This window comes from Aotus nancymaae, unplaced genomic scaffold (assembly GCF_030222135.1).
Source record: "Aotus nancymaae isolate 86718 unplaced genomic scaffold, 86718_ANA_hifiasm-v0.15.2.pri h1tg000012l, whole genome shotgun sequence".
Classification (NCBI taxonomy): Eukaryota; Metazoa; Chordata; class Mammalia; order Primates; family Aotidae; genus Aotus; species Aotus nancymaae.
The window spans coordinates 47,342,924-47,404,417 of record NW_026988423.1 but is presented as its reverse complement, the minus strand read 5'-3'; the positions used below and the strand labels follow the sequence as shown (position 1 = coordinate 47,404,417).

Here is a 61,494-nt window from a genome sequence, read left to right as displayed (position 1 = left end):
CCGTCTCTACAAAAAATAAAAATAAAGAGACCCTGAGAGCATTAGGGCTGCGGATGGGACCTTGGTCCCCAAGTCCAGGCGTCTTTCTGGGATGGCCCAGGGATTCTTCCCTTGAGAAGTTATCATGGTAAGTTAGGAAATCAGAAGAAACATCTAGAACCCAACTGCCGCCTGCCTGTTACTTCACACCCTGAAGTCCTGATTGCACAAGCTCAGGGGCAAGTTTCTCTTTCTTTTTTTTTGAGACGGGAGTCTCGCTGTCACCCAGGCTGGAGTGCAGTGGCATCATCTTGCCTCACCGCAACCTCTGCCTCCTGGGTTCAAGCGATTCTCCTGCCTCTGCGTCCTGAGTAGCTCAGATTACAGGCATGCGCCACCATGCTTGGCTAATTTTGTATTTTTAGTAGAGATGGGGTTTTGGTATGTTGGCCACGCTGGCCTCGAACCCCTTGACCTCATGTGATCCGCTGGCCTTGGCCTCCCAAAGTGCTGGGATTACAGGTGTTAGCCATTGCACCCAGCGTGAGACCCCATTTCTACAAAAAATTAAAAAATTAGCTGGGCATCATGGTGCATGCCTGTAGTCCCAGCTACTCAGGAGGCTGAGGTGGGAGGATCACTTGAGCCCAGGAGGTCGGAGGCTGAAGTGAGCCATGACTGGCCCACTACACTATAGCCTGGGCGACAGAGTGACACCCTATCTCAAAAATCAAAGCAAATCAAAAACAGAAAAAAACAGTATCTTACCAAAAAAAAAAAAAAAAAAAGACAATCTCTGGGGAATTCTACAGCAAGCGCAAAAAGCACACTCTAGAACACAGGAAGGGCGTCACAGTGTTTTCCCGAGGGCTGTGCTGTACCTCTCCACTCTGTGGACCTCTCTGAAAGGCTCATCGCCTGGCCATTCCGAGAAGTCGGTCTAAATAGGAAATGACAGCAAACCCTGCCCTCGCCCCGGGGAAGTGGTCCCTTCAGGCTTCTGGAAGAACTGAGATGAACTGAGTTTATACGCAGGCAGTGTGTGTGACAAAAATAAACAAAAGAAAAAAATAAAAGGAGAACTGAGATAGCTGTGGGTCTACGATCTAATCGCCTTTCCTACCTGTAGCCTGCCAAGGCCGGCAGAGACAGGAAGCTGGTTTTCCTCGAGGCTTCACGTGGTCACTTTATTGCCGACAAACAAGGCAAGGCTCAATCAGCTCAAATGTCAACTCGCACACCGATCAGGTACCGCCCTCAGCTTCTCTGGGTCTTTCCGACCCCTCACCGCGTCGCTGAGGCAGAGGCTGAATGCAAACACTGGTGGGGCTCAGATGTCCCACAAGCAAACACGAAAACCATGGGAGTTTAGTAATTTTTTTTTTTTTTGACATGTAGTCTTCGTTGCCAGGCTAGAGTGCAAGGGTGCGATCTTGGCTCACTGCAACCTCCACCTCCTGGGAAAAAGGGATTCTCCTGCCTCAGTCTCCTGAGTAGCTGGGATTACAGGCGCTCGACACCACATCCAGCTAATATTTGTATTTTTAGCAGAGACAGGGTTTCTCCATGTTGGTCAGGCTGGTCTCAAACTCCTGACCTCAGGTGATTCACCCGCCTCGGCCTCCAAAGTGCTGGGATTACAGGCGTGAGCCACCACATCCAGCCAGCCATGGGAGTTTAAAGGGCAGTCATGCTGGCTCCAGCCTGAGGCAGCATTTTTTCCCCCATCAGAAGACTGAAGCTCTTGCATCTCAGGATAGGGCACCTGTAAGTCGGCAAAGTCTCTGCTCTAACTGGCTACCGGGGCCATTGTCTTCTGACACAGCCTGGCCAGGAGGCCTGCCATCTGCAAAAGAGAGTTCACTCCTTCTGCTATTTTCATATGAGTGTATCCAATTTCCTGAAAAACAAACCAATTCAAATCTGGTTAATAAGTGGGGGAGTTCTTTTTTAAAATCTGAACTGAAAAAATAAAAAATAAAAACAAACAAACTGAACTAATGGTTTGTTCAAAATCAGCACGAGGAATTCAAACTCCAGCTGGAAAATAAATGCTAAGATGCAATGAATTATGTTTACCTAAAGTTCAATTTATGTCTTCAAAAGATGCTGGCAGTTCTTTCAAGGATACTGTTAAGAAAATGAGGTGGGAGGCAAAAAAGGCCCTGCTAGAGGAAAATATTTATCAAACATGTATCTGATAAAGAACTCCCATCCAGACGATATAAAGAATTCTCAAAAATTCAGTAATAAAGGCTGGGCACGGTGGCTCACACCTGTAACTCCAGGACTTTGGGAGGCCAAGGCAGGAGGATAACTTGAGCCCAGGAGTTCAAGACCAGCCTTGGCAACAGAGGGAAAACTCATCTCTACCAAAAATATAAAACCTGGCTGCTCTCTAAATAAATAAATAGATTAAAATTAAAATTAAAAATGGATAGATTTGAAAAGATGTTTCATCAAAGATGATTCTGGATGGCAAACAAGAACATAGAAAATGCTCAGATATTAATTAGGGAAATGCAAATTGAAGCCACTGAGATCTCATCACACGCCTATTAGGTTTTTTTTTTTTTTTTTTAATTTTTTTGTTTTTGAGATGGAGTCTCGCTCTTGTCGCCCAGGATGGAGAGCAGTGGTGCAATCTCGGCTCACTGCAATGCCTGCCTCCCAGGTTCAAACAATTCCCCTGCCTTACTCAGCCTCCTGAGTAGCTGGGATTACAGGCGTGTGCTACCACACCCAGCTAATTTTTGTGTTTTCAGTAGAGATGGGGTTTCACCATATTGGCCAGGCTGGTCTCAAACTCCTGACCTCAAGTGATTCACCCACCTCGGCCTCCAAAGTGCTGGAATTACAGGCATAAGCCACCACATCTGATCATTACACACCTATTAGAATGGCTTAAAAACCAAACTGAGCACTCCACGTGGTGGCTAGGTTGAGGATCCTCTGGAATGCTGGTGGGATGCATTCACTAGGCCACTTTGGGAAACAGTTTGGCAGTTGCTTATCAAGTAAAATATACATTTACCATTTGCCCAGGCAATCTCACCCCTGGGAATTTACTCGGGAAAAATAAAAACTTAACATTTGCATTCACACTAATCCATATATGCAAATGTTTACAGTGGCTTTATTCACAGCCACCACAATCTGTAAACCCAAATGTCCTCCAGCTGGTGAACAGATGAGCAAACTGTGGGACATTCAAACAGATGAGCTACCTCTCAGTGGTAAAATGGACTGAATTCCCTCCTGCAATCCCAGAACTTTGGGAGGCTGAGGTGGGTGCATCACGAGGTCAGGAGTTCCAGACCAGCCTGATCAACATAGTGAAACCCTGTCTCTACTAAAAAATATAAAAATTATCTGGGTGAGGTGACAAGCACCTGTAATCCCAGCTACTCAGGAGGCTGAGGCAGGAGAATCACTTGAAACAGGGAGGCGGAGGTTGCAGTGAGCCGAGATCACACCATTGCACTCCAGCCTGGGTGACAGAGTGAGACTCCGTTTCAAAAACAAAAAAGGACTGAAGCATGGATAGTGGTACCAACATGTACACATCTGAAAGGCAGTTCTGCTAAAGTCAAAGAAGCCAAATTCACAAGGCTAAGTTCTACATGATCTCATTTACATGAGATTCCAGAAAATTTTATCCCCCAAAGGGAAAGTACATTAGTGGTTTCCAGATGGCAGGCAGGGAGGATGCTGACTTCAAATGGACACATTAAGTTTTCTGGAATGACACATTCTGCATCTTGATTGTGACAGCATTTGCATGACTGAGTGCGTTTGTCCTGTCCCTAACAGGCTGAATTTTACTCTATGTAAATTAAACCCCAATTAATCTGACCTTAAAAATCAATCAATCGGCTAGGCGCGGTGGCTCACACCTGTAATCCCAGCACTTTGGGAGGCTGAGGCGGGCGGATCACCTGAAGTCAGGAATTCGAGACCAGCCTGGCCAACATGGTGAACCCCATTTCTACTAAAAATATAAAAAAATAGCTGCGTGTGGTGGTGTGTACCTGTAATCCCAGCTACTCGGGAGGCTGAGGCAGGAGAATCGCTTGAACCCGGGAGGGTGGAGGTTGCAGCAAGCCGAGACTGCATCACTGCACTCCAGCTCGGGCAACAAGAGCAAGAAACTCCGTCTCAAAACAAAACAAAAAATCAATCGACTGACAAGAGAGCCTCAAATGAAGAAAATCAGAACTGGGTGAAACAAACTTGGCCCAGGACAATCAGCCATGCTGATACAGTGTGGACGTGTGTCCCCTCCCAATCTCATTCGGAATTTGATCCCCAACGTGGGGATGTCTGGGTCATGAAGAAGATCCCACGTGAATGGCTTGGTGCCCACGCCAAGGTAATAAATTAGTTATGGTTCCCTCAGTTCCCTGGAGAGCTGGCTGTTCAAATGAGCCTGGCACCTCCCTCCGCTCTCTCGACAGGTGATCTCTGCACGCACAGGCTCCCCCTACCCCTTCCAACATGAGCAGAAGCAGCCTGAACCCCTCCCTAGAGGCAGATCTGGCCTCATGCTACATGTACAGCCTGGAGAACTGAGAGCCAATCAACCTCTTTCCTTTCTAAATCACCCAGTCTCCGGTGTTCCTTTATAACAACTCAAAGGGACTAAGACACACCCTCCCTCACGCTGCAGTTGGGAACTTCTAGGTGCCAGGCCTGGGAGCAAACAGAGAAAGCCAAGCCCACCTTCTTGTTTTTTTTTGTGTTGAGACACAGTTCTTACTCTGCCACCCAGGCTGGAGTGCAGTGGCTCGATCTCAGCTCACTGCAACCTCTGCCTCCCAGGTTGAAGCAATTCTCCTGCCTCAGCCTCTCAAGTAGCTGGGATTATAGGAATGTGCCACCACACCCAGGTAATTTTTATATTTTTAGTAGAGACGGGGTTTCACCATGTTGGTCAGGCTGGTCTCGAACTCCTGACCTCAGGTGATCTGCCCGCTTCGACCTCCCGAAGTGTTTGGATTACAGGTGTGAGCCACCACACCCAGCCACCATGACCCACATTCTTGAGGACAGTGGCATTCCTAGACTCTCACTGACCTTGATAAACTCCAGTTTCAGGTATTCTGCCATTTGGAAAGTTTTACACACTCGAAAGATGTTGCCAATGATATCTTCTGGTGAGTAGCCCAGATGCCACAGGTGAGCGAGAATCTAGACAAAGGAGACAGAGGAGGCTGCTTAACAACTTGCAACTGCAAGAAGCCATGTGATTTTGAGACTCACCACAGCTAGCGGGGCATGCCCTTCAGGTCACATGGGGGTGCCTTAACTGATTTTCCTGGCAGATACAGAGATAACTTTGCAAATGTATTTTTGTTCTGCTTAAATATATTTTTTTCAATAATATAAAGATGGAGTCTTGTTATATTGCCCAGGCTGGTCCCAAGTTCCTGGCCTCAAGTAATCCTCCTGCCTCAGCCTCCCAAAGTGCTGGGATTACAGGCATGAGCCGCTGAGCCCAGCCTACTGCAAATGTTTGTTTATTTATTTATTTATTTACAGTTAGGGGAGCTGAATGCAAATATTTTAAGTTGTGTTATAAAATGGTCTACTACCACACTCATGTAATCTCTTGATGCGGAGCTCTTAAAACGCTTTATTAATCTGATGACGAGGTACAGCAGAGTCGCAAAAGCAGAACATTCATCTGCTGGCTTCGCCCGGCTGCAGTCACCAGGCAAACCCTGCAGGCCGAGCAGCCTCCTGCCTCCCACCCACCCCGCCCCCGACAAGCTGCAGGGTCTGAAGACAGGTCTTTTTGCCTTTGCTTTGGCCTCTTGGGGTGAATTCAGGGGGCAGAGCAGCTCTGTGTCCATAAATCTGAAGGCTTTCTTCAGGTCCACTCGGGAATCTGGCCCTGGGTCTCTGCCTGTCTCCTCGCCCTGCACTCCGGTTTCACATTAGGTGGAACTCTGCCCTAAACCCAGTCAACTTCCAGCCTAGTTAGTTAGAGGGTAGGCAGAGGGGACCTATGATTGGACCAATGACCCTGAACCACACAAACGCCATCCCTGTGGCTTGAGGTCACCTGAACCCCAGCCACACCTGCTGGAATCTGCTTACAAGCCCAGTCCCACTGTCAGGCTGCAATCTTCCTGGTCCCTCCTTGTCTGGCTGGCTGGGGGCTGCTGGGTCCCAGAATGCCTGTGCTGATGAGAATGGATGGGGACACTCCGGCTTAACCAGAGAGATGGCTTCACCGGAGAAGGAGCTATGCTGGTCTTTTCTCCTGACTTGCACTGACAAATTACTCTGGTAGAGGACATAATTACAGGAGAAAAATACCATTTTGAATTGTAGTTCTACTGCTTTTTTTTTCTTTTTGGTGAGATGGAATCTCGTTGTCTCCCAGGCTGGACATCTCCCAGGTTTGATCGATTCTCCTGCCTCAGCCTCCCAAAGTGCTGGGTGGGACTACAGGTATGCGGCACCTTGCCCAGCCCAGCTAATTTCTGTATTTTCAGTGGAGACGAGGTTTCACCATGTTAGCTACACTGGTCTCAACTTCCTGACCTCAGGTGATCCACCGTGCCCGGCTCTACTGCTTTTAAACAGCATGATTTAGGGCTGGGTGTAGTGACACGTGCCTATAGTCCCAGCTACTTGGGAGAAGGCTGAGGCAGGAGGATGGCCTAAGCCTGAGAGGTTGAGGCTGCAGTGAGCTGTGACCGAGTCACTGCAATCCAGCCTGGGCAACAGAGCAAGACCCTGTCTCTAAAAAAATAATAAATACATAAATAAGAAATAAACACAGAGATTTAGGGCAAGGAATTCAGCCTCTCTGAATCCATTTTCACATCAGTGATGTGCACCCAACTCCTAGCATGATTTTTTTCCAGCTACTTGACAGATTAACACACAGCATGATATTAATATTTTTTCCCTGAGACAGGGTCTCACTGTCACCTAGGCTGGAGTGCAGTGATGCAATCACGGCTCACAGCAGTCTTGATCTCCAGGGCTTGAGAAATCCTCCTGCCTCAGCCTCCCAACTATGATTTTCAATGGAGTGATGTGTATAATGTCCCTGGCACTAGAAGGGCTCCCCCTCTCCTCTGCCCAAGAAGTGAGAGGTTCGTCTGCGAGGACATGGCGGGGGTGCAGGGGGAAAGGAGGCCAACCTTGTAAGCTTCATCGATGTTGGCGTTCACACAGTGCTGGATCATCTCCTTCACCAGCAGTGGGTGGGGCTCATCACAGACCTGGCCAAAGGGAAAGGAAAGCAGTCAGGGGCCGTGAGGGTGGGAGGAACAGCATGAGCGGGGAGACCCTGACGGACCAACTTCCAGGCAATCTCTGGGTCCAGCTTCTCAACCTGCTGTTTTCTTTTGTTTTTTTAAGATGAGTCTCGCTCTGTCGCCCAGGCTAGAGTACAATGGTGCAATCTCAGCTCATTGCAACCTCAGCCTCCCAGGTTCAAACAATTCTCCTGTCTCAGCTTCCTGAGTAGCGTGCCACCATGCCCAGCTAATTTCTGTATTTTTAGTAGAGATGGGGTTTCACCATGTTGTCAGGCTGGTCTCGAACTCCTGATCTCGTGATCTACCCGCCTCAGCCTCCCAAAGTGCTGGGGTTACAGGCGTGAGCCACTGTGCCCCGCCTACCTGCTGTTTTCATCAAATTCTCCAGCAACCAGAATGAGTTTGGGGAATGCTCCTCTCACCACCAAAGAGAAATGCTTCCAGCACCAGGATGATAAATTTCCCAAACACAAGATAGATGAACGAGAGCAACCAAGGGCCTGTCAAGGATGCTCATGGGGGCAGCATTAAAGCCATCAGTCACCTGTCTTAGATCACTTGGCAGGGGGGTCATTTGCCCAGAACCACTTGGAATTCACTTTAGAACTGGGAGGTCCTTTGGGCCAATTCTCATCTACACCCTGGAGCAGGACCATCACCCCTGTTTCTGAGCGGGCTTCCCTTTCCTAAGTGGCCTTGGAAACACATTCGCTGCCAAGGTGTACCCAGATGCTTCGAAAATAGCTTGTCTGTTATCCACAAACCTGGTAAGAAAGAGCTCTAGACTGAAAGCTTAGACAGTCGTTCCCAGTTTCTACCCCCAAATCAGGGAAATTAGTCTCCCAAATGGCATTTAGACACCAAGTTATCAGGACGCAGAAGCAGTTTTCAAAAGAATTCCCAAGAGAAAAATGCTTTGCAGACATGGGAGGGTGAGAGGCCTTTTCCTCAGCCTGGCTTTGAGGGTTGCTACTTACCCTCCAAGGGCAGAAGTGGGAAACAGGGCACAGCACTGCAAAAAAACCCAGTGTGGGGGGTCTGAAGGCTGCTGGGGAACAGCACGGTGCTCCTGCCTGCCCTTTAGGGACCAGGGGATCCCCTGGGCCCATGTCATCACCCACAATGTGATGGGAAGAACCTCTGTGCAGGGAAGTTGCTGGGATCCAATAAGACGCGTCAGAAATTGCCCAGCCCTGGGTATGATGCATCAGTGACCTTCCCTCACCCACCACACACAAGTGACGTTCCAGGTTCCCCCACCCCCAGCTCTCCCGCTTGTGCAGCAAAAGCAGAGACAGGGAGAGGACAGACGGGAGCAGGGTGGGCTCCCTGGCACCCACCAGAGCAGCCAGGTGTCCTTCCCCACTGCCAGCCCAGCCCCTCAGCCCCACTGACCCCCTCAGGGAAGCATGGCTTCTGCTGACTGTGCTGCCCACACCAGCGCTTGTACCTTGAACACATTCTCACTGTTAATGAAGCCAAATCCTGAGAAGGTAGACTGCAGGTTGTTCAGCGCCTGTTCAGGAGCAAACACATGTTAACAGTGATTTTTATTTTCTAAAAATTTATTTAATTAATTAATTTATTTATTTTTCGGGGTGGAGGCAGGTAGAGACAGGTTCTTGCTATGTTGCTCAGGCTGGTCTTGAACTCCTGACCTCAGGTGATCCGCCCACCTCATCCCTTCCCTGTATCTCTTCTTGGAGTCCCAGCAAGACAGCCCACTGTCCCAGGAGGGTGCCAGGTCTCCATCCCTTAATCTGGCTGTGCCTTGTGCAGCTGTGACTTCCCTCTCCTTTCCCATGGAAGGGGCATGGCAGGCCCAGGACACCCACGCCTGGTTGGAAGCGGCCCACATACCTGCCTCATGTCTCCCTGCGCCGTGAAGATGATGGCTTCCAGGCCGTCATCAGTGTGGGGCACCCTCTCCTTCTCGATAACACTCATCAGCCTGGTGAGGATCTGGGCATCAGTCAGCTTTGTGTAGCGGAGGACAGCACAGCGGGACTGAATGGGTTCTGAACAGAGACGGGGTGGCAGTGAGGCTTCCCTGCAGAGGCCCACGTTATCCTGCTAGCTCTTCAGTTACAAGGCTGCAGGTGCACAATTCACACTGCCCCAGGCACTCAACGGAGACTTGGCAGGCTGGGCACCTTGGCTCATGCCTGAATCCTAGCACTTTGGGAGGCTGAGGCGGGAGGATCACTTGAGGTTGGGAGTTGAAAACCAGCCTGGCCAACAAGGTGAAAACCCATCTCTACTAAAAATACAAAAATTAGCCAGGTGTGGTGGCGCATGGTGGCTCATGCCTGCAATCCCAGCTACTTGGGAGACTAAGGCAGGAGAATCTCATGAGATGGAAGGCAGAGGCTGCAGTGAGCCAAGATCACACCACTGCACTCCAGCCTGGACAACAGAGTGAGACTGTGTCTCAAAAAAAAAAAATAGAGACAGACAAAACGGGGTGACGTCAAGGTATCAACGAATAAGCAATGAGAGGTCTCAGCTGGCATTATGCGGCATGGCCTTGGCTAGCCACAGCTTCCAGATGGGGAAATGAGAAAATGATCCTCCAGTAGAGACACATCCATGTGCCACAAGCCCTCAGATAAGTCAGCCCTGGCCCAGGTGGAGTCTGGAATTGCTGTGTGCTGGACATCAGCCCTTCTGGGCACATGACAATTCATTCTGAATGGGCCACCCCCAGTTTTTCTTTTTTTTTTTTAAAGACAGGGTTTTGCTACGTTGCCCAGGCTGGTCTCGAACTCCTGGCCTCAAGCAGTCCTCCTACCTTGGCCTCCCAAAGTGCAGGGATTACAGGTGTGAGCCACCACACCTGGCCAGCTTCTTTTTTTTTTTTTCCTGAGACGGAGGCTGGAATGCAGTGGTGTGATCTCAGCTCACTGCAACCTCCACCTCCTGGGTTCAAGTGATTCTCCTGTCTCAGTCTCCTGAGGAGCTGGGATTACAGGCGCACGCTATCACGCCTAGCTAATTATTGTATTTTTAGTAGAAACAGGGTTTTACCATGTTGGCCAGGCTGGCCTCAAACTCCTGACCTCCGGTGATCCACCTGCCTTGGCCTCCCAAAGTGCAGGGATTACAGGCGTGAGCCACTGTGCCCGACCAAATCAAGAACTTGGAATGCACCTTTCTCCCCTTCATTGCTGGGAACTGGAAGGTGGAGAATACTTCTCATTTAACTCCACGAGTTCTCCACTAGCACGGTGCCTGGCAGTTACTAAGAACAAGAACAGAGTGTTTGGTGAATGGCTGAATGAATCAATGCACAAATCAGTGCGATCTGGGGAAGGGAAAAGAATGCAAATGATTCCCGACATCACTGGGAGCCCTGCTGGGGCTGGTGGCCATGACCTGTGGGCATCACATTAGTTAATGTGCCTGTTTGCAACAGAGGTCTGGGTGGAGAAGGGGGATGTCAGACAGATGACCTCATTCGGCTGGATTTCAGCAGGGCAGAAGTGAGGCACAGAAAGCGGCGAGAGAGTGATGAGAAATAAAAGCTGTGCAGGCAGCTTGTGTCAGAAGGATGGGCAGGGTGCGGTGGCTCACGCCTGTAATCCCAGCACTTTGGGAGGCCAAGGCGGGTGGATCACTTGAGGCCAGGAGTTCTAGACCAGTCTGGGCAACACAGTGAAATTCTGTCTCTACCAAAAACACAAAAATTAGCCAGGTGTGCCGGTGTGTGTCTGTAAATCCCAGCTACTTGCGAGGCTGAGGCAGGAGAATCACTTGAACCTGGGAGGTGGAGGTTGCAGTGAGCCAAAACTGCACCACTGGACTCCAGCCTGGGCAACAGAGCGAGACTCTGTCTAAAAAAAGAGAAAGAGAAGGATGTGAAACCAGCAGGAAGTTGACAAACTAGAGCACTCCTGGGACTTGGGGCAGGAGGTTTCAAAGCCAAGAAAGGAGATTGCCCGCAGGGAGGGAGGGAGCTGGAAGGGCATACAGTAAGGTCAGAGAGAAGGCTGACTGTAGAATTTCAGAGAGGAGCTTCCTGGAGGCAACAAATTCCAGCGTGCAGATACTGCCTATGCCAAGTTCTCAGAGCACATGAAAAGCAGGAGAGGGTACCTGGAGAGCAACAGTGATTGTGACACTCTGCGCGGGATATCAACAACGTCCTGTGTGCCTCCAACAGGGAAAGAGGGAGGCCGAACTGGGGCTCCAAACCCAGCGCTCCAGAACGTGGCTCTGTGACTGTGGGTAAACTACTCCACCTCTCCAAGCTCGTTTTCTTTCTTTTTTCCTTAGATCCTAAACATCAAGATGAGCTCCAGTTCTCTCATCTCTAAAGCAAAGCTCATAACACCTTCTCATAGGATTATATAAAACTGAATTTAAAAGTTGAGGCCGGGTGCAGTGGCTCACGCCTGCAATCCCAGCAACTTGGGAGGCAAGGGCGGGCAGATCACAAGGTCAGGAGTTCAGGACCATCCTGGCCATCATGGGGAAACCCCGTCTCTACTAAAAATACAAAAATTAGCTGGGTATAGTGGCGGACGCCTGTTATCTCAGCTACTTGGGAGGCTGAGGCAGGAGAATCACTTGAACTTGGGAGGCAGAGGTTGCAGTGAGCCGAGATTGCACCACCGCACTCCAGCGTGGCGATAGAGCAAAACGCCGTCTCAAAAAGAAAATAATAAGATAAATAAATAGAAGTTGATTATATTGGAAAACATGTTGTGCATAATACATACAATTTTTATCTGTCAGTTACAAAAATTAAATTTAAAAACTTGAAAGTCCCTACTCCTCCAGTGCTAGAGAGCCAAGGTGAGGTCAGGTGCAGCGGCTCCTGTCTGTAATTCCAGCACTTTGGGAGGCCGAGGTAGGTGGATCACTTGTGATCAGGAGTTTGTTTGAGACCAGCCTGGCTAACATAGTAAAACCCCATCTCTACTGAAAAAACAAAAATTAGCCAGGTGTGGTAGTGAGCGTCTGCCATTCCAGCTACTTGAGAGGCTGAAGCACAAGAATTGCCTGAACCTTGGAGATGGTGGTTGTAATGATCCGAGATCGCGTCATTGCACTCCAGCCTGGGCGACGGAGTGAGACTTTGTCTCAAAAAAACAAAAAAAAACCAAAACAAACCAAAAAACCTAGGTGTGGTGGCATACGCCTACGGTGTCAGCTACTGGAAGGCTGAGGCTGCAGTGAGCTGTGATGGCACCACTGCATTCCAGCCTGAGTGAAGAGGGAGACCACATCTACAGAAGAGAAAAAAGCCCGGGTGAGCACCAGGTGGACCCAGCCACCCAGAGCCCCCACTCACCAATGATCTTATCCGAAGCGTTACAAGCAAGGGCAAAGCGAGTGGTTTTGGAGTAGATTTCCATGGTTCTCCTCAATGCTTGCTGGGCTCCATCAGTCATGCTGAGAAGAAAAACACAAATTTGCAAGTGGGACCCAGGGCCCATACGACACAAATCGCTCCCCATACAAAAACCCAGGACATAAGACATGCCCAATGTCCTACATGAGGGTCTCATCAGAAGTACACAGGCCACCCCTCTAATGCTAAAACCTGCAGGCTGCTCTCTCAAAGACTGCTCAAACAGCATTTAGTACCTACAGCATCAGAACCACCCTCAGGTAAAACTCATGAAAACCACCATCTACAGTGGCTGCCATCACACTTGTGGGAACTGGTTCTCTCTCCAGCCCTTCATGACATTAAATGCAAGAGAAGAGTCACTGGGTGAGGTGGCTCACGCCTATAATCCCAGCACTTTGGGAGGCCAAGGTGGGCAAATCACGAGGTCAGGAGTTCAAGACCAGCCTAGCCAACATGGTAAAGTCTTGTCTCTACTAGAAATACAAAAATTAGCCAGGTGTGGTGGCGAGCGCCTGTAATCCCAGCTACTCGGGAGGCTGAGGCAGGAGAACTGCTTGAATCTGGGAGGCAGACGGTGCCATGAGCTAAGATGGTGCCAGAGCAAGACTCTGTCTCCAAACAAAAAATGAAGAGTTGTGACACCGGCTGCCAGCTTTTCTTTCTTTCTTCCTTTTTTTTTTTTAAGAGACAGGATCTTGCTTTCTTTCACCTGGGCTGTGTCTCAATGGTGCAATCACAGCTCACTGCAGCCTTGAATTCCTGGGCTCAAGCAATCCTTCCACCTCAAGAGGCTGATGTGAGAGGACTGCTTGAGACCAGGAGTTCAAGACCAGTCTGGGCAACACAGTGAGACCTCTATTTCTACAAAAAAAATGTTCAAAATTACAAAAAAGCCTATGTTTGCAAGATTATCATAATGTAGAGCACTGCCTGTAACATTAAAAGGAAAAACCAGGATACAAAAATTATATATATTACGATCTCAACTATGTAAAAATTCATAGTGTATAAAAAAAGAAAAAATAAAGCAAGCTATTAATGGCTGGGCAGTGGCTCACACCTGTAATCCCAGCACTTTGGGAGTCCAAGGCAGGCAGATCTCTTGAGGTCAGGAGTCAAGACCAGCCTGGTCAACATGGCAAAACTCCATCTCTACTAAAAATACAAAAAACAATTAGCTGGGCTTGGTGGTGCACAACTGTAGTCCCAGCTACTCTTGAGACTGAGGCAGGAGAATCACTTGAACCCAGGAGGCAGAGGTTGCAATGAGCCAAGATTGTGCCACTGCACTCCAACCTGGGCAACAAAGAGAGATTCCATCTCAAAAATAAATAAATAAAAAGAAAGCAAGGTATTAATACATTTAAATTTTCTTCAAAGAACACAAATTACTGCTACATTTAAAAAACATTTTTTTTTTTTGAGACAGACTCTTGGTCTGTTGCGCAGGCTGGTGTGCAGTAGCACAGTCTTGGCTCATTGCAACCTCCGCCTCCCAGGTACAAGCGATTCTCCTGCCACAGCCTCCCGAGTACCTGGGATTACAGGTGCACGCCACCACGTCCGGCTAATTTTTATATTTTTAGTAGAGACGGGGTTTCCATGGTGGCCAGGGTGGTCTCAAACTGACCTCAAGCGATCTGCCTGCCTTGGCCTCCCAAAATGTTGGGATTACAAGCATGAGCCACCAGGCCTGGCCTCAAACTTTTCATTTATACCAACCACAGTGTTGTGATAGTTGCACAATATTGTGACTGTACTAAATGCCACTGAATTATACACTTAAAAATTGTTAAAATGTGGACGGATCCAAGATGGCTGATTAGGAGCAGCTCAGGATTGCAGCTCCCAGCAAAAGCATGGAGGGTGAGTGGACACCGCATTTCCAGACGGATTTTTATTGCCCACAGACCAGGAGATTCCCAGGCGGAGAAGCCCGACGGGTGGCCAGCGCGGCTGTTTTAGCCGACGTGGCAGATCTCTGCACAAAATATATGGGTCCCAGCTCTGTTTTAGCTGGCGACTGGAGCTCCTAGGAGACAGAGTCGCCCATTCGACTAATAAAAAGGGAACTGAAACAGGGAGCCAGGCCAGGAGATTCCTGGGCAAAAAAGCACCACGAATCTCTGCTTGGCTGTTTCAGCCAGTGCAGTGGGTTGCCGCACGGGAAATCACACAGATCCCGGCGCCTTTTCAACAGGCAACTGGAACACCTGGGAGACAGTCGCCCATTCAACTGGAAAAAAAAAAAAAGCGGGGGGGGTCTGAGGCAGTCAGCCAGGTGATCAGGCTTGGCTGGTCCCACCCCCACAAAAAAACAGTAATCGGAAATGCTCTGGATTGAGAGTTTCACAGCAAGCACAGCTGAACCCAGGACGGGCCAGCTCTGTGGGGGAGGGGCATCCGCCATTACCAAGGCAGTCCACCACTACGGAGGCAGCCTGCCATTACAGAGAGAGTCTGCCATTACAGAGGTGGGCCACCATTGCTGAGGCAGTTCTTAACAGGACTGCAGGGAAGTTCACATGGCAGCTGGGCGGAGCCCACAGCAGCTCAGCAAAGCCTCTGCAGGCAGACAGTGACTAGGCTGCCTCCTTGCTGAGCAGGGTAGCCCTGAAAAAAGGCAGTCGCATGACAGAAACTCATAAATAAAGCCCTAACTCCCCAGGACAGAGCACCTGGGGGGAAAAAAAGGGAGGGGGTTTATGAGTTCTGCTGCAGCAGGCTTAAATGTACCTGCCCAGCAGCTGTGAATGAACAACAGAGCTCACAGCTCAGCACTTGAGCTCCTATAAAGGACAGACTGTCTCCTCAAGCAGCTCCCTGACCCTTGTATATACAAAGAGTCACCTCATAAAGGAGAGCTCAGACTGACACCTGGCGGGTATCCTTCTGGGACAAAGATAGCAGAAGAAACTGGCAGCAACCCTTACTGTTCTGCAGCCGCTGCAGGTGATCCCCAGGCAAGCAGAGCCTGGAGTGGACCTCAGCAGTCCTACAGCAGAGGGACCTGACTGGTAGAAGGAAAACTAAGAAACAGAAAGAAATAACGCCATCATCAACAAACTGGACGTCCACTCAGAGACCCAATCTGAAAGTCAACAACTACAAAGACGATAGGTTTGGATAAATCCACAAAGATGGGAAGAAACCAGAGCAAAAAGGATGAAACACCCAAAACCAGAAAGCCTCTCCTCCTACAAGGGATCACAACTCCTCACCAGCAAGGGAACAAGGCTGGATGGGAATGAGTGTGATGAATTGACAGAATCAGGCTTCAGAAGGTGGTCAACAAGAAATTTCACTGAGCTAAAAGAACATGTTCTAACCCAATGCAAAGAAACTAGGAACCTTGAAAAAAGATTTGACAAAATGCTAACGAGAGTAAACAACTTAGAGAAGAATATAAGTGCATTGATGGAGCTGAAAAACGTAACACGAGAACTTCGCGAAGCATACACAAGTTTCAACAGTCGAACTGACCAAGCAGAAGGAGGGATATCAGAGGTCGAAGATCAACTCAATGAAATAAAATGAGAAGGCAAGATTAGAGAAAAAAGGGTAAAAAGGAATGAGCAAAGTCTCCAAGAAATATGGGACTATGTGAAAAGACCTAATCTACGTTTGATAGGTGTACCTGAATGTGACGGAGAGAATGAATCCAAGTTGGAAAATACTCTTCAGGATATTATCCAGGAAAACTTCCCCAACCTAGCAAGGCAGGCCAACATTCAAGTCCAGGAAATACAGAGAACACCACAAAGATATTCCTCAAGACGAGCAACCCCAAGGCACATAATCGTCAGATTCACCAGGGTTGAAATGAAGGAGAAAATGCTAAGGGCAGCCAGAGAGAAAGGTCGGGTTACTCACAAAGGGAAACCTATCAGACTCACAGCAGATCTCTCAGCAGAAACTCTACAAGCCAGAAGAGAGTGGGGGCCAATATTTAACATCCTCAAAGAAAAGAACTTTCAACACAGAATTTCATATCCAGCCAAACTAAACTTCATAAGCGAAGGAGAAATAAAATCCTTACGAACGAGCAATTATTCAGAGATTTTATCACCACCAGGCCTGCTTTACAAGAGCTCCTGAAAGAAGCACTAAACATAGAAAGGAACCATCAGTACCAGCCACTACAAAAACACATAAAATGGTAAAGAGCATCGACATAATGAAGAAACTGCATCAACTAACGGGCAAAACAGCCAGCCAGCTAGCATCAAAATGGCAGGATCAAATTCACACATAACAATATTAACCCTAAATGTAAATGGGCTAAACACCCCAATCAAAAGACACAGACTGGCAAATTGGATAAAAAGCCAAAACCCATCAGTGTGCTGTAACCAGGAAACCTATCTCACATGCAAGGATACACAAAGGCTCAAAATAAAGGGATGGAGGAAGATTTACCAAGCAAATGGAAAGCAAAAAAATAGCAGGAGTTGCAATTCTCATCTCTGATAAAACAGACTTTAAACCAACAAAGATCAAAAGAGACAAAGAAGAACATTACATAATGGTAAAAGGATCAATGCAACAAGAAGAGCTAATGATTCTAAATATATATGCACCTAATACAGGAGCACCCAGATACATAAGGCAAGTTCTTAATGACTTAAAAAGAGACTTGGACTCCCACACAATAATAGTGGGAGACTTTAACACCCCACTGTCAATATTAGATCAAAGAGAGAAAATTAACAAGGATATCCAGGACTTGAACTCAGATCTGGACCAAGCAAACCTAATAGACATTTACGGAACACTCCGCCCCAAATCCACAGAATATATATTCTTCTCAGCATCACATCACACCTACTCTAAAATTGACCACATAATTGGAAGTAAATCACTCCTCAGCAAATGCAAAAGAACGGAAATGATAACAAACAGTCTCTCAGACCACAGTGCAATCAAGTTAGAACTCAGAATTCAGAAACTAACTCAGAACTGCACCACTTCATGGAAACTGAACAACTGGCTCTTGAATGTTGACTGGATAAACAATGAAATGAAGGCAGAAATAAAGATGTTCTTCGAAACCAACGAGAATGAAGACACAACGTACCAGAATCTCTGGGACACATTTAAAGCAGTGTCTAGAGGAAAATATATAGCAATAAATGCCCACATGAGAAGCAAGGAAAGATCTAAAATTGACACCCTATCATCAAAATTGAAAGAGCTAGAGGAGCAAGATCAAAAAAACTCAAAACCTAGCAGAAGACAAGAAATAACTAAGATCAGAGCAGAACTGAAGGAGACAGAGACAAAAAATCCTTCAAAAAAAATCAATAAATCCAGGAGCTGGTTTTTCGAAAAGATCAACAAAATAGACAGACCACTAGCCAGATTAATAAAAAAGAAAAGAAAGAATAATCAAATAGATGCAATAAAAAACGATAAAGGGGATATCACCACAGATTCCACAGAAATACAAACCATCATCAGAGATTACTACAAACAACTCTATGCACATAAACCTGGAAGAAATGGATAAACTCCTGGACACCTGCACCCTCCCAAGCCTAAACCAGGAAGAAGTCGAAACCCTGAATACACCAATAACAAGGGCTGAAGTTGAAGCAGCAATTAGCCTACCACCCAAAAAAAGTCCAGGTCCAGATGGGTTCACAGCCAAATTCTACCAGACATACAAAGAGGAGCTGGTACCATTCCTTCTGAAACTATTCCAAATAATCCAAAAAGAGAGAATCCTTCCCAAATCATTTTATGAGACCAACATCATCCTGATACCAAAACCTGGCAGAGACTCAACAAGAAAAGAAAACTTCAGGCCAATATCCATGATGAACATAGATGCAAAAATCTTCAATAAAATACTGGTAAACAGATTACAACAGCACATCAAAAAGCTTATCCACCATGATCAAGTAAGCTTCATCCCGGGGATGCAAGGCTGGTTCAACATATGCAAGTCTATAAACGTAATTCACCACATAAACAGAACCAAAGACAAAAACCACATTATCTCAATTGATGCAGAGAAGGACTTTGACAAAATTCAACAGCCCTTTATGCTAAAAACCCTCAATAAACTAGGTATTGATGGAATGTATCTCAAAATAATACATGCTATTTATGACAAACCAACAGCCAATATCATACTGAATGGGCAAAAACTGGAAGCATTCCCTTTGAAATCTGGCACTAGACGAGGATGCCCTCTCTCACCACTCCTATTCAATATAGTATTGGAAGTTCTAGCCAGAGCAATTAGGCAAGAAAAGAAATAAAGGCTATTCAATTAGGAAAGGAGGAAGTCAAATTGTCTCTATTTGCAGACGACATGATTGTATATTTAGAAGACCCCACTGACTCAGCCCAAAATCTCCTGAAACTGATAAGCAACTTCAGCAAAGTCTCAGGATACAAAATCAATGTGCAAAAATCACAAGCATTCCTGTACACCAATAACAGACTTAAAGCCATTCACAATTGCTACAAAGAGAATAAAATACCTAGGAATACAACTAACAAGGAATGTAAAGGACCTCTTCAAGGAGAACTACAAACCACTGCTCAACGAAATAAGAGAGGACACAAACGGATGGAGAAACATTCCATGCTCATGGTTAGGAAGAATCAATACTGTGAAAATGGCCATACTGCCCAAAGTAATTTACAGATTCAATGCTATCCCCATCAAGCTACCAATGACCTTCACAGAACTGGAAAAAACCACCTTAAATTTCATATGGAACCAAAAGAGAGCCCGCATAGCCAAGTCAATTCTAAGCAAAAAGAACAAAGCTGGAGGCATCACACTACCGGACTTCAAACTATACTACAAGGCTACCGTAATCAAAACAGCACGGTACTGGTACCAAAACAAAGATATAGACCAATGGAACAGAACAGAGGCCTTGGAGGCAACACCACACATATACAACCATGTGATCTTTGACAAATCTGACAAAAACAAGCAATGGGGAAAGGATTCCCTGTTTAATAAATGGTGTTGGGAAAACTGGCTAGCCATGTGCAGAAAGCAAAAACTGGACCCCTTCGTGACACTTTACACTAAAATTAACTCCAGATGGATTAAAGACTTAAACATAAGACCTAACACCATAAAAACCCTAGAAGAAAATCTAGGCAAAACCATTCAGGACATAAGCATAGGCAAGGACTTCATGACCAAAACACCAAAAGCATTGGCAACAAAAGCCAAAACAGACAAAAGGAACCTAATCAAACTCCACAGCTTCTGCACAGCAAAAGAAACAGTCATTAGAGTGAATCGGCAACCAACAGAATGGGAAAAAGTTTTTGCAATCTGCCCGTCTGACAAAGGGCTGATATCCAGAATACACAAAGAACTAAAACAGATTTACAAGAAAGAAACAAACAGGCCCATTGAAAAGTGGGCGAAGGATATGAAGAGACACTTTACAAAAGAAGACATATATGAGGCCAACAAACATATGAAAAAATGCTCATCATCACTGGTCATTAGAGAAATGCAAATCAAAACTACATTGAGATACCATCTTATACCAGTTAGAGTGGCGATCATTAAAAAATCTGGAGACAACAGATGCTGGAGAGGATGTGGAGAAATAGGAACACTTTTACACTGTTGGTAGGAGTGTAAATTAGTTCAACCATTGTGGAAGACAGTATGGCAATTCCTCAAGGACCTAGAAATAGAAATTCCATTTGACCCAGCAATCCCATTACTAAGTATATATCCAAAGGATTATAAATAATTCTATTATAAGGACACATGCATATGAATGTTCACTGCAGCACTGTTTACAATAGCAAAGACCTGGAACCAACCCAAATGCCCATCAATGATAGACTGGACAGGGAAAATGTGGCACATATCCACCATGGAATACTATGCAGCCATAAAAAATGATGAGTCTGTGTCCTTTGTAGGGACATGGATGAACCTGGAAACCATCATCCTCAGCAAACTGACACAAGAACAGAAAATCAAACACCACATGTTCTCACTCATAGGTGGGTGCTGAACAATGAAATCACATGGACACAGGGAGGGGAGCACTACACACTGGGGTCTGTTGGGGTGAAATAGGGGAGGGACAGCAGCGGATGGGGAGTTGGGGAGTGATAGCATGGGGAGAAATGCCAAATACAGGTGATAGGGAGGAAGGCAGCAAATCACACTGCCATGTGTGTACCTATGCAACAATCTTGCATGTTCTTCACATGTACCCCAAAACCTAAATGCAATAAAAAAAAATTTCTTTAAAACAAAAATTGTTAAAATGGTAAATTTTATGTTATGGTTAATTATGTACATTTAACCACAATAAAAAATTTTACAAGCTGGGCACAGTGGCTCACACCTGTAATCTCAGCAGTTTGGGAGGCTGAGGCAGGCGGATCACCTGAGGTCAGGAGTTTGAGACCAGCCTGACCAACAAAGCAAAACCCCAACTCTACTAAAAATATACAAAAATTAGCTGGATGTCGTGGCGCGTGCCTGCAGACCCAGCTACTCGGGAGGCTGAGGCAGGAGAATTGCTTGAATCTGGAAGGCAGAGGTTGCAGTGGGAAGAGATAGCGCCACTGTAATCCAGCCTGGGTGACAGAGCGAGACTCTATCTCAAAAAAAAATTTTTTTTTAACTATTAATTTAAGAGATGCTGAAACCAGCACATTAACTATCTTAGACAAATGTTTAGAAGTTACTTAATAAAGACAAGATTTAAGGCACAGGCCCCTATGAAACTGCTTGTTGAAGACATAAGCAAATCTACAAAAGTGCTTTTTATCCTGATTGAATAAAGCCCAAAGACAGATTCAAAGATAAAGATTAAAATATACTTGGCAAAGCACGCTACCTGTCAGCTTCATCCAGAATGATGATCTTATGTCGGCCTTTGGGAAGGGTGACTTTTTGTTGAGCAAACATTTTAATTTTATTCCTCACAACGTCAATGCCCCTGAAAGAAAAACAGGTTTTTTTTTTTTAATTCTTTTTCTTTTACTTATAAAGCACATCTGAGCAGGGAACAGCAGGTTTTTACTGGCACCTTCTGAGACTAATTCAGTTGCCTTCAGGAGGACTTTTAAACAATCAGCGTATCAGGGACTACAAAACCCAATTTCCGTTTTTGAGTTTCTTTTTGGGGCAATTGTTAAGTATTTATGAGGACTGAAATTTTTATGATTATTGTTCTTTCTTGGAAGCCTTTCAAAGAACAAAAAAGGCTTGGTGCAGTGGCTCCCAGCACTTTGGGAGGCCGAGGTAGGCGGATCACAAGGTCAGGAGTTTGAGACCTGCCTGACCAACGTGATGAAATCCCGTCTGTACTAAAAACACAAAAATCAGCTGGGTGTGGTGGCACACACCTGTAATCCCAGCTACTCAGGAGGCTGAGGCAGGAGAGTTGCTTGAACCTGGGAGGCGGAGGTTGCAGTAAGCCGAGATCACACCACTGCACTCCAGCTTGGGTAACAAAGCCAGCCTCCATCTCAGGAAAAAAAAAAGAAAATATATACTTTGTTTTGTTTAGACAGAGTATTGCTGTGTCATCCAGGCTGGAGTGCAGTGGCCACTTGACCTTTTTGTAATCTAAGATATGTTCTGAGTCTTAGTGACCTCACTCTTCCTGTATTTTGAAACAGCTGGCCATTTCATCATCCTAGCAATGAGTTCATCATAATTTATCAATTACTCTCAACCATGTTAAAAAAGTTAAAATAAGAAAATGAAAGAATGGTGGAATTGCCTAGAAGAATGATAAAACAGTGGAAAGAAAAGAAACGACTGTCGGCCAGGCACAGTGGCTCACACCTATAATCCCAGCACTTTGGGAGGCCGAGTTGGGAGTCTCGCTTGAGTTCAGGAGTTCAAGACAAGCCTGAGCAACGTGGTGAAAGCCCATCTCTACAAAAAATATAAAAATTAGCTGGGCGTGGTGATGTGCACCTGTGGTCCCAGCTATCCAGAGGGCCAAGGCAGGAAGATCACTGGAGCCAGGGAGGCTGAGGCTGCAGTGAGCCATGATGGCAAAACTGCACTCTAGCCTGGGCAACACAGAGACCCTGCCTAAAAAAAAAAAAAACAACAACAACGAAACAGACTGTCAATAGTGCCTCATATTTCAGTTTTTTAACTGCATTGCTTGAGATATATTATCTTTCAAAAGATATAACAGAGGTTCAGATATACCACCTTTGTTATCTTGTAAACTTTCACTGACCACAGCTGAGAATTCAAAATTTTCATTTTCCACCCACAACAGCACAGATAAAAAAACTGGGAGGACGACTCTTCCTAATTATTAGATGAATCAGGAAATAACTGCAATGTAGGCCAAGCATGGTGGCTGACACCTGTAATCCCAGCACTTTGGGAGGCCACAGCAGGCAGACCACTTGAGACCGGTAGTTTAAGACCAGCCTGGCCAATGCAGTGAAACCGCATCTCTACTAAAAATGCAAAAATTAGCCGGACGTGGTGGCTAATGCCTGTAATCCCAGCTACTCGGGAGGCCGAGTCAGGAGAATCACTTGAACCCAGGAGGCAGAGGTTGTAGTGAGCCGAGATCACACTACCGCACTCCAGCCTGGCGACAGAACAAGACCGTCTCAAAAAAAATAAAAGAACTGCAGAGACACCAATAGCAACATTCTAGACTCTGCTGATGGTAAAACGGGTCATATAAGCAAAATCTCAGACCATGAATCTTCAGATGACAATATCCTCCATACGTTTTCCCAAACTGAAGAATCAAGGAGTGAACAATATGAAGCTGTCCCTTGGTGTTCATGGGGACTGGTGCGAGGCCCTTCCTCAGACACCAAAATCCACGGATGCACATGTCCCTTATATGAAATGGTGTAATATTTGCACATTAACTTATATACACCCTCCAGTACAATTTATTTTTATACAGAGATGGGGTTTCATTACGTCACCCAGGCTGGTCTCAGACTCCTGGACTCAAGAGATCCATCTGCCTCAGCCTCCCAAAGTGCTGGGATTATAGATGTGAACCGCCATGCCTGGCCAGCCTTCCATACATTTTACATATACAGGCTGAGTATCCCTTATCTCTAATGCTTGAGACCAGAAATGTTTCAGATTTGGGTTTTTTTCACATTTTGGAATTTTGCATTATATTTACTGGCTGAATATCCCAGCACGGTGGCTCACGCCTGTAATCTAAGCACTTTGGAAAACTGAAGCAGGAGGATTGCTTGAGCCCCGGAGTTCAACACCAGCCTGGGCAACATAGTGAAATCCCATCTCTACAAAAAAAAAAAACAAAAAACAAAACCAAAAACCCATCATTAAAATTAGTTGTCACGGTGGAGTGGGTGTACAGTCCTAGCAACTGGGGAGGCCAGAGCAAGAGGACTGCTGGAGGCTAAGTTTGAGATCAGCCTGAGGAACACAGTAAGACCCTATCTCTTCAAAAATTTTTAAACTTCAAAAAAGAGAAAAACTGTTTTTTGTTTTTATTTTTGAAACAGAGTTTTGCTCTTGTTGCCCAGGCTGGAGTGCAATGGTGCAATCTCAGCTCACTGCAATCTCCTTCTACTGGGTTCAAGTGAGTCTCTTGCCTCAGCCTCCCAAGTAGCTGGGTTTACAGGTGCCCGACACCATGCCCAGCTAATTCTGGTATTTTTAGTAGAGACAGGGTTTCACCATGTTGGCCCACCTGGTCTCAAACTCCCGACGTCAGGTGATCCACCCGCCTCAGCCTCCCAAAGTGCTGGGATTATAGGTGTGAGCCACCATATCCAGCCAGAAAAAAGTTTTAAAAAATATCCATTAAAAAAAAATAATACACCAGCAAGTCAACAAGTGAGCAATTCTTATGTTCTTTCACTGGGAAGGAGTGGAGAAAATCACATAGTTGGCAAGGCCAAATTCGAATACAGTCCAATGCACAGAAAGGCTGTTTGTGTAACAATTCTCAATGTAGAACACCCACCACCCTGCAGGCCCGACTCAGACCTACCTGTCATTTGAAGCATTGAGTTCCAACACGGCATCTTTGAGTGCTGGGCCCAGCAGGGCTCGTGCCAAGCACAGAATGCTTGTGGTCTTGCCAGTTCCTGGCGGGCCCTGGGAACAAGATCTCCAGTAAGGGCTTCTAACCACCAGAAGGACTGCAGGTGGCTCCTGCGTTCTGCTCACCACTGTTTGCATCTCCGTCCCCTCTAACCCTCGCATCCCACTCACAGCACACACAGATCAATGGAGCTGGCCAGGGACAGTGGCTCATGCCTGAAATCCCAGCACTTTGGGAGGCCAAGGCAGGCAGATCACCTGAGGTCACGAGTTTGACACCAGCCTGGCCAATGTGGCAAAAACCCATCTCTACTAAAAAATACAAAAATTAGCTGGGTATGGTGGCATGCCCCTGTAGTCCCAGCTACTCGGGAGGCTGAGGTGCAAGAATCACTTGAACCGGGAGGCGGAGGTTGTAGTGAGCTGAGATCACACCACTGCACTCCAGCCTGAGTGACAGAGCCAGGCTGTCTCAAAAAAAAAAAAAAAAAGTCTAGGCGCAGTGGCTCACACCTGTAATCCCAGCACTTTGGGAAGCAGAGGCAGGCAGATCACCTGAGGTCTGGAGTTCAAGACCAGCTGACCAACATGAAGAAACCCATCTCTACTAAAAATACAAAAAATTAGCCAGGCGTGGTGGCGCATGCCTGTAATCTCAGCTACTCGGGAGGCTGAGGCAGGAGAATCGCTTGAACCTGGGAAGTGGAGGCTGCAGTGAGCTAAGATCATGCCATTGCACCACTCCAGCCTGGGTGACAGAGCAAGACTCCATCAAAAAAATAAAACAAAACAAAACAAAACGAAAAAAACCACAGCAACCAACTCCAGGCCTCCCAACTAACTTGAGTGAAACACTTCCCTTTGCCTGGGGAATGGTACGGGGCTGTCTGTGGAGGGAGCGCTGTGTACAAGGCGGCACTTCAGCGAGCAGTGGGAGGAGACACTGCCACGCTCAACAGGCCCAAGGCTGCATACTCACCGCAATGATGATGTTGGGCACATTCCCTTCCCTTGCAAAGACCTAAAGCAAAAATGATCATTAAAACTGGTTAAAACTTGCTTCTGGATGACTATATTTTTAAAAAAGATAGAAAAAAGAATAAACACGCAGGTTAAAACTTGGCTGAGCACAGTGGCTCATGCCTGTAATCCTAGTACTTTGGGAGGCCAAGACGGGAGGATCACTTGAGGCCAGGAGTTAGAGGGCAGCCTTGACAACATAGTGAGCCCATCTCCCCAAAAAATAAACAAAATTAGCCAGGCATACTGGTGTGCGCCTGTACTCCTAGCTACTCAGGAGGCTGAGGTGAGAGGATCGCTTGAGCCTGAAAAGTGGAAGCTGCAGTGAGCTGTGATTGCGCCACTGCACGCCAGCCTGGGCAAGAGTGAGACCCTGTCTTAAAAAGAAAAAAAAACACAAAACCTGGCTAATTTGTAAGCTTTCAGAGCTGACTCTCCCCAGACACACAGCCTGTATAGTAAATGTGGCTACAGATTTCTCCATGTGGACTGGGTAGCTCATGGACTTCTTTTTCTTCTTTTAGAGATGGGTCTCGCTCTGTCACTTAGGCTGGAGTGCAGTGGCATGACCAAGGCTCACTGCAGCCTCAGATCCCTGGGCTCAATAGATCCTCCTGCCTTGGTCTCCTGAGCAGCTAGGACTGCAGGTCCTCACCCCGGCATCTTCAAAACTCAACACTTCATTCTTCTGTACAAACCTGAGGCGCCACCCATGTTTCCCATCGTGGACTGTCCAAGCCACGAAGCTGAGGTCACCATCATCTTGGTTTGGCCTCATGCTCACCCCGAATATCTCAAGTACCAGGGCTTCATCCTCCTCCTTGTCTCCAGGGCCCTTTACTTCTCTCCAACCCCACTATCACTTTCTGAAGCCCATTACCTCTGTCTGATTGCCATAATGGGCCATTAACTCATTCCCGTGCTTCCAATCCTGCCCGATTCAAATCCACTTCCCACCCTGTACCCACAACCACCTTTCTAAAGTACACACCTATTAAAACATTTTCCCCAGCATGGTGGCTCACACCTGTAATCCCAGCACTTTGGAAGGACAAGGCAGGTGGATAACCTGACGTCAGGACTTCGGGACCACCCTGACCAACATGGAGAAACCCCATCTCTACCTAAGATACAAAATGTGCTGGGCATGGTTTTGCATGCCTGTAATCCCAGCTACTCGGGAGGCTGAGCTGGGAGAATCGCTTGAACCCAGGAAGCTGAGGTTGCAGTGAGCCAGGATTGCGCCACTGTGCTCCAGCCTGGGCAACAAGAGTGAAACTCTGTCTCAAAAAGAAAAAAACATTTTTACTTAACTGAAATCCTTGACCCCTCCCTGTCCTCACTATGAAGCCCAAACTCTTTGTTTCTCAGAGTAAGGGTCTTGCTCTGCCATCTAGGCTAGAGTGCAGTGGCGTGATCACAGCTCACTGCAGCGTCAAACCCCTGGGCTCGACATCCACTAGAGTAGCTGGGATTATAGGCACTTGCCACCATGCCTGCTTTGAAGCTCAGACTCTACAGGCACGTGCCACCACACCCAGCTGATTTTTAAATTCATAGAGACTGGTTTCACCATGTTGCCCAGGCTGATCTCAAACACCTGGCCTCAAGTGATCTGCCTGCCTTCGCCTCCCAAAGTGTTGGGATTACAGGTGTGAGTCACTGCACCCAGCCTTAGACAATCTTTTAAAAAGCCACTTGGCTGGGCCTGATGGCTCATGCCTGTAATCACAGCACTTCGGGAGGCCGAAGTGGGTGGATCACGAGGTCAGAAGTTTAAGACCAGCCTGGCCAAGATGGTGAAATTCCGTCTCTACTAAAAACACATACATATTAGCAGTTAATATGTGTAATCCCAGCTACTCAGGAAGCTGCTTGTACCTGGGAGGCGGAGGCTGCAGTGAGCCGAGATCGTGCCACTGCACTCCAGTCTCGGCGACAGAGCAAGATTCCGTCTCAAAAAAATAAAATAAAAATAGTAATGCCTGGCGCTACGGCTAATGCCTGTAATCCCAGTACTCTGGGAGGCCGATGCGGGCAGATAACCAGGTTAAGAGATAGAGACCAGCCTGGCTAACATGGTGAAACCCCCTTTCTACTAAAACTACAAAAATTAGCTGGGCGTGGTGGCGGGCGCCTGTAGTCCCAGCTATTCAGGAGGCTGAGGCAGGAGAATCACTTGAACCCAGGTGGCAGAAGTTCAGTGAGCCCTGATTGCGCCACTGCACTCCAGCCTGGCAACAGAGCGAGACTCCATCTCAAAAAAAATAAATAAATAAATACAAACAAGAAGCCACTAACCTCTAGCCTGCTCACGGTGTCTTCATTCCCGACAATTTCATTCAGCTTTACTGGCCTATATTTTTCAACCCTATTAAGAAAATGCATAAAAATGTTGACATGGTTATCTTCCACTACCCCCCAAAAAAGCACTTACAGGCCATCCCAAGAGCTTTGTCGGAAAATTATATACATTCAGTACAACTGTGCCAAATGGCTGCAGGTTTTAAATGTAGTAAGATGACAGCCCGGCATGGTAATCCCAGTACTTTGGGAGGCCGAGGCAGGTGGATCGCTTGAGGTCAGGAGTTCAAGACCAGCCTGGCCAACATGGTGAAACCCTATCTCTACTAAAAATACAAAAATTAGCCAAATGTGGTGGGGCGTGTCTCTAATCCCAGCTTCTTGGGACGCTGAGGCACGATAATGGCTCGAACCCAGGAGGCAGAGGTTGCAGTGAGCTCAGATCACACCACTCCGCTCCAGCCTGGGTAACAGAAAGACTGTTTCAATAAACAAATAAATAAAATGTAATAAGATGCCCGAGTGTCACTTGAAGTTAAGGGGGGCTGGCACGGTGGCTCACGCCTGTAATCCCAACACTTTGGGAGGCTGAGGAGGGCAGACTACGAGGTCAGGAGTTCCAGACCAGCCTGACCAACATGGCAAAACCCCGTCTCTCCTAAAAATACAAAAATTAGGGCCAGGCACGGTGGCTCACGCCTGTAATCCCAGCACTTTGGGAGGCTGAGGCGGGTGGATCACGAGGTCAAGAGATCGAGACCATCCTGGTCAACATGGTGAAACCCCGTCTCTACTAAAAATACAAAAAACTAGCTGGGCATGGTGGCACGTGCCTGTAATCCCAGCTACTCAGGAGGCTGAGGCAGGAGAATTGCCAGAACCCAGGAGGCGGAGGTTGTGGTGAGCCGAGATCGTGCCATTGCACTCCAGCCTGGGTAACGAGCGAAACTCCGTCTCAAAAAAAAAAAAAATACAAAAATTAGCTGGGCATGATAGCAGGTGCCTGTAATCCCAGCTACTTGGGAGCTGAGGCAGGAAAATCGCTTGAACCTGGGAGGTGGAGGTTGCAGTTAGCTGAGATTGTGCCACTGCACTCCAGCCTGGGCAACAGAGTGAGACTCCATCTCAAAAAAAAAAAAAAAAAGTTAAGGGCGTAAGAATTACACAGCAAAGGCTTCAAACCTGCCACAACAGAAAAACACCTGTTGCTGCTGGAGCAGGGCCAGAGTAGTCCATCTGGATCAATGTGACACTGTGCCACAACCCCATCTGCGTGTCACAAGAGGCTCACCACACTGCGCTGACATCATTTGGTATGACAACATGGGTGCAACCAAGCCCCTTTCTCATCCCTTACCTGCCAGTTTCTGCAGACATGTGCCAAGTACACAGCATGGCTGGCTAGACAAAAACCCCAGGTCTAGGCCGGGTACGATGGCTCACGCCTGTAATCACTTTGGGAGGCCAAGGCGAGTGGATCAGTTGTCAGGAGTTCGAGACCAGCCTGGCCAACATGGTGAAACCCCATCTTTACAAAAAATACAAAAATTAGCAGGGTGTGGTGGCACACGCCTGTAATCCCAGCTACTAGGGAGGCTGAGGCAGGAGAATCTCTTGAACCCGGGAGAGGTTCAATTGCATTCCAGCCTGGTCGACAGAGTGTGACTCCATTTCAAAAAAAAGAAAATTAGCCGGGCTTGGTAGTGCATGCCTGTAGTCCCACCTACTTGGGAGACTGAGGCAGGAGGATCACTTGAGCCAATGAGTTGGACATCAGCCTGGACAACACAGCAAAATCCGGGTCTCGATTTTTAAAATTTTAAATGTAAATGTTATTGAACCTAAAATATTATTTTCAACATGTAATCAATATTTTTTTAACAGCCTGAGGTTTTTAAAAACACTAGATTATCATACACTACTGGGAACAAAAATTTTTGAAAAACCAGCTAGGTCAGAGTAGGTGGCCACCCGGGATACCCCTAATTGTCATAAGCATTGCTGTCAGCGGGACTCCGCTCGCAGAGTTTAGACCAACCACCTGGGGCCTCTTCCTCCCTCGGAATCCTCCAGAACAAGCCCATGGCCCCCGAGTTTCTTCGGAGCACGGCCCGCCACTCGTCCACCCTCACATCCAAACGCGTCCATTCTTTACGGCCTGGAGCCTCACCACGGCAGCTCATAGTGGCCGGCGCTCCCAGGGACCTTGCTGGAGGAAGGGGCAAGGTCCTGGGCCTCCCGCTGGCTCGCGCCACCACCTCCGGCCTCCACTTCCATTCTCGCGCCTCCTCTTCCCGCCACCCGAACGCCCGTCTCGTGACGTCATCACGCAAGCCCCCCCCGCCTTCCGCCGGGCGCGAGCGGAAGCCGCGTGCCTGCGCCTCTCCGCGCCTGCGCAGAGGGTTCCAGCGGTGCCCAGGCGGCCATCGCTGGAGACCGCGGTTGCTGTTAGAGACCAGGCGTCCGGCCTGGGAGCAACAGGAAGGCAAGATCTGGCTGCGACGACTTCCGAGAAAGCAGGTCGCTCTCGAAACGGACGTTTGTGTGTGGTTTGTGTGGACGATCCGCTCCACGGCGGCGTAGGAGGAGGAGAGCCTGGGGGCGTTGCTGTCAAACGCAGGCTCGGATGCCGGGACACGGACAACGCCAGCCTCCTGACTCTGCTGGTCAGCGGGGTCTGAGGATGACGTCTGGGGCTCCCCGTGCCTACTTTTCCAGATTGCTCCGAATGTCACCGTGAGCTGCTCCCGTTGGGTGGGTTCCTGCACCCCAACGGCGTTCGGCACTCGAGGTTTATTATCAAGGAATTCTCGGCTGCAAATGGGAATTCCCACCCCCACCCCATTTTGCCGAAGAGGAAACCGAAACCGTCCCTATGTCAGAGGAAATGCAATGTTCATTCCAGGAGGATAGGGACTCAAGGCCAGGAGCAGTGGCTCACCCCTGTAATCCCAGCACTTACGGGGACAGAGACCGGAGGAGCGATTGAGCCCAGGAGTTCGAGACCAGCCTGGGCAACATAGTGAGACCCCGCCCGCACCCCCGTCTCTACAAAAATACAAATAAAAAAATTAACCGGGCCTGGTGGCACGTACCTACAGTTCCAGCTACTCAGGAGGCGGAGGCGGAGGATTGCTTGAGCCCAGGAGGTGGAGGCTGCAGTGAGCTATGATCACAGCACCGCACTCCAGCCTGGTCTGCAGAGCAAGACACTGTCTCAAAAAAAAGAAAAGAAAAATAAATACTTGAACCTTGCAAGTGTTTTGAGCATTCTATCTAATCTTTTCTCCCATAGCCCAAAATGTCATAGTAATCAGTAATGATCCCAGAACTTTGGGAGGCTGAAGAGGGGGGGATCCCTCCAGCCCAGGAGTGTGAGACCAGCCTGAGCAACATAGTGAGACCCCATCTCTGAAAAAAAAAATTTTTTTTTAATTCTCTGGTTGTGGTGGTACGTGCCAGTAGTCCCAGCTACTTGGGTGGCTGAGGCAAGAGATTCAGTCGAGCCCTTGAGGTCGAAGCTGCAGTGAACCATTATCAAGTCACTGCATTCCATTCCCTGGGGGGACAGAGTGAGATCCTGTTTCTAAAAAAATAAGAAAAGAAAACAGGTACTTCAGATTCACAAGTGCTTTGAGCATTTTTTTGTTTTGTTTTGTTTTGTTTTGTTTTTGAGATGGAGTCTCACTCTGTCACCCAGACTGGAGTACCTGGTGTGATCTAAGCTCACTGCAATGTCCACCTCGAGGGTTTAAGTGATTCTGCCTCAGCCTCCCGAGTAGCTGAGACTACAGGCATGCACCCCTACACCTGGCTAATATTTGTATTTTTAGTAGAGATGGGGTTTTACCATGTTGACCTGGCTGGTCTCAAACTCCTGACCTCAAGTGATCTGCCCGCCTCAGCCTCCCTAAGTGCTGGGATCACAGGCATGAGCCATCCCCCTTGGCCAAGCAGTTTGTTTTAATGATAGTAAGTATTAAAGTCTGCAGATTCAGAACTTACACAGTGTTTTTCTTTCCATTTAATTGGAAAAAATGCTTGAAATCGGCCTCTATTCCCCTTTTAAACTGATGGAGCTGTCTTGTCTGTTTTTCCAATCATTATTCACAGGTCTTTTATTTTTCCAGAGTGGAAAATACAAACTCCTCTTGAAATGTAAACTTTTCTTGAAATATCTGCGGTTTTTCCATAGAATTGCTCCTGTGTGGTAATGTTCATGTTTTCCTTGTAACCGCAATCACTCACATCTGTCCCATCACATAACACAGTTTAGAAACTAAACTAATCTTCAGTCAATGCAGAACACTGTTCCTTTCATGGTTCTCCAAAAACCCCACTCTACAAGAGGCCTTTTAGCACTGCCAGGACTCTCTTCTAACTGATGTGGTTGGAATGCCGGGAGAACGAGAGACGGAGGTGACTTTTAGGGCAGAGCTGCTCTGTCAGGACATTTTTCTTTTTTTCAGACTGAGCCTTTTGTGACCCATTGGACTTGGGCCCAAACAGAGCTCAGAGCTTAAAAACTCCAGCCACTCCCCTGGGACCAAACAGCCCCAATGTTGGGGAATAAGGGAGTGCTGGGGAAACCACAGGCTCTTGTGAGAGGGCTAAGACTAGCCACAGAGAATTCCTCCCAGCAATTCCATGAAATCCCAGGAAATTAAATACACACTGAGGCCAAGCTCCCAGACGGTCATCACAAGAGGGCAAGGTAGTTATACACAAAGAGGAAGAATGTAGAAAGGAAATAAAATTGAAACCAAAATCCTCTTTCCCCAGATCCAGAGACTTCCAATCAAATCGTCAGAGAGGTCAGGCAACGCGTCTAGGTTTGAGTGACACCTTGACTTTCACCGTTAGCTCATTTCCTGAGTGATGTCGCAGGACGTGAGGCTGAAAAGCTGCTGGCGTGCCAAGATCAGGACTTAAGATAGCCCTGTTTTCCCCCTGCCCACTCCAGCCTCCACTGGCCCAGAATGTCATTCATACTTGATTCTGTTTGCCTTGTTTGCATTGAATTTTTAAAATGCATTATCTTAGGCTGGGCTTGGTGGCTCATGCCTGTAATCTTAGCACTTTATAAGGCCCAGGCAGGAGGATTGCTTGAGGCCGGGAGGTTGAGCCCAGCCTGGGCAATGTAGCAAGACCCATCTCTATAAAAAAAGAAAATTTATTATTTGTTTTCAAATGAATTTCTTTGTAATTTTTATTTTTGTTTTTATTATTTATTTATTGAGATGGAGTCTCACTCTGTCACCCAGGCTGGAGTGCAGTGGTATGATCTTGGCTCACTGCACCCTCTGCTTCCTGGGTTCAAGTGATTTTCCTGCCTCAGCCTCCGGAGTAGCTGGGATTACAGGCGCATGCCTAATTTTTGTATTTTTAGTAGAAACGGGGTTTCACCATGTTGGCCAGGCTGGTCTCGAACTCCTGGTCTCAAGTGGTCCACCCACCTCGGCCTCCCATAGTGCTGGGATTACAGGCATGAGCCACCGCACCTGGCTATTTTTTGTTTTTAAATGGTGATGCTGTCATTTTAATAATTGTTTCCTCTCAGGCACTGCGGTGTTCCATCCCATTTTTAGTTTTTCTAACATTGTCGTTAGCATTTTTAAAATTAGGGGCCCTGCTCATCTTCTCTGGATCGTTCCAGTTTTAGTCTGTGCACTGCCAAAGCGAACACTTTGTTTGCATTTTCAATATTGGGAGGCACAGTGTGTACCGAAAAAACATTTCCTAGATATATCTAGAGTATAAGGATTTCTCCTCTGGGTAAAATTTGTCCCCAGGGTACTGCTCTGATTAGATGTATGGAATTCGGAAGCTGATTAGAAATCAAGTAATCAGCACGTTTTCTGCCTTTAACAAATATTGACTGAGTGCCTAGAGCCACTGCGAGGGGCACGGGAGCTTCTACTGTAGGAAGGAAACTGACAGCAAGCAGCCAATCTTACATTTATTTCAACGTCATTATGATCAGTGTCAGAAAAGGAACTAGTGGGTTGTTAGGATATCAGCACCAGGCTAACACCTCGCCTGGGAGGTCAGGAAGGGCTTTGATGGGGAGGGGCATTTGGCCTGAGATGTGAACCCCCAATCTGAGATTTGAACGCCTCTTGGCTTTCCCTGGAAGGGCCACCTAATACCTTGATCTGCCTCCCATTGCTCCCTACCCTAACACCATGTTTATTTCTTTCTCTCTCCTTCTTTTTTTTCTTTTCTGAGTTGGTCTCTTTGCGTTGCCCAGGCTGGAGTGCAATAGAGTGATCATCGCTCACTGCAGTCTTGACCTGGGCGCAAGTGATCCTCCCACATCGGCCTTCTGACTCGCTGAGACTACAGGCACATGCCACCATGTCTAGCTAATCTGTTTGTCTTTTGTAGAGACAGGGTCTTACTCTGTTGCCCAGGTGTCTGGAACTGCTAGGCTCAAGTGATCCTCCCACCTCAGCCTCCCGAGTAACTGGGACTATAGGCACATGCCACCATGTCGGGCCAATCTGTTTATTTTTTATAGAGACAGGGTCACACTCTGCTGCCCAAGCTGGTTTTGAACTCCTGGGCTCCAGCAATCCTCCTGCTTCGGCCTCCCAAAGTGCTGGGATTACAGGTGTGAGCCACTGTGCCCGGTCCCTATTTATTTATTTATTATTATTTTTTTTTGAGACGGAGTTTCGCTCTTACCCAGGCTGGAGTGCAATGGCGTGATCTCGGCTCACCGCAACCTCTGCCTCCTGGGTTCAGGCAATTCTCCTGCCTCAGCCTCCTGAGTAGCTGGGATTACAGGCACGCGCCACCATGCCCAGCTAATTTTTTGTATTTTTAGTAGAGACGGGGTTTCACCATATTGACCAGGATGGTCTCGATCTCTTGACCTCGTGATCCACCCGCCTCGGCCTCCCAAAGTGCTGGGATTACAGGCGTGAACCACCGCTCCCGGCCCAGTCCCTATTTATTATTGTTACCTACAATCTATATTTAGCTGGATTTGTTGCCTTGTATATTGTTTCCCCCCTAGAATGACAATTCTTTGAGAAAAGGAACTTTCTCTGTCCTATTCCCATTGGATCCTCACTGTGGCAGTGGCCCAGAGAGAGGCCCCACATTTCCTGAAGGGATGGAGGGATGAATGACAGCAGAGCTGGAGCACACCGTGGCCTGATCAGCCTGGGATAGGTGGGGGTGGGAGTGGGAGAGAGATGGAGCCTGCAGGGGCCAGATCATGCAGGGCTGTGAAGTCCGATTAGGAGTGGCTAGAGGCCCCAGAGGAGGTGGGGCAAAGCGACATGACCCAGTTTGGGTTTTAGATCATTCTGGTGGCCAAAGGCTGTGTGTGGAGGAAATGTATGTGGACGTACTGGGCTTTGCTTTCTGATCTTTTAATCTCTTACTCTTTTTATTTTTAATTTTAATTTCCTATTTTTTGAGATAGAGTCTTGCTCTGTCACCCAGGCTGGAGTGCAGTGGCCGAGATCTCTGCTCACTGCAACTTCCGCCTCCTGGGTTCAAGCGATTCTCCTACCTCAGCCTCCTGAGTAGCTGGGATTACGGGTGCACACCACCACACCTGGCTAATTCTTATTTTTAGTAGAGACGGGGTTTCACAATGTTGGCCAGGTTGGTCTTGAGCTTCTGACCTCAAGTGATCCACCAGCTTCCCAAAGTGCTGGGATTAAGGTGTGAGCCACAGTGCCTGGCTCTACCCCACTTTTTTTTTTTTTAAGATGGGGTCTCGTTCTTTTGCCCAGTCTGGAGTGCAGTGGTGCAATCACAGCTCACTGTAGCCTCAAACTCCTGGACTCAAGTGATCCTCCCACCCCAGCCTCCCAAGTAGCTGAAACTACAGGTGCACATCACCACGCCTGACTAATTTTGTAATTTTTTGTAGAGTCAGGGTCTCACTATGTTGCATAGACTGGTCTCCAACTCCTGGCCTCGAGCAAGCCTCCCACCTCAGCCTCCCAAAGTGCTGGAATCACAGGTGCCTAACGGGCATCTTCAACTTAATGAGAGTCATTAGAAGGACTTTCTGGAGAATGTGTCCAGACAAATCCTTAAAAAGATAAACAGGGTTGTGGAGGTTGTGGTGAGCTGAGATCATACCATTGCACTCCAGCCTGGGCAACAAGAGCAAAACTTCATCTCAAAAAAAAAAAAAAAAAAAGGATAATCAGGGTTCTCGCAGAATAAAAGCCCAAGGCCTCCCATGTCTGGCCTCCACATGGCCGTCTCCCCGGCCTCCTTTCCTACCACCCCTCAGCCTCACACAGTTGATTCCAGACACATGGGCCTCCTTGCTGTAAGTGAAAAGTGCCAAGCACATCCCCTCGCACAGGGGCTTTGTACATGCTGTTCCCTCAGCCAACAATGCTCTTCCCTCAGATGTCCACATGTGAGGCTTCTCCATTGCCTCACTCAGGTCTCACTCAGTGTCATCTATCAGCAGTTCCCAACCTTTTTGGCAGCAGCGACCAGTTTTGTGGAAGACAATGTGTTCACGCACCAGGGGTCAGAGGATGATTTCAGGATGAGTCAAGCGCATTGCATTCATTGTGCACCTGATTTCTATTATTACGACGCTGTAATAGATAATGAAATAATTCTACAACTCACCATCATGTAGAGTCAGGGAGCCCTGAGCTTGTTTTCCCGCAACTAGACAGTCCCATTTGGGGGTGATGGGAGACAGTGACAGATCATTAGGCATTAGATTCTCATAAGGAGCAGACAAGCTAGATCCCACGCATGCTCAGTTCACAGTAGGGTTTGTGCTCCTGTGAGAATCTAATGCTGCCACTAATCTGACAGGAGGCAGAGCTCACATGGTGATGTGAGCCGAGGGGCGTGGCTATAAATACAGATGAAGCTTGGCTGGCTCACCCGCCTGACTCACCTCCTGCCGCATGGCCCAGTTCCTAACAGGACACAGACCAATACCAGTCTGTGACGCAGGGGTTGTTGGGGACCCCTAATCTATGTCATTTACTCTTTGGGGCTTCCCTGCCTCCCTCCTCCCACCAATCGCTTTCCTTCTGCCTACCCTGACTTTCTTTATCCCTAATACACAACTCTAGCCAATAAATGTGTGTGTGTGTGCACGTGCCCCATTAGAAAATAAATTCCATAATGGCAAGGATTTTCTCCATCGTAGTCACTGCTGTTTTCAGTGCCCTAAATACTGCCTGGCACTTGGCAGATGTTGACTTAAAAAATATATGTATTTTAAAAAACAGCCTCACCTTTGTCACCCAAGCTGCAGTGCAGTGACTTGATCTTGGCTCACTGAAACCTCTGCCTCACACGTTCAAGTGATTCCCCTGCCTCCGCCTCCCAAGTAACTGGGATTACAGTCTTGCACCACCACGCCTGGTTCATTTTTGTATTTTTAGCAGAGACAGGGTTTCGTCATATTGGCCAGGATGTTCTCGAACTCCTGACCTCAAATGATCTGCCTGCCTCGGCCTCCCAAAGTGCTGGGATTACAGACGTGAGCCACTGCACCTGCCCTTTTTTTTTTTTTTTTTGAGATGGAGTTTTGCTCTTGTTGCCCAGGCTGGAGTGCAGTGGCATGGTATCAGCTCACCGCAACCTCCGCCTCCCAGATTCAAGCTATTCTCCTGCCTCAGCCTCCGGAGTAGCTGGGACTACAGGCATGCGCCACCATGCCCGGCTAATTTTGTATTTTTAATAGAGATGGGGTTTTTCAATGTTGGTCAGGCCGGTCTCGAACTCCTGACCTCAAGTGATCCACTCGCCTCAGCCTCCTAAAGTGCTGGGATTACAGGAGTGAGCCCTAAATTTGTAACTTTCATAAGTTAAACAAAAATTTAAGTAATTTTTTCAATAAAGCTTTCAGTGCACAGAAGTCATCCTAGAGCACAGCAGAAACCACACATTCTCAGGGGTGTTGCCACATTATATTCTGAAGGGTTTCCGTAGGGCACACTGCTGCCAGCCACACACAGGAGGTAATTCTGTTCAAGTGCTATTCAAATGCTTCGATAATGTCATTACCAATGAGAAAACTGAGGGCCAACTACAGAGAGTTGGCCCTCCGCCTCCCAGCTCCCCACTTCTGGCAGCTGCCTCTCTGCTGGCTGTCCCCAGTGTCCCCTTAATGAGTCTGCAGCTGGTGACAGTCTTCAGGCCCTGCTGAGGCTTAGGAACCAGCAATTGTCCTGGGTAGAAGGGATTGATGTTGAGTCCTTGCAATCCCCACTTGAGGTTGTTATTATAGAATTACAGGTGTGGGAACTGAGGCACGTGGTACCCAGAGTGACTTGGTGGGCAGGAGGCGGAGCCTGGGTGGTCTAACCCAGAGCCGGTGCCCCGCACTGTGTCCAACCAGCCGCTCTCCCGTCCACCTCTCTGAGGTCATCTTGGCCTCGCTGAGAGCTTCTTGGATGCCTTGGTGGGCCAGGGTTAAGGCTACTCTATCCACAGAGGAGGCATGCATGCCCACCACCTGAGACCCTCCCTCCACGGCTGCCTCCACCTCTGCCTGAATCTCTCTCCATCTGGTGTGTGTCACTGAGTGTGTACAGGCTTTCTCCTGCGCCACGATTAACTAGGTCACAGGGTGTCCTCTGACCGGGCTGTCTCCACAGGCATCTAAGAGAAGGCAGCCATTTGAAAGGGCAGCCCTGGCTCTAGAGCCAGAACAGGACTCATGCACAGTGGGTCTGCAAAGGACTGGCCCAAGGGAGGACAGGCTGGGCTCATCACAGGGGGAGACGGAAGAATGTGTTGGACGAAAAGTGCCTGGGCTGAGCATCCTGGCAGGGATACGGGTGTCTGCGCCCCACTACTGGGTAGGAGCTAGAGGGCACAGGGAGGGAAAAGTCCCCGTGTCTGCAGGGCCCGGGCACCCGGAGGTATGACCTTGGGGCTGGGCCTTCAAAGGAAGCAACGTAAAAGATATGTCCTCTTTGGAAACATTTGATCAGGGATGAGCGTCCAAAGAGGACATGTCTTTTACGTTTTTTTGTTTTGTTGTTGTTGTTGTTGTTGTTGTTGTTTTGAGACGGAGTCTCACTCTGTCACCCAGGCTGGAGTGCAATGGTGCAATCTCGGCTCACTGCAACCTCCACCTCCTGGGTTCAAGCGATTCTCCTGCCTCAGCCTCCCGAGTAGCTGGGATTACAGGTGCCCACCACCATGCCCAGCTAATTTTTGTATTTTTAGTAGAGACGAGGTTTCACCACATTGGCCAGGCTGGTCTCGAACTCCTGACCTCAAGTGTTCTACCTGCCTCAGCCTCCCAAAGTGCTGAGATTACAGGTGCAAGCCATGGCACCCAGCTGAGATGCACCTTTTAAAAGACATCTTCCTCACAAGGTGGTGTTTTAAAGTGGTTAAGGCTCATAATTTCAAAAGCTCCTGCTCTACTTTTTAAGCAAATCCTGAAAAGTAATACTTTAATAACTCTCCCAGAAACTATTCTACATAAATACATGTTCCGGTTAAGCACTCACTTGTATGCAGAGCTTTTCATGTTAACCCCGCCTGCGGTGGGGTAACTGGGGACTATTTGTCTATCTATCTATTTATTTATTTTTTTTATGGAGACAGGGTCGGTCTCTGTCGACCAGGCTGGAGTGCAGTGGTGCAATCACAGCTCAATGCAGCCTCAACCTCCTGGGCTCAGGTGATCCTCTCATCTCAGCCTCCCCAGTAGCCAGGATCACAGGCACACATCATTATGTCCAGCTAATTTTTTGTTAATTTTTGTAGAGATAGGATCTTGCTACGTTGCCCAGGCTGGTCTTGAACTCCTGAACTCAAGAGATCTGCCTGCCTCAGCCTCCCAAAGTGAATGGATTATAGGCACAAGCCACTATGCTCAGCCTGTTTCAATTTTCATTGTCTTGCAAAGCATTTTACTATGTGTGTTGACCTTTAGTATTTCCTCTTCTGTAATTTGTCTGCCCATTTTTCTTTTCTGTACAAATCGTACAGAAAATTTGTCAGTTTCTAGCAATGCTTTAGAAGTAGACACTCTTTGACCCAGAATCCTACTTTTAGAAACTTGTCTTATATAAATGCTTACACATGTGCACAAAGATGTCTGTACTAGGATGTTCATTGCGGCAGCATAGAATGGGGGGAGAGGGGAAGGAAATGAGGTAAATGCCCATCAGTGGCAGAATGTGTAGGTAAATTACGGTACATTCGTTCTATACAGTCACTGAAAAATGAAGGCTACCTACCTGTACTGACAGGGAAAGAGGTTTCTGTGACCCCTAAGAAAAACAAAGTCCAGAAAAAAACCCATAGAATCCTGTGTTGTTGTTTTTATGTATCTTTGGGAGGCTGAAGTGGGAGGATCACCTGACTCCAGGAGTTCCAGAGTAGCCTGGACAACATAGTGAGACCTCGTCTCTACAAAAAATAATTTTAAAAGATGATTAGGCCGGGCATGGCGGCTCATGCCCGTAATCCCAGCACTTTGGGAGGCTGAGGCAGGCAGATCACTTGAGGTCAGGAGTTTGTTTCTGTTTTTTTTTTTGAGATGGAGTCTCATTCTGTCACCCAGAGTAAAGTGCTGTGGTTCAATCTCAGCTCACTGCAACCTCCGCCTCAGTCTCCTGAGTAGCTGGGATTACAGGTGTTTGCCACCACACCCGGCTCATTTTTGTATTTTTAGTACAGATGGGGTTTCACCATGTTAGCCAGGCTGGTCTTGAACTTGAGGTCAGGAGTTTAAGACCAGCCTGGCCAACATGGCAGAACCTAATTTCTACTAAAATACAAAAATTAGCCAGGCTGAGGCAGGAGAATTGCTTGATCCCGGAGGTGGAGGTTGCAAGGTTGCAGTGAGCCGAGATCCCACCACTGCATTCCAGTCTGGTTGACAGAGCAAGACTCTGTATTAAAAAAAAAAAAAAAAAGGCCGGGTGCAGTGGCTCATGCCTGTAATCCCAGCACTTTGGGAGGCCGAGGCGGGCAGATCACAAGGTCAAGAGATCGAGACCATCCTGGCCAACATGGTGAAACCCTGTCTCTACTAAAAATACAAAAATTAGTGGGTGTGGTGGCATGCCCCTGTGGTCCCGGCTACTCAGGAGGCTAGACAGAAGAATCGCTTGAACCCAGGAGGTGGAGGTTGCAGTGAGCCAAGATTGTGCCACTGCACTCCAGCCTGGCGACAGAGCAAGACTCCGTCTCAAAAAAAAAAAAAAAAAAAAAGGCAGCCAGGTGTGGTGGCTCACGCCTGTAATCCCAGCACTTTGGGAGGCCGAGGTGGGTGGATCACCTGAGGTCAGGAGTTTGAAACCACCCTGACCAACAAGGTGAAACCCCGTCTCTAAAAAAAAAAAAAAGAAAAAAAATAGATGTGGTTGTGTGTGCCTGTAGTCCCAGCTACCTGCAAGGCTGGGCGGGAGGATTGCTGGAGCCCAGGAGGTGAAGGCTGCAGTGAGCCATGATTGCACCACTGCATTCCAGCCTGGGCAACAGAATGAGACCCTATCTCAAAAAAAAAAAAAAAACAGCAGGGTAGCAGGCTGTGAGTGGGGACTGAGGACTTTCCCACCAGGAATCTGAGTGCCAGGGCATGCCCTTTTTAGGCTGTTCTGCAGGTTGGGGTTTTTTCTTCTTCCTGATGGGTTCTCTGTGACATGAGATATTTGGACAGCTAGATAAGGGAGCCCACTTTAAGCTAAGAAGTTCCATACTAGTGGCCGTGCGGGGTGGTTCACGCCTGTAATCCCAGCACTTTGGGAGGCCAAGGCAGGTGGATCGCCTGAGGTCAGGAGTTCGAGACCAGACTGGCCAACATAGTGAAACCCCTATCTCTACTAAAAATACAAAACAACTAGCTGGGCATGGTGGTATGTTTCTGTAATCTCAGCTACTTGGGAGGCCGAGGAAGGAGACTGAACCCGGGAGGCGGAGGTTGCAGTGAGCCGAGATCGCCCCATTACACTCCAGCCTGGGTGACAGAGTGAGACTCCATCTCAAAAAAAAAAAAAAGTTCTATACTGGAAAAAAAAAAACCATCTACATGTCCCCACAGGATCAGTTAGGAGGTGATTAACTGCGTATAAGAAAAAAGTGACACCTCACCTAAGTAGTTCGACATTCCTTGTCAACAGTAGTCTCATTATTTCTCACAGCGAGGTTATATCCAGCATTTCAACACTGCATCCACTGGGAACAGGGCGGTGCACCTGGGTCTAATCTGGCCATCTGGTCTCCAATTTGGGGGGATTATTTTATGTCCCTAACCCCGGAAATCTCCAAGCATGGGTCTCATTACCTGAAGAAGGCGCCGTGGGCGTTTTAAACCAAGCTTGGTTTTAGCACGCCCAGTTGTGCGCAGACACGTTCACCACATTCTTTGGACTCCCCGAGGACGTCAGTTCCAAGAAGGCTGTGTCTCACCAGTAGAAATGTTTGCCCATGCCTGAGGCTGTTGAATGCAGGGTGCCAGTCTGAACATACTAAGCCAGGCAGGGCAGCACACACCCATAGTCCCAGCTACCTGGGAGGCTGAGGTGGGGGGTGGGGGAAGTGGGGGGTGGGTGGGAGGGATTGCTTGAGCCCAGGAGTTCGAGGCTGCCATGAGCTCTCTGTACCACTGCACTCCAGCCTGGGTGACCCAGCAAGGCCCTGTCCCAAAAAAAAAAAAAAAAAAAAAAGCCAGGTGCAGTGGCTCACACCTGTAATCCCAGCACTTTGGGAGGCCAAGGCAGGCAGATCATTAGGACAGGAGTTCAAGACTAGCCTGACCAACATGGTGAAACCCTGTCTCTATGAAAAATACAAAAATTAGCCAGGCATCATGGCGGACACCTGTAATCCCAGCTACTCAGGAGGCTGAGGCAGGAGAATCGCTTGAACCCAGGAGGCGGAGGTTGCAGTAAGCTGAGATTGAGCCATTGTACTCCAGCCTTGGCAACAGCAAAACCCTGTCTCAAAAAAAAAAAAAAAAAAAAAAAAAAGGAAAAAGAAACAGCTAGGTGTGGTGGCAGGTGCCTGTAGTCCCAGTGGCTAAGGAGGCTGAGGCAGGAGAATCGCTTGAACCTGGGAGGTGGAGGTTACAGCGAGCCAAGATCATGCCACTGCACTCCAGCCTGGATGACAGAGCGAGACTCCATCTCAAAAAAAAAAAAAAAAAAAGGAAAATCCTGAATAGCCTTTGAGATTCCAAACAAGACTACAGCTTATGCTCTAGGGACTGTTCCAGTGCAGGGATGCACTGTGCAGGCTATGGGTATGGAGCGAGAGGGTGGGAAAAGGCATGATCAAGAAACAAGGCCGGGCACGGTGGTTCACCCCTGAAATCCCAACGCTTTGGGAGGCCGAGGTGGGCAGATCACCTGAGGTCAGGAGTTCGAGACCAGCCTGGCCAACATGGTGAAACCCCGTCTCTACAAGATACAAAAATTAGCTGGGAATGGTGGCGAGTGCATGTAGTCCCAGCTATTCAGGAGGCTGAGGCAGGAGAATCACTTAAACCCAGGAGGGGGAGGTTGAAGTGAGCCGAGATCATGCCAATGGACTCCAGCCTGGGTGACAGAGCAACACCATCTTAAAAAAAAAAAGCTGGAGGTGGTGAATCACACCTGTAATCCCAACACTGTGTTTGGAGGTGGAGGCAGTTGGATCACAAGATCAGGAGTTCAAGACCAGCCTGGCCATGATGGAGAAACTTTGTCTCTATTAAAAATACAAAAATTAGCTGGTCATGGTGGCGGGTGCCTGTAATCCCAGCTCTCAGGAGGCTGAGGTGGAGAATTGCTTTAACCCGGGAGGCAGAGGTTGCAGTGAGTCGAGATCAGGCCACTGCACTCCAGCCTGGACAACAGAGAGAGACTCAGTCTCAAAACAAAACAAAACAAAACAAAACAGAAAAAATAGGCAAGGGTGATGGCAAGCGCCTGTACTCCCAGCTACTAGGGAGGCTGAGGCAGGAGAATTGCTTGACCCCAGGAGGCGGAGGTTGCAGTGAGTCGGGATCACGCCACTGCACTCCAGCCTGGTGACAGATCGAGTCTCTGTCTTAAAAAAAAAAAAAATAAGAAGGGACCCCGATGATTGGGAAAATGGAATGCACTGGGAATGTTAAGCAGTCAATATCCCCGGGCTCACTTCAAGGGCAGTGGAGTCCCAGACCGATCTTCCATCAGCGGCACAGTCCGCACGTGCCCCCACCCCCAACCTATGGAAGGCACGGAGGTGGGCGGGTCCCCAGGTAAGCATTGTCTTGGATGTCCCTGCTTTAGCCAGCCACTGCCCAAATACCACCTCTCCACCTCCACCACCCGCAAATATTTACATCCTGTTTATGCCCAGGTCTCCCAGGGCCTCAATTTTCATGAATAAAATATGAGTTTCTAGGCCGAGCCAAGAAGGAAAGAAACCCCCGACAGCTGGTAGGAACCAGAGGCAGTTTAATGTTTCGGTTGCTGTCGCCTCCCGCGTGGTATTTGGAGGAAATTTTAATTGGCTGGTCAAGGTGACTTGGGCGGGAGACTTTGGTTTTCCTTTTTTTTTTTTTTTTTTGAGACGGAGTTTTGTTCTTCTGGCCCAGGCTGGAGTGCAACGGCGCGGTCTCGGCTCACTGCAACCTCCACCTCCAGGGTTCAAGTGATTCTCCTGTATCAGCCTCTTGAGTAGCTGGGATTACAGGTGCCCGCCACTACGCCCGGCTAATTTTTTTGTATTTTTTTTTTTTTGAGACAGAGTCTCACTCCTTTACCAGCGCCAGGCTGGAGTGCAGTGGCACGACCTCGGCTCACTGCAACCTCCGCCTCCTGGGTTCAAGCAATTCTCCTGCCTCAGCCTCCCGAGTAGCTGGGACTACAGGTGCCCGCCATCATGCCCGGCTAATTTTTTTGTATTTTTAGTAGAGATGGAGTTTCACCATGTTGGCCAGGCTGGTCTCGAACGCCTGACCTCAGGTGATCCGCCAGCCTCGGCCTCCCAAAGTGCTAGGATTACCGTGTTGCCTACACTTTTTTTTTTTTTTTTTTTTTTGAGATGGAGTTTCGCTCTTGTTACCCAGGCTGGAGTACAATGGCGCGATCTCGGCTCACCGCAACCTCCGCTTCCTGGGTTCAGGCAATTCTCCTGCCTCAGCCTCCTGAGTAGCTGGGATTACAGGCACGCGCCACCATGCCCAGCTAATTTTTTTGTATTTTTAGTAGAGACGGGGTTTCACCATGTTGACCAGGATGGTCTCGATCTCTTGACCTCGTGATCCACCCACCTCGGCCTCCCAAAGTGCTGGGATTACAGGCGTGAGCCACCGCGCCCAGCCCTGCCTGCACTTTTTTCTTTTTTTTCTTTTTTTTTTTTTTTGAGACAGGGTCTTGCTTTGCTGCTTAGGCTAAAGTGCTGTGGCGACCACAGCTCACTAGAGCCTCCAACTCCCCTGCTCAAAAGATCCTCCCTCCACCCGTCTCAACCTCTCAAGTATCTAGGACCACATGCACGCACCACCATGCCTGGCTAATATTTTGACTATTTTTTGTGTTAAGACGGGGTGCATTTTCTACACTGCTATCTGGGGGTCCTAGAAGGACTCTACTGAGCTTAATCTGTAGCTCTGTTTCCTGAGAAACTCATTTATCCTGAAATGTCGTCCAAGTCAAGCCAGAGTGTGCCGTTTAGAGATAAGCTTGTCCAGTGCCCTCATTTTATTTATTTATTTATTTATTTGCACAGTCTTACCTTGTCACCCAGACTGGAGTGCAGTGGGGTGATTTCAGCTCACTGCAACCTCCGCCTCCAGGGTTCAAGCAATTCTCCTGCCTCAGCCTCCTGAGTAGCTGGGACTACAGGTGGGCACCACCACGCCTGGCTAATTTTCGTGTTTTCGGTAGAGATGGGGTTTCACCATGTTGGCCAGGCTGGTCTCGAACTCCTGACCTCAAGAGATCCATCCACCTTGGCCCAGTCATCACACCTGGGATGACAGGTATGAGGCACTGTGCCTGGCCAATTTTTTTTTCTTTTCTTCTTCTTCTTTTTTTTGAGACAGAGTCTTGCTCTGTCGCCAGGCTGGAGTGCAGTGGTGTGATCTTGGCTCACTGCAACCTGTGCCTCCGGGGTTCAAGCGATTCTCCTGCCTCAGCCTCTCAAGTAGCAGGCAGTACAGGCACACACCACCACACCCAGCTAATTTTTGTAGTTTTAGTAGAGATGGGGTTTCATCATGTTGACCAGGATGGTCTCGATCTCTTGACCTCATGATCTGGCCGCCTTGGCCTCCCAAAGTGCTGGGATTCCAGGCATGAGCCATCACACCTGGCCAGTTTTTAAAAATATAAAGATGAGGTCTCACTATGTTGCACAGGGTGGTCCTGACCTTCTGGTCTCAAGTGATTTTCCTGCCTCGGCCTCCCAAGTGCTGGGATTAATAGGCATGAGCCACTGTACTTGGGCTATTTGTTTATTTTAGACAGAATCTCACCCTGTTGCCCGGGCTGGACTGCAGTAGCACAATCATAGTTCATTTCAGGCTTGAACTCCTGGACTCCAGCCATCTTACCTCGGTCTCCCAAGTAGCTGGGACTGGAGGCTCACACCACTGCACCTGAGTTAGTCCTATTTTTTTTTGTTGTTAAATAAAGATGGGGTTTCGCCATGTTGGTCAGGCTGGACTTGAACTCCCGACCTCAGGCGATCCGCCCGCCTCGGCCTCCAAAGTGCTTGGATTACAGGCGTGAGCCACCACTCCTGGCCTAGTCCTATATTTATAGATGAGAAAAGCAGAGTAAAGCCTGAGGAGATTTGCCTCAAACCAGGAAGCCAGCAAGTGCCTCAGGAGGGAGTTGAACCACCAGACCAGGACTTCTAACCTCCTCTGCCTTCTGGACAGGCTTTCATTTTAAATTCTTTTTTTTTTTTTTTTTGAGACAGAGTTTCGCTCTTGTTACCCAGGCTGGAGTGCAATGGCGCGATCTCGGCTCACCGCAACCTCCGCCTCCTGGGTTCAGGCAATTCTCCTGCCTCAGCCTCCTGAGTAGCTGGGATTACAGGCACGCGCCACCATGCCCAGCTAATTTTTTCTATTTTTAGTAGAGACGGGGTTTCACCATGTTGACCAGGATGGTCTCTATCTCTTGACCTCGTGATCCACCCGCCTCGGCCTCCCAAAGTGCTGGGATTACAGGCGTGAGTCACTGCGCCCGGCCTTTTTTTTTTTTTTTTTTTTTAATTGAGACAGAGTCTCACTCTGTCGCCTAGGCTGGAGTGCAGTGGCGTGATCGTGGCTCACCACAACCTCCGCCTCCCAGGTTCAAGTTATTCTCCTGCTTCAGTCTCCCAAGTAGCTGCGATTACAGGCGCCCGCCACCACATCTGGCTGATTTTTTGTATTTTTAGTGGAGATGGGGTTTCACTATGTTGGCCAGTCTGGTCTTGAACTCCTGACTTCAAATGATCCACCTGTCTTGGGCTCTCTAAGTTTGAGGATTACAGGTGTGAGCCACCCCGCCCGGCCTTATTTTACATTTTGATCTAGATAAAAAGCGTTCCAAACTTCTCTCCTGTTCAAAGTGGTGTCACCGCGTCAGCAACCTGAAGAAACGGTTCTTATGGGAAAGTTCTGGTTTAGGATTGCTGACAGAAAACCAAACAGGAAGTCAAGTGTTCCCAGCTGACACGGACCATCTGGGAATGTACTAGAGTCAGTACCGCTGTGGGCCAGGCTGTGTGGTGTGTGCTTCACCCTGGCTTCAGAGGAGAAAGGACAGGGATTCAAGGCGGCAGACAGCCCTGGGCCAGATCTGTCCTCCCAGGGGAGTGGAGGATGGGCCGTGGCCACATCTGGGCTGAAACAGGAGGCATGGACAGGAAGCTAGAAAGGCAGAGACCAGGGGGCCGCCGTGCTAATGGGGAAGTGGTGTGGCTGGGGGGTGGGGCGCAGACCTCAGGGTTGGGGGATGAGTCAGCTGCCTGGGTGTTTGCACCAAAAGGAAGGACAGAAAGCCTGGCTGGCGCTGACTTGTTAGATCCTAGGAATGCCCTGTGGTTTCCTAACCTCCACTCCAGCCTTCGGTAGGAACAGATCCCTGGCAATCCTGGCTCTGTGAGAGCAACAATCCCTGTGATCTACTGAAAACTTTCAGTGAGCCAGGCACTGTGAGAGGAGCCCTATAGAAAAAGGAGATCTTGGCCAGGTGCAGTGGCTCATGCCTGTAATCCCAGCACTTTGGGAGGCCGAGGTGGGCAGATCACGAGGTAGAGATCAAGACCAGCCTGGCCAACATGGTGAAACCCCGCCTCTACTAAAAATACAAAAATTAGCTGGGCGTGGGCGGGCACCTGTAATCCCAGCTACTCGGGAGGCTGAGGCAGGAGAATCGCTTGAACCCAGGAGGTGGAGGTTGCAGTGAGCCGAGATCACCACTGCACTCCGGCCTGGAGACAGAGCAAGACTGCCTCTCAAAAAAAAAAAAAAAAAAAACAGAAAAAAGGAAAAAGGAGATCTCGGCTGGGCACAGTGGCTCACACCTGTAATCCTAACACTTTGGAGACCAAAGTGGGCGGATCACCTGAGGTCAGGAGTTTGACACCAACCTAACCAACATGGCGAAACCCAGTATCTACTAAAACCACAAAAGTTAGCAGGGCATGGTGGTGGGCACCTGTAATCCCAGCTACTCAGAAGGCTGAGGCTCAAGAATTGCCTGAACCCAGGAGGCGGAGGTTGCAGTGAGCCGAGATTGTGCCACTGCACTTCAGCCTGGGCAACGAGAGCAAATCTTCGTCTCAAAAAAAAAATTTTTTAAGTGTTTTTTTTGGAGAGATGGGGGTCTTGCTATGTTGCCCAGGCTGGCTCAAACTCCTGGCCTCAAGTGATGCCCTGGCCTTGGCCTCCCAAATCACTGGGATCGGCATGAGCCACCATGCCCGGACACAGGACCAGAATTCTACTTTTTTTCCTGTAATCTTTTCCTGATTTCCAGTGGGGTTGGATTTTGCTTAAGTTTTTTTTCTTTTTTTAAGACGGAGTTTCACTCTGCCACCCAGGCTGGAGTGCAGTGGCGTAATTCTGGCTCACTGCAACCTCTACCTCCTGGGTTCAAGGGATTCTCTTGCTTCAGCCTCCCAAGTAGCTGGGACTATAGGTGCCCGCCCACGCCCAGCTGATTTTTGTATTTTTAGTAGAGAGGAGATTTCACCATGTTGGCCAGGCTGGTCTTGAACTCCTGACCTCAGGTGATCTGCCTGCCCCGGCCTCCCAAAGTGCTGGGATTACAGGCGTGATTTTTCTTATTTTTTGACCTTGAGGATGAGGATTCTAAGAGAGGCTGCACCACCCCATCCCAAACCCTCTATCTTTAAAAAAACACCCTTGGACTGTCCATGTCTGATTTCCCAGGGAGTTCCCCGTGACCTGGGTCTGATGTGTCACCTGATTCTTACTTGAGGCAAAAAAGTAGGGACAGGGATAAGGAGTCCCAAATGTCTGTGGCCTCAGTCTGCTTGGATGGTGTGTAGGAGAAGGAAGAAGTATTCCAGAGTTGCAGCCATGGGAGGTTTCCTAGGAAACAGGATTCATGGATTCTTTTTTTTTTTTTTTTTTTTTTTTTGACACAGAATCTTGCTCTGTTGCCCAGGCTAGAGAGCAGTGGCGCCATCTAGGCTCACTGCAGCCTCTGCCTCCCAGGTCCAAGCGATTGATTCTCCTGCCTCAGCATTGCAAGGAGCTGGTAATACAGGTGCACACCACCATGCCTGGCTAATTTTCTTATTTTTTTGTAGAGATAGTGTCTTTCTATGTTGCCCAGACTGGTCTCCAGCTCCTGGGCTCAAGTGATCCTTCTACCTCAGTCTCCCACAGTGTTGGGATTATAGGCATGAGCCTCCACACTCAGCCAGGATTCACGGATTCTTTCTTAGCCCTGGCCAAAAAGTTGGGAGGGCCTACGGGCAACACCCTTCATCCCACCGCCAGCAGCACCAGTCCTGCCCACCATACGGTCCAGCTAGCTGGAAAGCAAACCCACATTTTGTTTACTTATTATTATTATTTTTAGAGATGAGCGCTCACTATGTTGCCCAGGCTGGTCTCGAACTCCTGGGCTGAAGTGATCTCCCCCGACCCGCACCGATATCCCAAAGTGCTGGGAATACAGGTGTGAGCCACCGTGCCCAACCCTGAACCCACATTTTTTTTCATTTTTCTGTTTTTTTTTTTTAAGACGGAGTTTCACTCTTGTTACCCAGGCTGGAGTGCAATGGCGCGATCTCGGCTCACCGCAACCTCCGCCTCCTGGGTTCAGGCAATTCTCCTGCCTCAGCCTCCTGAGTAGCTGGGATTACAGGCGCGTGCCACCATGCCCAGCTAATTTTTTGTATTTTTAGTAGAGACGGGGCATTTTTCTGTTTTTAAGACGGAGTCTCGCTCTGTTGCCAGGCTGGGGTGCAGTGGCATGATCGTGGCTCACTGCAACCTCCGCATCCCAGGTTCAAGTGATTCTCTGCCTCAGCCTCCCGAGTAGGTGGGACTACAAGGATGCACCACCATGCCTGGCTAATTTTTGTATTTTTAGAAGACAGGGTTTCACCATTTTGGCCAGGCTGGTCTCGGACTCCTGACATCAAGTGATCTGCCTCCCCTCGGCCTCCCGAAATGCGGGGATTACAGGCATGAGCCACTGCGCCCGAACCCAAACCCATATTTTAAGAGGGCTGGAAGCCGGACGCAGTGGCTTACGCCTGTAATCCTAGCACTTTGGGAGGCCGAGGTGGGTGGATCACCTGAGGTCAGGAGTTCAAGACCAGCCTGGCCACCATGGTGAAACCCCATCTTTAAAAAATAAATAAATAAATAAATAAATAAAATAAAAGAAAGAGGGCTGGAATGTGACTTTGGAAGAAAAGCTTGGGTTGTGCTTGCAGGGACAGGCACCTGCCTGCAGGGGGCACTGTAGGTGGCTGCCAGCCGGGCACAGGCGGGGAGAGAGACCAGGGCCAAGGGCACGCCCAGCGCAGGTGACCTGAGAAGCCAGGCTCACTGGTGGGAACCAAATGTATGGGAGGCCAGGGCCCAGGGGTGCAACTGGTCCTTGGAGACAGGTCCCAGGCTGAGATGGCTGCCACTCCTCCCCAGCACCCCGCTCCACCCAGCAAGGCAGGGATCATGTCACAGCCCACCACACCCAGACGTGCACTCGTTCAGGTCCAAGAGTTCCACCTAAGAAGAGGGGCTTCCTTTACCCACCTCTGTTTCCCTCTCCATCTCCAAGGGGTCTGCGGTGGGTTCCTGGCATCTCCAGATTGCCAGCAATAACCTTGAGTTCTCTGGTTCCTAAAATGAAGAAACTGAATTGAAATGTTCCAGGGTCCTCTAGCATCCTAACATACTGATTTGTGTCATTTATAGATCTGTTATTTAAAGCAAGTATGTCTCACTCTAAGTTACTTTCCCTGAAAACTTGGATTAAAAATAAATCTGTATTTTAAATGCATAACTACAGCTTATTTACCACTCTTCTGAAATTACTTTGCAAAGTGAAGGATCACTTTGTAAAGTGAACAAACTTAATTTTATTTAAAAAAAAAGAAAAAAAAATCTGGCCTGGTGCAGTGGTTTGAGCCTGTAATCCTAGCATTTTGGGAGGCTGAGGTGGGTGGATCACCTGAGGTTAGGAGTTCAAGACCAGCCTGGCCAACATGGTGAAACCCTGTCTCTACTAAAAATACAAAAATTAGCCAGGTGTCATTGCAGGCGCCTGTAATCCCAGCTACTTGGGAGGCTGAGGCAGGAGAATCGCTTGAACCCAGGAGGCGGAGGTTGCAGTGAGCCGAGATCACACCATTGCACTGCAGTCTGGGTGACAAGAGCAGCAAAACTCTGTCTCAAAAAAAAAAAAAAAAAAAAAGCTGCAGCTGGCCACAATAGCTCATGCCTATAGTCCTAGCCACTTGGGAGACTGAGGCAGGAGAACTGCTTGAGGCCAGGAGTTCAAGACCAGCCTGACCAATATAGTGTCCCTACAAAAAAATTAAACATTAGTTTGGCATGGTAGCACACTCCTATAGTCACAGCTACTTGAGAGGCTGAGGCGGGAGGATGGCTTGAGCCAGTAGGTTAAGACTATAGTAAGCCGTGATCACACCATTGCGCTCCAGGCTGGGCAACAGAGGGAGACCCTGTCTCTAAAAGAGAAAGAAAAAGGCATGGTGGCTCACGCCTGTAATCCCACCACTTTGGGAGGCCGAGGCGGGCAGATCACCTGAGGCCAGGAGTTCGAGACCATCCAGTCCAACATGGTGAAACCCTGTCTCTACTAAAAATACAAAAATTAGCTGAGCATCATGGCACACACCTGTAATCCCAGCTACTCGGGAGGCTGAGGCAGGAGAATTGCTTAAACCCAGGAGGTGGAGGTTGCAGTGAGCCGAGATCCTGCCACTGTACTCCAGCCTGGGTGACAGAGCGAGACTCTGTCTCAAAAAAATAAATAAATAAAAACAAAAATAAAATAAAAAAGAAAGAAAAGAGAAGAAACCCAAAATTAAGCAAAGCAGGTATGTTTCGGGAGGTGTGGTAATGGAGAGGGAAATTAGGGATTCTAAGGTACCGGGAAAGTTCCGTTTCATAAGCCAGGTGTCCTTCACACGGGTGTTTATTGTCCTGAAGTGTTGGCAGGTAAAATGCTTGATTTGTGGCAGCCCCTCTGACTTCCTCCAGGGCATCTGATCCCAGGGCTGGGGCCATCCTCGTGTTTCACATGTGACTGTGTCTTTGCAGCCTGCACGTGTATGCACAAGTAGCTGGGATTACCGCGTGTGCCACTGTACCTGGCTAATGTCTACATTGCTCTAGTGTATTTCGCTGGTCCCTGTGGTCAGTTGGGCGGGCTTCTGGGGCCTGGGAAAGGTCAGGGCGGGGCTCAGACGCCCTTCACTCTCCCCAGGGCATCTCCTCCTCTCCAGATCTTCCTTTAGCTCTGTGTTTGCAAATCTTCACTGACTCATTTGGCTGCCACGGTGGAAGGATGGAATCGCAGGAAGCTGCATTTGGGGATGCTGCAGAGCCCGGTCCCCACATCTGCTGTCCTCCCACCAGGATAGTCACAGATGACGTTTGCAAGTGTGACACAGTCCCGTGGAAATTCCTGGTGCATGAGTCAGTTTGGGCTGCCATAGTAAAATACTGCAGGCCGAGTGGCTCAAACAACAGAAAGTTATTTTCTCACAGTTTTGGAGGCTAGGAGTCCAAGGTCAAGGTGTTGGCGGGGTTGGTTGCTCCTGAGGCCTCTCTCCTCGCCCTGCAGGCAGCCACCTTCTTGCTGTGCCCTCATAGGGCCTTCCTCTATGCATGCAAATTCCTGGGGTTTCCTCCCCTTTTCTTTCTCTCTCCCTTCCCTCCCTCCTTTCTTCCTTCCCTCCCTCCCTCCCTCACTCCCTCCTTCCTTCCTCCCTCCCTCCCTTTCTTCCTTCGCTTTTAAGACAGAGTGGTGCTCTGTTACCAGGCTGGAGTGCAGTGGCACAATCTCGTCTCACTGCAACCTCTGCCTCCTTGTGCTCAAGAGATTCTCCTGCCTCAGCCTCCCGAGTAGCTGGGATTACAGGTGCTCGCCACCACACCCAGCTAATTTTTGTATTTTTAATAGAGACGGGGTTTCACCATCTTGGCCAGGATGGTCTTGATCTGTTGACCTCGTGATCCGCCCACCTCGGCCTCCCAAAGTGCTGGGATTACAGACGTGAGCCACCTCGCCCAGCTCTTTCTTTCTTGTTTTCTTTATGGATCATAGGTAACAATCTCTCTCTCCCTCTCTCTCTCTCTCTCTCTCTCTCTCGTCTTGTCTGAGATAGGATCTCTCTCTGTTGCAGTGGTACAATCATAGTTCACTGCAGCCTTGAACTCCTGGGCTCAAGCACGCCTCCGGCCTCAGCCTGCTGAGTGGCTAGGACGACAGGCGTACACCACCATGCCTGGCGAATTTTTTTATTTTTGTAGAAACAAGGTCTCATTATGTTACCCAGGGTGGTTTCAAACTCCTGGCATCAAGCAGTCCTCCCACTTCGGCCTCCCAAAGTGTTGGGATTACAAGGCTGGGCACAGTGGCTACACCTGTAGTCCCAGCACTTTGGGAGGCTGAGGCGGGCAGATCACCTGAGGTCGGGAGTTTAAGAACAATCTGGCCAACATGGTGAAGTCCGTCTCTACTAAAAATACAAAAATTAGCCAGGCATGGTGGTGTGTGCCCGTAATCCCAGCTACTTGGGAGGCTGAGGCAGGAGAATCACTTGAACCCGGGAGACAGAGGTTGCAGTGAGCCAAGATTGTGACACCGTACTCCAGCCTGGGCAACAGAGCGAGACTCCCTCTCAAACAAACAAAGAAACCGGCCGGGTGCAGTGGCTCACGCCTATAATCCCAGCACTTTGGGAGGCCAAGGTGGGTAGATCACAAGGTCAAGAGATCAAGACCATCCTGGCCAACATGGTGAAACCCTGTCTCTACTAAAATACAAAAATTAGCCAGGTGTGGTGGTATGCACCTGTAATCCCAGCTACTCAGGAGGCTGAGGCTGGAGACTCGCTTGAACCTGGGAGGCAGAGGTTGCAGTGAGCCAAAACCGTGCCATTGCATTCCAGCCTGGGCAACAGAGCAAGACTCTATCTAAAAAATAAAGCAAAAAATTAGCCGAGCGTGGTGGTGGGTGTGTGTAACCCCAGCTACTCAGGAGAATCACTTGAACCTGGGAGGTGGAGGTTGCAGTGAGCCAAAATCTCATCACTGCACTCCAGCCCAGACTGGGCGACAGAGCAAGACTCTGTCTCAAAAAAACAAAAAAGAATTACTCCGGGAACCTCAGTTTGCAGCATCGGCTGTGAGTCCAGAGTTGCTGCAAACAGGTCAGTGAGCCAGCAGAAAGGGCTCTGAGGTCCCAGGCCACACGGCATTCTTCCCTGTACAGGGCACCGGCCCAGTGACCCTGCAGGGAAGGTGGAAGGGGAGCCTTTACGAAAGAAAAAAAGCAGCAGCAGCAGCACATGATGGGGAAACTGAGTCACAGAGCAGGCCCGCAGGCCTCAGGAGGGTTTATGCAGAAGCTGTCTTCAGCCCCAGGGTGGAAGGGACAGGCGCCAGCTCACTGAGGACATTCACAGGCACCCTCCTGCCTCCTGCTGAACACATAAAAAATTCATTTTGGCCACCTCCTCCTCTATTCCTTGTTAAATCTTTTTTTTTTTTTTTTTTTTTTTTGAGATGAGATCTTGCTCTGTTACCGAGACTGAAGTACAGTGGCACAATGGTGGCTTACTGCAGCCTCCACCTCCTGGCTCAAGCAATCCTCCTGCCTCAGCCTCCCAAGTAGCTGGGACTGCTGGTGGGCACCACCACGCCCGGCTAATTTTCTTATTTTTTAGTAGATATGGGGTTCTTGCTGTGTTGCCCAGACTGGTCTCGAACTTCTGGGCTCAAGCGATCCTCCTGCCTCAGCCTCCCAAACTGCTGCGATTACAGGTGCGAGCCATTGAGCCTGGCCCTTGCTAAATCTTTTATCAGAGCTGACCACTCTGGACTAAGATTATGGGGTTTTCTTTTTCTTCCCCAATCAATATGAAAAGGTGAGTGTGAAATGCTTTGTACAGAAACAGTCCTACTGCCCTGCACTATCTGACATGTGACTCCCTTCTTTTTTTTTTTTTTGAGATGGAGTTTCGCTCTTGTCGCCCAGGCTGGAGTACAATGGCGTGATCTTGGCTCACTGCAGCCCCAAGTGATTCTCCTGCCTCAGCCTCCCGAGTAGCTGGGATTACAGGCACCCACCACCTGGCCTGGGTAATTTTTGTATTTTTAGTAGAGACGGGTTTCTCCATGTTGGCCAGGCTGGTCTCAAACTCCTGACCTCAGGTAATCCGCCCACCTCGGCCTCCCAAATTGCTGGGATTACAGGTGTGAGCACAGTGCCTGGTCTAACATCTCTTTGAGGACATAAAAGAATGTTGATTTTCACAGTGGGACAGCAGGCTTGGAAAAATAAGCATCTCATTGTCCCTGGCCCTGTGAGGCTGGCTAATTACCCGCTGCCAGGACACTGGGAGCTTTCTGATCCAGACAGCTGAGGTCTGTCTGGTATCTCAACTGCAGGCAGCAAAACCCTCGCCTCAGCCCTCAGTGTCAGAGGTGTCAGGGGCTGAGGTCCCACCTGTTGCTGGGAGGAGCTGGAAGCCTGGAGTGTGAGGAGCCGGTTCTCAAGGACTTGCTTTTTCTCAGTTCACTCCCAAGGTCCAGGCCATCTCCTCCTGTCTGTGGCCAGGCAGTCCCCTCATGGCCTAGGGAACCAGGCTTCAGGTGTAAAATGCATCTCCCCACTGCCTAGAACCCTCCAGGGCTCCCCATTGCCCTTAGGAAAAAGTCAGTTTTACAGCCCAGTCATACAAGGCCCTCCCTGACTGAGTCCGGCCTCTTCTCTGCTCTCATCTCAGTCCCCACTCCCCGGCCACTTGAGCTCTTCACGGTTCTTCCCTCCATCACCCTCTGCCTGCCACATCCGTCCTTCAAGGCACACCTAGGCTATAACCTCCTCCAGGAAGCTTAAGCTCCCACACATAAAGAATTAAATATTTGTGACCCAGGCAAGGCATAATGGCTCACACCTATAATCCCAGCACTTTGAGAGGCTGAGGCAGGAGGATTGCTTGAGGCTAGGAGTTCAAGACCAGCCTGGCAAACAAGGTGAAACTCTGTCTCTACTAAAAATACAAAAATTAGCCGGGCATGGTGGTGCATGCCTGGAATCCCAGCTATTTGGGAGGCTGAGGGAGGAGAATCACTTGAACCTGGGAGGTGGAGGTAGTGGTGAGCCAAGATCGCGCCACTGCACTCCAGCCTGGGCAACAAGAGTGAAACAAAACTCCATTTCAAAAAAAAAAAAAAGTTTGTGGCCCAGGCCAGGTGTGATGGCTCACGCCTGTAATCCCAGCACTTTCAGAGGCCGAGGCAGATGGATCACTTGAGGTCAGAAGTTCGAGACCAGCCTGGCCAACATGGTGAGACCCCATCTCTACTAAAAATACAAAAATGAGCTGGGCGTAGTGATGCACACCTGTAATCCCAGCTACTCAGGAGGCTGAGGTGGGAGGATCACTTGAACCCAGGAGGCGGAGGTTGCAGTGAGTCAAGACTGAGCCACTGTACTCCAGCAACAAGAGCGAAATTCCATCTCAACAACAAAAAAAGTATCAGAAAGGTGCAAAAGGACCTAGAGGAGATGCCCCCTTAGACCTGGCCTGGGAGAGAAACTGTGGCCTTACAGAGGAGGCCTGGGAGCAGCTCTGCAGGAATCAGGGGAGAAAGAGCCCAGCCTGGTCCAGGGCAGTGTCCCTGGGCAGACAGCGCCTGGAAATTCAGAATAAACAAGCTTCAGGCGTGTCACCGCCTCAGCCGGGTGACATAACTGCACAGATGTGCAACCATGGGACTCGGACTGCTGGGCTGAGTGAGGAGTAGCAGCTGTGGAGGATGGCCTGGAGGCTGGAAACTGACGAACTGCATGCGGGCCCTTGGCCAGCAACTTCTAGAGGCTTCCCCTGGCAGGAGGAACCTGGGACTGTGTGGCCCAGCCTGGAACCCAGGGAGGAAGTGACCCCAGGACGAGTGGAGGCCATGAGCACCTAAGGCTTTGGGGAGCAGTGATGTCCATCCCAGCAGGAACCAGCCAGCAGCATGCAAAATTCTGAAAGTCCCCCTGGCCAGGTGCCGTGGCTCACGCCTATAATCCTAGCACTTTGGGAGGCTGAGGCAGGCAGATCACCTGAGGTCAGGAGTTTGAGACCAGCCTGGCCAACATGGCGAAACTCCATCTCTACTAAAAATACCAAAATTCAAGAGATCGAGACCATCCTGGCCAACATGGCGAAACTCCATCTCTACTAAAAATACCAAAATTCAAGAGATCGAGACCATCCTGGTCAACATGGTGAAACCCCGTCTCTACTAAAAATACAAAAAATTAGCTGGGCATGGTGGCGTGTGCCTGTAATCCCAGCTACTTAGGAGGCTGAGGCAGGAGAATTGCCTGAACCCAGGAGGCGGAGGTTGCGGTGAGCCGAGATCACGCCATTGCACTCCAGCCTGGGTAACAAGTGCAAAACTCCGTCTCAAAAAAAAAAAAACAAAAAAACAAAAATTAGGCCGGGCGCAGTGGCTCATGCCTATAATCCCAGCACTCTGGGAGGCTGAGGCAAGCGGATCACCTGAGGTCGGGAGTTCAAGGCCAGCCTGACCAACACGTCTCTATTAAAAAATATACAAAATTAGCTGGGCATGGTGGCGCATGCCTGCCTGTAATCCCAGCTACTCAGGAGGAGGAGGCAGGAGAATCGCTTGAACCTGGGAGGCGGAAGTTGCCATGAGCTGAGATCACGCCATTGCACTCCAGACTGGGCAAGAAGAGCAAAACTCCATTCCCCTCCCCGGCCCAAAATAATTAGCCAGGTGTGGTGGTGCGTTTCTGTAATCCCAGCTACTTGTTAGGCCGAGGCAGGAGAGTTGCTTGAACCCGGGAGGCAGAGATTGCAGTGAGCAGAGATCATGCCATTGCACTAGCCTGGGCGACAAGAGAGAGACTCTGTCTAAAAAAAGAAAAAAAGACCCTTGTCTCTACAAAGTCCCCTGTCACTCGGTGAGTGTTGGTGCTGTACGCCACAGAGGGGTGGGCTCTTCCTTCCATGTTCTCCCACTCCCAAGGTCCTTGTTTGGAAAAGCCAGTTCAGAGGTTACCCAGAGGGGAGACACCCCCCGATCAGGCCTCAGCCTCTGGCTTCTGCTGCAGACATGAGCCACAGGGTGGTGTCCCTGGTGTCGCACCAATGCTTGGTCACAGCCGCTGCTTCATCTGACAGGCAGGGAGGGAGTGCAGTGATTAAAACACACTGACTTGACAGGGCACAGTGGCTCATGCCTGTAACCCCAGTGCTTTGGGAGGCTGAGGTAGGAGGATTGCTTGAGAGGAGGAGGCTGAGACCAGCCTGGGCAACCTAGGTCTCTATCCCTACAAAAAATAAAATAAAAAATTAGGTAGGTATGGTGGCACTCACCTGTGGTCCCAGCTGCTCGAGAGGCTGAGGCAAGAGGATTGCTTGAGGCCAGAAGTCTGAGGCTGCAGTGAGATGTGATTGCACCACTGCACTCCAGCCTGGGAGAGAGAGTGACACCCTTTATTTTCTTTCTTTCTTTTTTTTTTAGACAAAGTCTCACTCTGTCACCCAGGCTGGAGTGCAGTGGTGTGATCCTGGCTCACTGCAACCTGTGCCTCCGGGGTTCAAGTGATTCTCCTGCCTCAGCCTCCCAAGTAACAGGGACTACAGGGGTACACCACCACACCCAGCTAATTTTTGTATTTTTAGTAGAGACGGGGTTTCACCATGTTGGCCAGGCTGGTCTCGATCTCTTGACCTTGTGATCTGCCTGCATCAGCCTCCCAAAGTGCTGGGATAAGGCATGAGCCATTGTGCCGAGACATTTTCTAAAAAAAAAACTGACTCTGGGTCCTGCTCGGTGGCTCACACCTGTAACTCCAGTACTTTGGGAGGCCAAGATGGGTGGATCACTTGAGGTCAGGAGATGGAGACTAACCTGGCCAAAATGGCAAAACCCTGTCTCTACTAAAAACACAAAAATTAGCCAGGCATGGTGGTGAGTGCCTGTAGTCCCAGCTACTCCAGAGGCTGAGGCAGGAGAATCACTTGAACCCAGGAGGTAGAGGTTTTGGTTAGCCAAGATCATGCCACTGTACTCCACCCTGGGTGGCAGCAAGACTTCATCTCAAAAATATAAAATAAAATAAAATAAATTTATTTTTAAAATTTTCCATAAGTGAGGAGCGCTAGTGTGTGCCTGTAATCCCAGCTACTTGGGAGGCTGAGGCATAGAGGATTGTTTTAGCCCAGGAGTTCAAGACCAGCCTGGGCAACATAGCAAGACCCTATATCAAAACATGAATGAATAAACCTTTTAAAAACTTTCGCTGGCCTTTGCTGGCCCACTTCCCCTGCAATAACAAGATCTGAATGAGCGTGCTTTGCTTGTTCTCTTTGGGGTGGTCTTCATTTATCACCACAACCCACACAGCGTTTTAAGCTTACGCTCTCTTGTAACAATCCTCAGCCATGCTAGCTTTCCTTCACCCAGCAGGGGAGGCCTTGTCATCTTCCCTTGGGAAATCTGGGGAGGCTGCATAGAAAAAGCCCCCAGCATCTTGGAAACCCCCAACTTGGGGAACTCCCCCTATCACCCGGCAGCAGAGAGCTTCTATAGCCTTGCTTTACCAAGGGGCTGCTGCCCTACCACTGTGCCAAGCCGGAGGGAGGTGCCGGGGCTGCCTCCGAGCCCGATATACACCAAGGCGGGGAGAACTGGATGCAGGCAAAGTCCACGCCTTTGAAAGTGAGGGTGTGGCCACTGGCGTGATAGCCTTGGCTGGTATCTCCATGGTGACGCCGTTCCCAGCCTGTGCCACCTGCCGCCCTGGGCAGCCTCTGCTCTGCTAGGCAGAAAGGCCACAGCCACGTCCATTCATTTCAACAGAAGCAGTTTGGGTTTAAGTTTCTTTTATTAGTTCCCAAAGCAGCAAGCACATGGCTGTTGTGGGAAAATTCAGAAAAGGAAAGAGAAATCCCACGGATTCCCCCCACCCAAAGTCCACCACAGTTACCAGGTTTTTTTATTTTTTTATTTTTTTATTTTTGAGATGGAGTCTTGCTCTGTCACCCAGGCTGGAGTGCGGTGGCGCAACCTTGGCTCACTGCAACCTCTGCCTCCTGGGTTCAAACGATTCTCCTGCCTCAGCCTCCTGAGTAGCTTAGACTACAGGCATGCACCACCACTCCCGGCTAATTTTTGTATTTTTAATAGAGACGGGGTTTCACCATGTTGGCCAGGATGGTCTCGATCTCTTGACCTTGTGATCCGCCCACCTCAGCCTCCCAAAGTGCTGGGATTACAGGCGTGGGCCACAGCACCTAGCTTTTTTTTTTTTTTTTGAGAGGAAGTCCTGCTCTGTCGCCCAGGCTGGAGTGCAGTGGTGGGATCTAGGCTCACTGCAACCTCTGCCTCCCCAGTTCAAGCAATTCTCCTGCTCAGCCTTCCGAGTAGCTGGGATTACAGGCCTGGCTAATTTTTTATTTTTAGTAGAGATGAGGTTTCACCACGTTGGCCAGGCTGGTCTAGAACTCCTGACCTCGTGATCTGCCTGCCTTGGCCTCCCAAAGTGCTGGGATTACAGGTGTGAGCCACTGGGCCCAGCCAGTTACCAGTTTTTTTTAAGACAAGGTCTCACTCTGTCACTGAGGTTGGAGTGCAGTGGTGTGATTCAGGCTTACTCCAACCTCCACCTCCCGGGTTCAAGGGATTCTCCTGAGTCAGCCTCCTGAGTAGGTGAGATTACTGGTGCCTGCCATCATGCCTGGCTAACTTTTTGTATTTTTAGAAGAGACGGGGTTTCATCATGTTGCCTAGGCTAGTCTCGAACTCGGGGGCTCAAGCAATCCTCCTGTCTTGGCCTCCCAAAGTGTTGGGATTACAGGCATGA

The 61,494-nt window shown here is 48.8% G+C and overlaps 1 protein-coding gene across 3 annotated transcripts; it reads right to left on the bottom strand.

Annotated features, from left to right (window-relative positions):
- Window positions 1-1,340: 1,340 nt before the first annotated feature.
- RFC2 (replication factor C subunit 2) lies at window positions 1,341-30,298 on the bottom strand. 3 transcript variants are annotated; one of them, XM_012449065.2, is made up of 11 exons: window positions 30,147-30,298; window positions 27,974-28,043; window positions 25,632-25,673; window positions 24,600-24,706; window positions 21,468-21,569; window positions 12,556-12,656; window positions 9,120-9,277; window positions 8,710-8,775; window positions 7,140-7,220; window positions 5,056-5,169; window positions 1,341-1,879 (listed from the first exon to the last, which is right to left on the bottom strand). In XM_012449065.2, exons 1-11 carry the CDS (start codon window positions 30,251-30,253, stop codon window positions 1,769-1,771), a joined length of 1,059 nt encoding a protein of 352 aa, XP_012304488.1. In that variant the 5' UTR covers window positions 30,254-30,298; the 3' UTR covers window positions 1,341-1,768. The 3 variants fall into 3 exon arrangements, with proteins under 3 accessions (XP_012304488.1, XP_064231722.1, XP_064231721.1); XM_064375652.1 differs by having other exon boundaries at window positions 30,109-30,176; XM_064375651.1 differs by lacking the exon at window positions 30,147-30,298 and adding an exon at window positions 29,334-29,488.
- Between the last annotated feature and the right edge of the window lie 31,196 nt (window positions 30,299-61,494).

What these genes read in the sequence shown, in the direction of transcription:
- RFC2 (XM_012449065.2), bottom strand. Translation starts at nt 30,253, where the DNA reads ATGGAAGTGGAGGCCGGAGGTGGTGGCGCGAGCCAGCGGGAGGCCCAG. An exon ending in CTCAATGCTTCAAATGACAG is followed by an intron (nt 21,570 to 24,599) that starts GTAGGTCTGAGT and finishes TTTTTCTTTCAG; the next exon opens with GGGCATTGACGTTGTGAGGA. An exon ending in ACATCGATGAAGCTTACAAG is followed by an intron (nt 5,170 to 7,139) that starts GTTGGCCTCCTT and finishes TCCTTTGTCTAG; the next exon opens with ATTCTCGCTCACCTGTGGCA.